Genomic DNA, 72,089 nt, shown 5'->3' on the forward strand with positions numbered 1-72,089 from the left:
CAACCTCTGCCTCCCAGGTTCAAGCAAATCACCTGCCTCAGCCTCCCAAGTAGCTGGGACTACAGGCACCTGCCACCACACCCAGCTAATTTTTTAACAGAAACCTCTCAGAGCCTTTAACACTCTAACCTGGATTGAAAATCTCTAATATTATGCGTTGGAATAATATTAAAAATCTCACATAAGAGAATATTGATCATGCAAAAACATAATACTGAAATAGAATAATGGGAAGTAGACTCTGATGGGTTTCAATGATAAGTCATTATGTTATGGTGAACTAGCTTCAGAGCTAGACTGTATGCCTGGTGGCTTTCCATTCTTCCTGACATCCCCAGCCAATTTCATTTAAAAATACACTCTAACAGACTGTGGCAATTCTCAGGGGAAAAGGACAGAGACTGGAAGGTGGAAACACAGCTTCTGCTGTGGTATCTAACAACTAGGTAAGTCAGGTCTGGTGGTTCGGCATTTGACATATTAAGAGACAAAGGTTCTGGACAAGACACCAAAGGAATCTCTCCTGCCCCTTTTGTTAGTAACTGTTGTAATTTCCTAATTTATAAATCTTTGTACACTGTCTGCATCAGGTGTAAAGTAGCCATCCATCACCTGGCTCTCATGACATACTGAGTTGCATTTGTCCAATAAAATAGTCTCTGCCTTCTCTCATGTTCTACGATACCTATGTTGCTAAGTTCTTATGCACATCAAATAATACACCTGTAATCCCAGCACTTTGGGAGGCCGAGGTGGGCAGATCACAAGGTCAAGAGATCGAGACCATCCTGGCCAACATGGTGAAACCCCATCTCTACCAGAAATACAAAAACTAGCTGCGCGTGGTGGCGCCCGCCTGTAGTCCCAGCTACTCGGGAGGCAAAGGCAGGAGAATCGCTTGAACCCGGGAGGCGGAGGTTGCAGTGAGCCGAGATCGTGCCACCGCACTCCAGCCTGGTGACAGAGCGAGACTCCATCTCAGAAAATAATAAAAAAAAATAATAAAAAGATCCTACCATTATGCCTTGCTTAATGCTTTTGATTTTCCAAGGCATTTTCACACCTGTGACCTTGGTAGTACATGGGCATCTTATTCTTGCTGGACTGGATGAAGTTCCATTCTCCTTCTTCAGTCTCTGATGGTAACTCATCTGTTCACATCCTTAGAGGACAGTTGGGGTGGGGAGGAACTAACACATTCTGCAGTCATACCAGTAGGAATGAAAAGGAGAGATGTAAGATACATTTCAAGAAATCATGTGCAGAATTTGGTATCTGACAGAATATGACGGGGAGGGAGGGGGAGTCCATAGCTCCAGGCAATGTGGCATCAAGATGCTAGGATCCCAGGCCAGTGCCTGAGAAACCTGACAGCATCACCCACAGAAAGAAATTAAGTGTGGAAAGACATGAAAGAAGAAAACTTCAGGAAACTAGATCTGTAGGACTCTAAGCAGGAAAGATATTGGGTCACAGACAATATGCCCTATAAATTACTAGAACGGTAGATGGTGTAAAGTTTAGCTACATTAGTAGTAAGAGTGTATTGTTTTGTTCATGTAGCTTTTTTTTTTTTTCTCTAAGCCAAGCACTGTGTTAACTGCTTTATACAACAACTCTGTTGGGGGGAGCGGGGGGTGGGGGTCAATGTTATTAACCCCAGATGAGGAAATACTTGAGAGAGGCTAAATAATATCCTTGATGTCATAGAAGTAGCAAGAGGCAGAAATGAAATTCCAGCTGGTGGTCTTATGTGAAACTAGATTGCACAGTAAGAATGTGTCACATTATAACTTCTCATTATTAGGCAAAACATGTGAGTAGGCAACCCTGCAAAACTAGCAAGTGGGTGACACTATAAAAAGCTAAACAGGATAAATTTTGGATTACCCACCTTCCTGATCTATCTTTAGTGAAATGTCAGTTCCACTCTGTAGTCAAGACTTATGATTAACAAAGTACTGAGCATAGGAAACATATTAATACATTGTTTAATGAAACAAAGTATTTTAGAGCATGCTGGCAAACTGCATTTAGTTTATAATCTTCCAGCCTTATTCTATATGCATGAGGGAATCATTAGTTCCAGTGTAGTCTTTCCTAGCAGCTTCTGTGTCTACGAACAGAGAGCTGAGAGTGGCCTGACATTCATTCCAACAATTAGGATTAGCTTAAAATGCTGGGACTTCACTGCATTGCTGCAGTAACTTTTGCAACTTTTCCCCACTGGAGGTCACTGTCACCTTGCAGTTGCAGAGAAGAACCTCAATTTGTGGTGGTAAAGAAAGTGGACATTTTCATCTATCTAGGCTGGCTGTAGTTGCTTAAAGAAATCAACCAACCAACCAAAGCAACAATCATTAAAACATACTTCAGATCATGTGGCAAAAAACTGTCCTTAGAAAATTCATCACTGATAGCGCTTGTTTTCAAATACTTAATGTTTCATCTTGACACTTTTTAATTTTTAGGTTACTATAACAGTAGATACATGTTATTATATATTTGTCCAAACCCACAGAATGTGCAGCAACAAGAGTGAACCCTAATGTGAACCATGGACTCTGAGTGATAATGATATGTTAATGTAAGTTTATCCATTGTAAAATATGTCCCACTGTATTGGGATTGTTAATAGTTGATAAATATTTTGAATTCAGTTAAAATTTCTACAAAGAGACCTAAGCACCTGTTTCATATGTTGGGCAAGCGAATGCATTCAAAGATCAGATGGTATATAGCTTCATAACTTTGAGCCAATTCCTGACCTCACTAAGCCTCAGTTTGCTCACCTACAAGGTAGAGATAAGAATTCTACCAACTTCGGCCAGGCACAGTGGCTCATACCTGGAATCCCAACACTTTGGGAGGCCAAGGCAGGCAGATCACTACTGGAGAGCCTGACCAGAACCAACACAGTGTCTTTTGTGCAGTGGTGGCTCAGTAATGATTTGCTGAGTAAATTAATACAGAATCTAGGCATAAATATTTAAAGGAAAGCTGAGACACTAAGGAATCTTGGGTGAGTCCATCTGACTTTTCCCGGACTTTCAGTTTCTCTTCAGAGAAGGGTTTGAATGAGCTGACCCCCGAAGTTCCTACGCATTAAGGTCCCTAATCTTTGAGTTACAACCTGTGGGTCAGAGCACAGCCTTCAGTGTCCCATTCACTATGGAAACGCCACGACAACCTGTGTGCATCTGAAACCCCAACTGGAGGCAGCCATGAGTCATGGCTTATGTTTATACTGGTATCCAATTGAGCACATAGCATACTATCACCCTCAATGGACTGGCAAATCAGATACTTTTCCCTATTAAAAATGGCAAATAAGGTTTTAAAAAATCATTACAATTAATACAAAATGCCGGGAGGCACTGTACAGGTTGTATCTCCATATTTAAGAAGGCCTAGGGCCTAAATATACTTAAGCACATAAGAGAAATGTACTGATAGCAGTACTAACATACTGCACTTTACATTTTACAAAGAACTTTCACACATGCATGGTACTTTATTTGGCCCTAAGAGCAACCCTGTGCAGTAGATGGGGCTGTAGAAACTGACCTGCATATACTGTTGTGTAAAGAACTTAAAGAACTCCACTGGGAGGGTAGAGCCAGGACTGGAAGCTGCATCTCCTGACCCCAGTGGTTCAGCTTGAACAGGATACTTAACTGTGAAGCACGAAGTTGGGAATAGCAGGACAATCCTTCATGGTGGCATAGAGTGCAAGCTAGGGGCCCACCATGGGGTTCAAAGCCCAGCTCTTTTGCATGTGGGTTTTGGGCAGGTCAGTGAGCCTTCCTGGGTCTCCACTGTAAAGTGGAGGAAATAGTACCTACCTCATGGCTGACAGTGAGACTTTAAAGGCATCAGAATAGGTGCACCTCTCCTTGTCCTCCACGCATGCTCTCCCCCACCTCTCCTCCAGCCAGTACTGTGGCAACCAGCTCCATAGAGGTGTAGTCTGAAAGTGCTTCACCTCAGGCCACTGCATTACGCCTTCTTCCCAGGGTTCTCTGGCATTGCTGCGGGACCTTCTTGGGAACTGGCATTTATGCATATGCAACTGAAAATGCCAGGGGGATAGTCACTCCACAAGACCCCCCGATGGTGGAGATGGCGCCTGGGGAATCAGTGCCAATTGCCTGCTTCAGTCCTATGGGCAGGTGGCTCTGAGGTCATCCTGTCTGAAGTAGCCAGTTTGGCAACTCAACCTTGTTGGGGCTTCTTTCCTTCCCTGTTTCATACTCCTCAAGCCCCCACACCTATTCCCTGGACTCAGTTCACAAAACAAGCCACCCTCATGCATGCTTGGGCTCTGCTTTCTGGTAGGAACTCAGGAATGACATCGTAGAGACATGGTGCTGGGCACATAAGAAATCCTACATAAACTTTACCTGTTCCTCATTTTCTATACTAAACACTGCCTACGATCAGTCTTCTCCGTGTCTGCTCTCTTGAAGGAAGTGGACTTTGTTGTTGTCACCATGTGGTGGGCAGAAAATGACAAATAAGTGAAAGGGCCAAATACCACAGGGCAAAGACCTGGAATAGCTTCCTGAGTCGGATGTCCAGAGACTGACTTTGGGCCACTTCATTGCGAGAGACTTTAGGTGGTTTTAGATCATACAGTAACAAACCATTTTTAAAACTTATGTGTGTGTTACTGTGCATTAGAAATCTATAAATAAAACATCAAAACCACGATTTCACTTTATTTTTGCTTTGGCTAAAAATGTTTTAAATGACTCAACATATGAAAAATATTAATAGGAATAAAGATAGCATGTAAATATAGCAAAACTCACGATAGTGGTGTGTGAAAAAAAGATCTGGGAAACTAATAGATAAATGTGCCTTTTATAATCATTATGTTTTAGGTAAGTGGATAGGATCGTAGTTTGGGCATCTATATTTAGGAATTTTGTTATCGAGTATGCTAACCATTCTCTTACTTAGGTACACAGACTTGATTTGCCACATTTGTATTTTTGACGACGTTGTTCTAACTTTCAGAGAGAGCAAATAAAGGTCTTTTTCTCATATTAAAACAACAGAAATGGCATAAAACTATCATAATTTTAATTACTCTAAGAAGCTGAAACAACATACACATAAGTTGACTCATCTGTGCATTTGGTCAAGGACACTCAGAATTTACATGGGCAGGTACCTATACACAGTACATTGGAAAACCTTTTTACTGCTCTCTGTCTTGAATGGAGATAGAGCACATTCATATCATAAATAGGATTCACTGATAACTCTACAAAAGACAGTTCTTAAAACTGCTGTGCTTGTAGATATTTCAAAGACAATAGTTTGCTCACATTTCTAAATATTCACTAGCAATAAGAAAAGCTATGAGGACATGTTGTACACTCTAATTTAAGAGAGATTTTCTTTATGGCTAAAAAGTTGCAAAAACATTCTGAAATATACATCCACAATACTCCTAATTAACTCACATAACTTGTTGGCCTTTTCACTGGGAAATGCTCTGAGAGCTACAATCTCATAGCTTGAGTGAGTAACACATTCTTTTCCACATGGAAGATGAAAGCCCTTAGTATTTCCCATAGGAGAAATGTAGTCCTCTTGGCATCTCCCACAGGAGATACGATAAACAGCGAAAAATGATTAACACTTGGGCAACAGTGACTGCCTAAAAACACAGACTTAACTATGATGTTAGGTCAGACCTAAAGAGAATTATAATGTTTTATGATTGCTTACTTAAAAAAAAAAACTCTTCCTTTCTTCCATCTCTTTCACTTTGTCCTCAACTAAGACAGATCAGATGATTGAAAAGCCATTCCAAGATTGGGCAATTCCTCTTCATATGAACTCGATGCTCCAGAAATATTTGCTGTGGAAAGGTCCCCGGGAAAGGCACAGGCCATGCGGAAAGGCCGACTCCTAGAGCTCTCCGACTTCTGAACACCAACAAGATGCCAAGTTGGTGGCTTCTTGTTGAATAAGAATAAATAAGGCATTTGACCCAGCCATCCCATTACTGGGTATATACCCAAAGGACTATAAATCATGCTGCTATAAAGACACATGCACACATATGTTTACTGTGGCACTATTCACAATAGCAAAGACTTGGAACCAACCCAAATGTCCAACAATGATAGACTAGATTAAGAAAATGTGGCACATATACACCATGGAATACTATGCAGCCATAAAAAATGATGAGTTCATGTCCTTTGTAGGGACATGGATGAAATTGGAAATCATCATTCTCAGTAAACTATCGCAAGGACAAAAAACCAAACACCGCATGTTCTCACTCATAGATGGGAATTGAACAATGAGATCACATGGACACAGGAAGGGGAACATCACACACTGGGGCCTGTTGTGGGGTGGGGGGAGGGGGAAGAGATAGCATTAGGAGATATACCTAATGCTAAATGACGAGTTAATGGGTGCAGCACACCAGCATGGCACATGTATACATATGTAACAAATCTGCACATTGTGCACATGTACCCTACAACTTAAAGTATAATAATAAAAATAAATAAATAAATAAGGCATTTATACACAGGTGTAGGGATAGATTGTCTAACTCCCCTAGAGAAATTTTTTTAACTGCATGCATTGTCAATGGGGCAATAGCACCCCAAAGGAATGAAAATTGGTTCTTCTGGGGGCATGTGAAGAAAATCTTACTCTTTTTATGTATAAAGCACAGAGACACAAACAATGCATCAACAGGTATGCAGTATACATGTGGTATTAAAATTTAATGGGAGGAGTCAACTAAGGGGAAAAAACCCTAAAAAGTCTAGGAGGGGGTGGATGATAATGAAAAAAAGGCTGAGAAACACCGCCATAAACCCACCTTCAGACATGAACAATGATTCAGACTGTTTTCCATAGTGCTTTCTAAACTGTTGTATATTGTTTCAAAAATAATTTATCATATGCTAATTGATAAGAGAGTTAAATATGTGCAAAGAGCTGTCTTCCCCAAAATGAATACCCTCTCTTGAAAAGTGCTAAAATTCTTAGAATAGGAATTATTTGTCTTCTTCCAGAATTCTGCTACGCTTCTGACTGAATTCCATTCCTGGAATAGCTATGGTGTTACATGAAATGCATTATCAGGCGACAGCTCAAAGGAGAAAGCAGAGAAGGCTATGCTCAGAAGGGCTGATCACTGCAGGTGCTGTGTTTGCGATCGATTTCTTAGTAAGAGTAGAAGCACTTTTGCTTATGTTTTATTTTCTTTTCATAAGTCATATAAGAAGTAGGAGAAGGAAGAGATACAGACATTATTTTTAGCTCTCACAAACAAAAACAGATCACTAACTTTAATATGCACAGGGAATCCCTGCCCGTGAGGTTCCCCAAAAGTTGGTGCAACTGTTTGAAAGGTTGAAATGTGCCACATGCCACTATTATTACCTCAACTGCCCCTAAGACCAGGGTCCTGGGTAAAGATTCAGCCAGGGCATGCATTCCATTGACTTTGGCAAGCGTCACTCCCAGGTTGGAAACATTCGAACAAAATGAATCTGTCTTAGATAAAGGTGATTTTACTACCTGCACGTCCTCAAGAGCAGGAGTCTGCCAGTGGCCTCCCCGGGTCATCACGAACCGGATCAAGCGCCAGAGAACGGAAGACGAGAGAAGGCACACGCTACCTACAACCCAGACGTCTTTTCTTCTGAGTGTGAAGTCCATTCTTTGGGAGCAGCTGTGGATGTCGCTTGGCTTATATGTTCCTTCCCTGCCCTGATCTAGCACCAGCACTTCTCAAGCAGTGTCACCCTTTGCTCTGCCCTGAGGAGTGGGTGTCACCGAATTACAGAGGGTTCTTGCAGAGTCCTGCACTGGACGTCTCCAGTTACGTGATCAGCAAATAATCTGCCTCTTTAAAAGGAAAAATACGATGGCCTTGTGTGACAGATCTGAAACAGGTGTAGGGGCATTGGGAGACTGCTGGCAATAATTTACGACGCTGTGAATGCGCATTTGTTCCCAGTTCAAGGACAATTAGCACCACTGTATCTGGCAACTGCTGGCTGCCGAGACTGGGCCACTGCCAGGGAGCTTTCTCCTGCCCTTACAGGGTGAGGAGCACAGGGATGGGGGTGGTGAAATGCAACTTGAAAAATCACAAAACCTCTGCCCTCAGCCTTGTTATTTTGAGATCTAAGTTATAGTCATTATGGATGGTGCTGATGGTACAATTTCACAGCAGATGGTCAGGAAATGCCACCTGGTGTTAAATCCACCAACTGCAATCAAAATAGGAAAATCCACACTTTACTCCAACCCACTCTGTCCCTCTGCACATCCTGTTAATAGATATTTTGCTTTGCTTGGTCTTGGGAGCATTTGTACCGGGCATTTAAACACTCCAGGGACAGTGGGGTCCCAAGTCTGCTGGGGCCATGCTTGTTTCTACCCCCACAGCTTTGGGATACCCCCTGGTTGGGATATGGAAGAACTTAAGCCAGGTTTTAAAAAGGAAGTATTCCCTATGAAGGAAGGCTTTTAAACACAAATCAACAAGGGTTAGGATAAATTCAGAAATGATTTACTTAGGGGTCTTCCAGGCGCGGATGTGGAACGGTGGGCTATGCTGACATATTTTTGTAGAGTGAGCATTCACAACCTGTGTCCTACTTTTGTACTTGGGACCATGCCTTTTGGATGGAGGATGAGTAACTAGGGGTGAACAGGCAGGTGGGGAAAACCAAGGGAGGAGGAGGTGAGCACAGACGACCCCATCCCTCAGGAGCAGGGATGGGGGTGGTACACGGAGGAAAGCAGTGAGAAGCACTCAGGGCCGAATGGTTGGCTGAGAATATCACCAGGCACATTTGTGTTTCATTAAGCAAAGGGGTGTGGGGGTGTATATGAGACAGAGATCCTACTGATCAAGTAAATCTGAGGGAAATACAACACGAGGGCTATTTACTATATAGATAACAGAGAACTGACAAAAGAAAAAAAACCCAGATTCAACTGTACAAAAATAATACTAATTGTAGTTATGAAACCTGTTCATCATTTATAACTTAATGGTATGGACACAGTAGCTATCAAGCTCATCACTCATATGAGTCAGACCAATTTGGTTTTGTAAATTTTACTTGATTTCAACACCACACCGTGTACGTATGTTTAGATCTAGTTTATTATGGCATATGGTTATCTGCTGAAAACTTTTAAAATTTTACACAGTAGGTAGAATTTAGGTGATTTTGAACAGCCTTTGGAACATAATAGAATAAGAAAAGTCACTAGAAAACAGAATAAAAAGGAAAGTAGGAAAAATAGGCCACACACAGCAGCTCATGCCTATAATTCCAGCACTCCGGGAGGCCAAGATGGGAGGATCACTTCAGCACAGGAGTTCAAGACCAGTCTGAGCAACACGGGGAGACCCCTGTCTCTACAAAAAAATACAGAAAGTAGCCATGGGCGGTGGTGCGTGCCTAGTCCCAGCTACTTGGGAGGCTGAGGCAGGAGAATCGCTTGAGCCAGGGAGGTCAAAGCTGCAGTGAGCTGAGATCACACCACTGCACTCCAGCCTGGGCGACAGAGTGAGAACCTGTCTCAAAAAAAAAAAAAAAAAGAAACAAACAAACAAGAAAAATTAAAAGAACAAGGCCAGGCGCGGTGGCTCACGCCTGTAATCTCAGCACTTTGGGAGGCCGAGGCGGGTGGATCATGAGGTCAGGAGTTCGAGACCAGCCTGACCAATGTGGTGAAACCCCGTCTCTACTAAAAATACAAAAAAAAAAAAAAAAAATGAGTCAGGCGTGGTTGCGTGCGCTTGTAATCCCGGCTACTCAGGAGGCTAAGGCAGGAGAATTGCTTCAACCTGGGAGACGGAGGTTGCAGTGAGCTGAGATCGCACCACTGCACTCCAGCCTGGGTGATAGAGCAAGACTCCGTCTCAAAAAAAAAAGAAAAAAAGAAAGAAAGAAAAATTAAAAGAACAAGAACTACTCAAGTAGAAGGAAGAAAAGAAGGCTATGAAGTGTTTCATAAACTCAGTAAAACATAGAGGAGAGAAGGAAGATGGCTAAAAATAAATTCAGTAGAAGAAAAATAAAAGAAATAGAAAAATCTGATTAACAGCAGGAAAACAAAAAGAATCTGAGTTTTACCAAGCTATTTTAACAAATATAAGTTGTTAAATCTATATAAAATTCTTCCCCTATTGGGACTGGAGAGTAGTTCCAGACTCTAAAGAAACTGCACTGCAAGCTTCCAGAACAAAGCTTTCATGTCACCAGAGTCTGAAATTCAGAGTACATTCTTTCCAGTGCACCACAAGGGATGTTTCTACTATGATTAGCCGTGCTAATCCCCTCAAAGAGAGAAGGGATGAGAGAGAAAGTGGAATAGGTGGAGAAAATCGACAAGCATGTTTTTATAGTCCCTGGAGAGAAAAGCGTGGCATTTTAAAGATTTACTGCTGCCCCAGCAGAAGATGAAGACGTGTTAATCTAGCTCTGTCTACATACCTGAAGACATCTGAGCTGCTGGAATGTCCTTCTCCACCCACCCACTGCCAAGCCTGCTGGCTGCCCTGGCACCCACCAACTGGGCAGGGAGGGGCTCCAGGCCACAGAAAGGAGAACTCTGTGCCTCCGACACGTGCACCTATCCATTCTCCACGTGGACGGAGAGAGACAGGGAAATTTATTGCAGACATCTCTAGGCCCTTCTCCATTTACAAGTAAGAAATTGAATGGGACACATGGAGCTCCTAGTGATTCCTTCCCACCTTCCACAGGGTGTCAACTGCAGGACCAAAGCCAGGAGGCCCAAGTTACAGAAGGGATATGAGACTTACTACAAAGGACATTCTCTGATGGTTTCTAGGGGTTAAATAACAGTCTCAATTTTTTCCTCAAAAACACCCTAAAAATATTTAACTTCCAAATCATCAACTTCTGGATGTAGTTGGCTATCACAAAAGTAATATCCCTACATATATTTATGTTCCAACTTAGCACTATCGCACTCCTTTTTTTTATCTTCAGAAACAGGGTCTTACTCTGTTGCCCACGCTGGAGTGCAGTGGTGTGATCATAGCTCACTGCATCCTTGAACTCCCGGGCTCAAGCAATCCTCCTGCCTCAGCCTCCCAAGTAGCTGGGACTACAGATGTGTGCCACCATGCTCGGCTATTTTGTTTGTATTTTTTTATTTTTGTAGAAATAGACATCTCACCATGTCACCTGGGCTGGTCTCAAACTCCTGGCCTCCAGTGATTCTCCTGCCCCAGCCTCCCAAAATGCTGGGATTACAGGTATGAGCCATGTGTCCGGCTTATCTCACTCTTCAGAGTGTTGCTCATTTATAAAAATTGTATCATAGAATTTGGAGAAAAACAGTACTTGAAAGATAATGAAATTCATATAAACTATTACGGTTAGTTGATGATTTCAAAGTTATCCAAGAAGAATATTTTGTCTTCTCTGTCCTACCGAAATTAATAAACAGAAAAAATTATCCTGTTTGTACCACTAAAAACCCTAATGAGAAAGTCATGTCTCACTTAATTTTGCCCATAGATATTTCTCCTTGGTCTATATTGAACTCATGGGGAAAGCAGAGGTCTCAAAAAAATCTGTTTCAATCTGACTCATTTATTCTCTCCAGCACATTTTGTCATTTCTTATTCACTTACAATAAAAAGCCTCCTAGACCTTTTATATACAATATCTCTATTTCATTGTCAGAAATGCCCTTCCTACCCGAATAGTGTTTTTTAGAACAGTAGCTGGGCAAAGAAGGATGTTTTCCAAACCTGCCTGATAAGAATCACTTGCTCTGATTATAAAAAATAATGGTTCCCAGCCCTCAACCAGAATTCACTTAAATAGATCTGTGCGTTCCAAAAACACTTTTGGTGCCTATTTGTTCCCGTTACTGGGAAAGCAACTGAGAAAACACAAACAAATAACACGAGGTTTCCCAACCTTAAGGAGCCTCGTCTAGAGAAAAGTGATCAACGTGTTCAAAACCACCCCATGTGCTGGAATGAAGGCACGGGCAAAATGCTTGATGCTCCCACCGGGCAAGGAGCCAACGGATGATGGGCAGGAACTGACTGGGCCAAGGCAAGGGAGATAACTGCTGCTGCTGCTAACACATATTAAATGCTGACTCTAGTGACAGATACTAGGCGGAGTGCTTTACAGACGTGATCACACTTAATTTTCACAATTGCTATTATCTCACTAATTCAGATGTGGCAAGCCCTTGGTTAAATTAATATTTTTTCCCAAGAACGAGCAGCTGGAATGCGGCTCAGAACTCTCGTTCTGCACAGAGGAGGATACAAGCCCCACCGTCGTGCGATCAGCAAGTCTTTCTTGTCCCTTCTCTGGACTTCACTATCAACAGCTCTGCTGTCTACCGCGTGAGGAACTCAAGATCTGAAGGAAAGGAGAAGCTTCTTTCTGCAGAACAGTGTGCCTCTCAGAGCCCTTTTCTGAATTTCAAGCCCAAATCCATCATGTTAAAGGATTCTTCTTCATTTCTGCAAGCTGGCTGTATAACTCCTAAGCCACTAACTATAAAGTGAAGTCGACTGCTGGCAGAAATGCAGTTTCAAAGGCCTCCTAATTATTTACCAAACACAATTGTATAGTCGACACACACAATTCTCACTGAAGCAAAATGGAATGGTGCCTATTCATAAACTTTCCTTAATTGTACTCACAAGCGGCTCCATGACATTAGAAAAGATAAGATAGAATGAATACTTCTTAGGAGACTAAATTAGAACATGATTACCTCATTATGTCCAGATCTTGAATCCTGGTCCCCAGAATTTTCTTCCAGAAAACACTTCACTTTCTCCACCTCTTCCCTGCACTGAAAAAAGGCCATTTTCTCCAGCTGGTTGCTGTTATAACACGTGTTGAATTCTTCCAGCCTCTTCACTTTTAACATCTTAGTAGTGAGTCCGATTAAGCTACTTTCTGGAATGTGGTTTTCGTCTCCCTGTGTCTCCGATTTATAAGTCAGGACACAATTATGACTCTTCAGTGCTTCTTTCTCTTGACTGCAAAGAAAGGAAACACAGAAAGTTCTCATCACGTATTCATGCATTTGACTTCTTGAGAAAATGACCAGTGAGAATTTGGAAGTCCCTTCTGTTTAAACTGGAGAGAGGATCCAAAATCAGGAAAAGAAATACTAACATTCATATTGAGTTTCCAACACTGGAACTTTAAAAGGAAAAAAATTTTTTTCACTTTAAAACTACAAAAGCAAACAGTAAGAAGCAACGTCAAGATTCACTGGTGATGAAATGTGCTCCTCATTGCACAGAACAAGCTGTAGATCAAGTGGCCGGCTTGGATGTCAATTATAAAGTATCTTTGGGTTTCATTGGAACCGCAGGTTTTGCAGCCCCGTGGGAAGGGCTTATCACAGAAGGGGTCTCTCTGCTTCCCCTGGCCTCCCTCTCCAGAGGGATCGCTCCCGAATGAGTCCTTTTCCAGAACTCTTCTCTACCTATGCCTTAAAATGTGTGGTGTTTATTTGTGAAAAGAAATTTATTTCCTTACAGTCTTCTCACGTGGACAGCACTCCCAGATACCTTTCCTTGCATCTGCATTAACAGCTATGTACTGAGAAGTTCAGAGTCTTTTCACTCTCCTTAAAATACTTTCCTCGCAAATGAAGTAATGCAGCATACACAATTCGCTTTGATGCTAGAGACATATACGCATGTCTATATGTACACATCACTTGATTGCATAGAGAGGCAGGGAGAGGGAGAGACATTTGAATTTGTGCTAGTTCCGCATGGCTGACAACTGAGGCCCCCTGGTGGAGATTTTCTGAAAAGCGCCTCTTCGAGCCTTTTCTCAGCTTAAAAACCGTATTGTGATTCTCATCAGAAAACTTAATATTTTGTTTTGTCAGTTCCTATAGTAAAATGATACTCTTGAGTTCCAAAGTGTTTAAAATTCACTGCTCTAACAAATTATACTTATCCACATAAAGAGCTTACATTCAAACAAATAAAAATGCAAATATTAATACTATCAACCAGAGCTCTACAGATATATTACAGATCATTCTTAGCAATCTTTCAAATTGCCCTGAAAAAATTATTAAAATAAGGAAACAAATGCATGGCTATTTCTAAGGCAAACTACAACTAAAATACTATGGTTAATTGCAGATGAAACTCAAGCTGGATCAGGAAGCCGCGCAAAATTAATGTATTAAAACAAAAGCTTAGGATTAAGATACAATAATTTTGCAAACAAATATTAAACATTAAGCTCTACCTGAAGTTTGGTACAATTTGTTATTGAAGGTAACTTAGAAAAAAGGGAAGGAGATTTGAGAGATTATAACAATAAACAAAGGTAATTACCATTGATAGGATCACATCGAAGAGCTCGAGCCACTCCAAGTGTAAAGCATACATTCCAGAAGATAAAGAGAAATTTTGCAGAATTCAAACTGACTATGAAAGTCTCTGGTAAAAGTTTTGACTCTCAGTCGTATAAATCTTCTGAAAAGACAAGTGTCCACTACGAGAGGAAGTATCTTCTCTCTCAAATGCCACTTTGAGCCCCTGTTTAAATTAATATGGCTCTTGATCTCATGTTGCTCAGCTGTTGCCTTCTTAGTCAGATGGGGAAGAATATTAATTTCAGACACCAGGCTTTTCAAGGCCAATGGCTCCATTTCAGAGGTCAGGTAAGGAGAGGATGAACCGGGAACACTGGATGAAATATTACCTTCACCTTTCCCTCGTATCATTGTGTCAATACTCTCGGATTTACAAAGCTAGATTTGTCCTCGGCAATCATCTGCCTGGACCTTCTGCCCCTTTCAGACTCAGGATTATTTAAGTGCTCATTAAATTTCCCCCAGTAGGGAAAATGCCAGGTGTGGCAACCCCACAGCCACCTCTGTTTGCCCATCTTACGCTTTGAGCATATCCAACTGCAATATAGAAGATCTTCTGAAAGCAGTTAGCAAGTTTGTTTTATTTTTCTCAGTTCTTAAAGATGTTTGCAAAGTCTCCAACCATTTCTAGCTCTAGGGAAAGGTCAAAGGCACAGGCATCCAGGAAACAGGAATAAATTTTTCATAAATTCTCCTTAAGCAACACTAGGACTTCATCCGTAGTTTTTTGCACAGACCAAGAAAGGGGAATTTCAACCCACCTGCCCGACTCTCACAGTAGTGCATCCCTAGATTCACTGAAGTGGCATAAAACTTTGATTGCCCAGAGGCTGGACTTTGCAGTCTTGACAACCCTGCAATTTTTCAGGGCCTGGCCAACTGTCACCTCTTATTTGGAGCCTGTGTTAGCCCCTCTATGCCCCATTATAACACCAGCCTCTGCTGCTCTTCTGCTTCTTTTAAAAAAAAACCTTATTTTTAATTCAGATCGATGCATTCCATGTGAAATAAAAATACATATTTTTCCATTTTATGTAGTATTAATGAATTACAGCAAAATCTTTTTTAAAACACAAAACGCTTGTTATTTTTCAGATTGGAGAGCTTTGTTCTTCAGCAAAAGTAATGAAGTGGAACTATAAATTTGTGAGAGATAAATTATCTGACGAAAGTATTATACAAAGACTAATCTGGTTTGAGGTTACCAATTTTGTTAGTATAATTAAATTGCGTAGAAGTACTGATAAGGCAACAAATGCCCTGCCAGAGGCAAAATGTGTGTGGGCTGCTGCTGATCCAACCACATCCTCCACCCAGCCCACCACCATGCAAAAGCAGACTTTCTATCTCCTTGGCTCCAGCAAACCAACCACAGGCTTGAGTGAGCCAGAGGCCAGGAGAATCTGCTCCTTAGCTTATTTTTCTGTAATAAACTTTTCCTTTTAGAGTAGTTTTACATCTACAGAAAAGGTGCAAAGGTAGTTCAGAGTTCCCCTTGCCCTGCACCCCGAATCCTCTGTTTTTAACATCTTACGTTGGTATGGTATACTTGTCACAATTAATGAACCATGGTGAACGTTATTATTAACTAAACTCAATACTTTATTGTTGCTGGGTTTTTTTCCCCCAAATGCCCCTTTTCTGTTCCAGAATCCCATACAGGATTCCACAGTACATTTAGAATCAGTAGGATTTATGATAGATTGGGTATGGGGTATGAAAGAAAGATGGTAGACACCTTTGCAAATTTTCTTCTGAGCACTTGAAAGACAGAGTGAACATTAACTGAGATGGAGACGGCTGTGGGAAGGGCAACTCTGGAGGGAAAGGTCAGGCATGAAGTCTTTGGCAAGTCTATTAAACGTTCAAGTTGAATAGGCTGTGGAGATAGAAACTGGAGTTCCGGGGAGGGGTGTAGGCTGGAGATAAGAATTTGGAAGGCATCCACATATAGATATTTCCATGCACAATATACATTCAATACATATTTGATTAATGACTAGACAGAATGATCTTTAATTGTGTCTACTTGCCCTAAAAAGCAAGTCAATTAAAATAATCCATGCTAAAAGTGACTGGTTGTCTGGTTCTGCTGCATCACACTGTTCCCAGCTTCCGATGGCATACACGACAAGCACACTGCTGGCACAACCCTTGACCACAAAAAAACAGGTTATACATGCATACTCATTCTGGTCTATCAGCCTAGCCTCAGGACCCTAAGTCCATACCCATAAAATGTTCTGCACGCTTAAAGATGCTCTTATACCTGGAAAAATTCATTAGTGAGGAATATGAGCAGGCCCAGGAACACTTTTCCAGTATTTCTACATTTTGGAGTTATACTTCTTTAAAAAATACCAACATCAGGAAAACAGCACCCTACAGAGCCATGGAAAAGAATCCCTTGATTTTTTTCAAGGGACATTTCCATTAGCTGAGTAAGAGACTGTGCTGTCAAAGGAGCCACATGAAGAAACATCGTCGACAGCTCTTGTCTACGGGTTGGCATTGAAACCCGGCTGGATTACACTAAGAGTTTTTGTTTCTACACAGCATTCTGAATGTTTCCAGAACAAGACCTCTTTAATGTTTACACACAAAAGCGGAGCAACAGTACAAATACCCAAACGCAAATAAAAAGCTACTGCATCCCTGTTATCCACATTACAATAGAACTTCCTTACTTTCAAAAATCACCACTGAATACAACCCATAAAAACAAAGATTGATAAATTGCACTTCTTCAAAATTCAAAACGTTTGCCTTTGAAAAAACACTATTAGGAAAATGAAAAGACACTATTATGAAAATGAAAAGACCAGCTACAGATGTATAGAAAATACTGTGAAGTCACATATTTGACAAAGGACTGCATCCAGCATATACAACTTAATAATAGTATGACAAAACATTCCAGTTTTTTAAATGGACAAAAGATTAAAACAGACCTCACCAAAGAAGATATAAAAATGGTTAATAAGCACATGAAAAAAATGCTCAAAATCAGTCATCAGGGAGATGCAAATTAAAACCACAAGGAAACATCATTTCACACCCACTAGGAGAGCTGTAATAATAACGAAAAAAAATAAAAGATAGGTTGGGTGTGGTGGCTCACACCTGTAATCCTAGCACTTTGGGAGGCCAAGACAGGAGGATCACTTGAGTCCAGGAGTTTGAGACCAGCCTGGGCAACATAGCAAGACCCCATCTCTACCAAAAAAAAAAAAAGACAGAGAAAAGCAAGTGTTGACAAGGATGTGGAAAAACTGGAACCCTCACCAAATATGTTGATGGGAATATAAAATGATACAGGTGTTTTATAAAAGAGGTTGGCAATTTCTTAAAAAGTTATTTCCCATATGACCTAGAAATTCTTCTCGTAGGTATCTACCCAAGAGAAATGAAAACATATGAACACAGACACCATGGCACATGAATGTTCACAGCAGCATTATTCACAATAGCCAAAAACTGAAAACAACCAAAATGTCCATCGGATGATTTGGGGCTGGGAAAAGATAATGTGGCATACACATACAAATGGAACACTACGTAATTAAAAGGAATGAAATACTTGTATCTACTACAATATGGATGAGCGAAAACACTGTGCTAATTGAAAAAAAAAGCCAGAAACATAGAGCACAGATTGTATGATTCCATTTGTATAAAATGCCCAGAAAAGACAAATCTATAGACGTAGAAAGCAGACTGGTGGTTGCCTGGGGCTGGGTGCAGGAATGGGGGTTAATTGTAAACAGAATCTTACCAGATGATGTGTGGTAGTGATGACTGTACAACTCATTCAGTTTCTTAAAACAATGCAGAATTGTGCACTTCAGATGGGTGAATTTTATAATATGTAAATTATACTTCAATAGAGTCATTAAGAAAAAAGAAAACCCAATAATATGATTAACAAAAAGTAGCTTGTTAAAAGGAGAGGAAAAAACTGAACACTCTGTGGCCATCTGTCCCCAATGACCAAGGCTGGGATCCAGGGAAACATAAATTATATTCCACACTTGCCAGGTCACCTAGGGCCAAAGAAAAGGAATGGTGAGCAGGAGACAGTTAAGAGTCTCACACTTTTCTTCTCCTGGCATGAATATCATGCAATATAAGATTTTGTAATTAATAGAAAAATTAATAGTAATTTTAAAAGTAATTTCTATCTTTTATTTTCTGCTTGGAGATAGGATACTTTGAGCAAGAAAGATAATGATGTTATAGAATATCCAGATTTCTTTACAGGAAATTTTGATATTAGACCATTAAAACTTCTAAGTGACAGCAATTAGCTAAGTATTACGAAATACAAAAATGAAAATAAAACAGGTTTTAAAAATTAGATAAAAATATGGATTGGATCATTTAAAAATTAATATTTTTCAGAAATATTACATAATGTTTCAGTTTATTACCTCTACAGTGGCTACACAAATTGTTCCTTTAATTATATCCCTTAAACTTTCTAAGGGATATTTGCAAGCACAGTACAATGAATACCTATACATCCTTCACCCATATTCACCAAATGTTAGCATTTTCCATGTCTGCCCTCTCTCTCTCTTTTGCGAGTAAGATGCATATCTCATGAAACTTTACCCCTATATGAATTGGTATATGTTTCTTGAGAAAAAAGACACTTTCTCACATAACAGAATCTACTCAAAAATTACATAGCACATTTAATCACCATGTCTTCTTAGTCTCCTTTTATCTATTTAGGAAATGGTCATTCCGTTTATTTTATTTTATTTTACTTTTTGAGACAAGGTCTCACTCTGTTGCTTGTGCTGGAGTGCAGTGGCGTGAACACAGCTCACTGCAGCCTTGACCTTGGCTCAAGCGATCCTCCTGCCTCAGCCCTCCAAGTAGCTGGGACTATTGGCAGGCACCACCACACCAGGCTAAGTTTTGTATTTTTTGTGGAGATGAGGCTTCCTAGTCGCTCTCTCTTTTTTGTAATCCTTCATGACATTGATATTTTTGAAGTCTTTGGACAAATTGTTTCATAAAATGTCTCTCAATTCTAATTTCCTGATTGTGTCTTCATGCTTGGAACCAGGTTATACCCGAGCATGAAAACTACAGAAGTGACACTGTATCTTTTTCAGAACATCACAAAAGGTGGCACATGATGTTGGTTCGTGCCATTATTCGTGATATTAAATTTGGTGATCTGATTAAGGTTGTGTCCACCAGACTTCTCAAATGTAAAACTAACCCTTTTATTTTTGTGATTGATAAATAACTTGTGGGAATTTATAGGTATCATGTTCCCCAACAATGCATCACCCAACGTTTCTCAGTATCTATTCTTGAGAATCAATGATTACCACAGAGACTGTGAAATGATTTTCTAATTCTGCCATTTCTTCTATACTTATTAATTGGTATTCTTTTATAAAGAAGAGCTTTCCATCCCCATCCTGAACCTCACTCTCTTTAGCATCAGGATGAGCTCATGGCCTTTTAAAAATGGACATACACTCCCTACATTCTTTATTTTGAAGCTCAAATTGTCCCATATTGGCCAATGGAAGTGCCTTCGAGCTGGCTCCTATGTACTTTTGATATGTCATTATTATTTTTTGAGTACTTCCTTACTTTCAGTACTGTTTTCACCCTGTTTCTGAATTCTGCCATTTCTTCAAGGAGCCCTCCTTCCTCTTAGGCAGAATGGTATTTAGAAATCAAGCCCTGGGCACCAGGCGTGTTTTTTGCTACGGGGGTGTCACTGTAGACACTTCAGAGGACAGAGAGAGGAAATATAATTCTTTCTAAAAAATCATGAGTTCACACTCATACTGATATATTTCTATTTCCAAACCAACACCATAGGATTCTTTCCACCCTTTCCCTATACCACACATGTAACCCCCTCCCACTGATACTTTAAGCCTAAAAATTTTAAACATGAGAAAACACAAAATAAAATGCTTGCTACAAGGTAAAATTCATACTACTGTTGTGACTATCCATTCTAAACAACTGAGGAAAGTCTAAGGATATTCATTTCCAATATTTAAAAATCCCATGCTACAGCATGAATAATCATTTTCTACTTTTAGGAACTGGAGGAACAATGTTTATATTTATGTTCTCGGGAATGCTCTCCTACCTTCTAAATTGGAAGTAGATTTCAGAGCTAGAATAAGCTTATGATAGTAACAAGGCATGAAATTACAGAAGTGCAAAGTCCAAGTCATGCTCTTCTGACCAAATGTTGGCCTCCTTGTCCCAAGAGGGTAAGGTTGAGAGGAGAAATTTTCCACATGGAAAAACACTGCCATAGGGCGTGCATTAATGGCTGATGGGCAGTTTGGTGAACTCTCAGAGGTGTGCTTTTTTTTTTTTTTTAATTAAAGATAAAAGTTGTATTTTTAGGTAGAAAATAAGTTGAGCTATTATGTAATGACTCATAATAGGTTGCTAGCTTTTATTCTATATGTCCAAAAGTATTGAAGAATCTGGGGTACAAAAGGACCATGGCAGCTCGTAAAATGGTAAAAAGCATTATAAGCACCAGTTCGTGTATGGAAAACATCTTCAGTGTGAATGAAGCCTGGGAGGCAGAGGGCAGATAGGCAGCCTTGTATACTTCTGGTTAAAATGCATATTGCTCTGATTTTTATGGAAGGCAACTTGGTCATGCCCTTTGACCCTGCAATCACATTTCTAAGAAGTTTACCTCAAAGAAACAGAGTTGTACACAAAATATTATCTCTGAAGATATCATCATAACATTATTTGTTATATATAAAACACTGAAATAGAACCTAGGTACAAGAGTTATAGATAGGATACTTCCATAAAAAAACAAAAACAAAAACTAGGGTTATTGGTCATGTGTCAATTTCATAGTTAGGGAAAAAGGGACAGATCCGGGCACAGTAGATGCAATAGGATCCGAATTTTAACTAAAGAAAGATGCACTGTCAATACATAGCAGATGAATGATAATACAGAGATCCATAGCTAAATAGATAAGATTGCTATACCAAATATGGTTTGTGCTTTCCTGGAGTTATCCATTTTTCTAAAATAAACATATATTTCCTTCTTAATGTAAAAAAGTTGCCAAAATAAATTTCCCATCCTAGTGGGAAAGTCATGGGCATTGGAGACACATAGCCTAGGCTTGAGTTCAAGCTCTACTAGCTGTGTTGACTCAAGAGCTGCTCAGTCTTCCCGAACCTCAGTGTTTCCTATTTGTTAAGTGAGGATAACAACATTTACCTTATGGGGTTGTTGAGGGGTAAACAATGAGATAAAAATGGTTGATGCATTAGAGAAACTTAATAAATAATAGCCTTTATGGTTATCATTGGTAATATTATTGTTATTCATGTTATCAGATCTCCTAAGAAATAAAAGATTATTTGGCTGAAAAATTTAGAGCCAAGATTCTAAAGATGAAAAATATTCTGGAGTAGCTCAGTTTTCTTAATCAACAGTGTAACATCACTTACTGTTATTGTATACCAGGTCCTTAACAACTACGAAATGAAGTCACAGTAATTTATAATATTTTTCTTTTATCAGGACATATATATTACATATGTATATATGAAATACATATTTTTGATAATATAAATAAGAAAAATGTTATATAAGTATACATGACATATATGTAAGATATATAACAATAAAAGATATATGTATCTTTTATTGAAAGATATACATATGGAAAGTATATAAAACCATACACTATTTAATAAATAATTATAAAAGCAATACTCATAAAGCCACCACCAGGTCAAGAATCCCCAAATTCAAAAATCCCATCCTTTTGTCCTTCCCAAGCTAACCACTAACCTAAATCTTTTCAATAATTTCCTTGATTTTCCTTGCAATTTTACCATTTACATGTGCACTCTAAATATGTAGCTTCGTTTTGGTAGTTTTAGTTTGTTTGAATGTATTCATACTGTTTGTATTATTTTCTTAGTTTTTTTTCCAGTTAAAACTGTCTATAACCCATCATATTGTTGTATATAGTGTGTATAGATGTCTCGGTTAGTTTTCATTATTATATAATATTTTGTTGTATGAATATTACAAAATGTATGTGTTTATTCACTGATGGACATTTGGCTGTTTTCCATTTAGGGCTGCTATGAACACCAATGTGCACACATGAAGTACACACACTTAAATGTATATACCAGTTTACACTCCCACCAGCACTATAAGAATTCTCCTGTTGCTCTATAGCTTTAAAAACACTGAGGTTTTTGCTAATCTATTGGGTGTGCAATAGCATACCATTTATAAACTCAAATTGCATTTCTCTGATTACTAAAGAGTTGAAGGGTTTCTTTTTTGTTGTTATTTTTAGAGGCAGGTCTTACTCTGTCACCCAGGCTGGAGTGCTGTGGCACAATTATAGCTCACTGTGGCCTTGAATTCCTGGCCTCAAGTGATCCTCTCGAGTAGTGAGGACCACTAGTGCACAACACCACGCCAAGCTAATTGTTTAAAAAATTTTTGTAGAGATGGAGGTCTCACTTTTTTGCCCAGGTTGGTCTTGAACTCCTGGGTTCAAGTGATCCTCCTGCCTTGGCCTCGCAAACTGCTGGGATTACAGACATGAACCACTGTGCCCAGCTAAGATGTTCTCAAATACATATATGGTCACTCGGTCTCTGTTTTTTATGAAGTACATATTTATGTTCTTTATTACATTTTCTTCTATTTTCTTATCATTATATAGGACTTATTCTACATCCTACACACTGTGCTTGACAGTAATGTGTGTTTAAGATGTCTTCTCCCTCTCTGTGCCTTCTATTTTCACTCTTGTAGTATCTTCTGCTAAATAAATAGATGTTCATTTTCATGTAGTAAGATGTATTAATCTTTTCCTTTTATGGTTAGTGCATTATTTTTTAAAAAATAAATCTTTCCCCTCATCAATGATGTTTTTACCATTCAACATGATAATGGTGCTGGTTTGAGGGCAAAAACAAAAATCATCATGTTAAGAAGATAACTTTCTCTATTTTACTAGAGATTTTTTTAAAATCAATGATTGAAGTAGACTTTTTGTCAAATGTCCTTTCACATTCCACTTTATAAGATACAGAGAACTGATCTTTCCAATAATTTGAAAATACAGTTGGCCCTCCATTTCCACATGTTCTGCACCTACTCATCCAACCAACAGTGGATCAAAAATTTGGGAAAAAATAAACAGCAGTACAATTAATAAAAAATAGGACAAATAAAAAAGCAATACAGTATAATAGCTATTTATATAGCATTTACATTGTATTAGGTATCACAAGTAATCGAGAGATGAGTTAAAATATATGAGCATATGTGCATAGGTTACAAAAAATAATACAAATAAAAAAGCAATACAGTATAATAACTACTTATATAGCATTTACATTGTATTAGGTATCATAAGTAATCTAGAGGTGACTTAAAATATATGGGAGTATGTGCATAGTTTTATAAGTTTTATTATAAAGGAGACACATGGGTGAGGGGCAGGAGGGTCCCAGACATGGAGCTTCCAAGCCCTCTCCTTGTAGAATCCAGGCACATCACCCTCCCAGCACATCAGCATGTTCACAACCAGGAAGCTCCACTGAGCTTCTATGTCCAGAGTTTTTATTGAGGTTTCATTGTGTAGGCATGATTGATTAAATTGTTGGCCAAGCAATCAAATTCAATTTCTAGCCCCTGAGATTGAGCTGGTCCCAAGTTCCAACCTTAGGGAGCCACTAGGAGTTGCTTCATTAGCATTATAGAGGCACTCCTAGCATTCAGGAAATCCCACGGGATTCTGAAGATCTCTGCCAGGAGTACTCCTTTTTATACTATGAATATCAATGGAAAATCACCTAAAACTAATAAGAGTTCACAAAAAGGCCAAGTATGAAATAAATTAACAAAAAATCAATGCATTTCTTTCATGCCAATAAAGGGCAGTAAGAAAATAGAGTAAATAAAAGGTTCTACTTACAATAGTAAGGAAATATATAAAATGTGTTAGAATAAACAATACGAAATGTGGCATAGATTCCAGAAGATGTAGTGGAAAGTCAAGAAGAGAAAGGAACATGAGGTTGGGTTAGGGGGCAGTAGTAGGAAGAATAGATAACCATACGACTAACTTTTAAGATGCTGACTAAAGATGGCAGGGATGTGAGTCATGTGGGATTAACTGGACTCAACTGTCCAGCATACCTTAGGTATGAACATGAAGGTGTGCAAGATCATGCCCAAAGGTTCACTAGTAGTAAATGGCTTATAAAATACCTGTTCATAGGCACTGCAGCCAGGCTGACTCTACTTGTCGTTACTGACAGGTCCTATTTGAGTCACCACCGAATCTATCCTCCCCATTCTGACTCTGGGGAAGGAAGACAGAGAAGATAGTTACACACTTAAAAGTAAACCACCGAGGCCAGCTGCAGACAATTAAACAGTGAGGTATTAAAGGAGAAAATGGAAGCCTAGGTTTCTGCTTTACATTGATTTCATTTCCTGGGACCTTATACTATACAAGTTTAAATTTATTTGTATTTATGCTGATCTGAAAAGAAAGTTTAAATTTGGTTGGCAAAGCAATCTAAGAGGTGGGGTGATTTTTGAAGTACGTTTTTTTCATTTATTTTTCTACCATCACCACCTAGTGGAGAAAACCTTGAACTTCAGACAGAGGGGACTAGGGTTCAGGGAAAAATATTACTACAGGACCTACTGGGTGCCAGGCACTTTACTAAATACTTTCACATTGACAAGTTCACTTAATTCTCACGACAGACTGTGAGGTAGGCATTCTTATTCCTCCTTTAGATTTGGAAACTGAGTGTGAGAAGTTATGTAGCTTGCCCAAGGTCACACTATGGACAGCTCAAAACCCGGGTCCTTGAAGTCAAGGTCTAGAGTCATTTTCACCTCATAGGTCATCCAAATAGCTCAACTTCATCCATGTATGTAGCTGTGGGAGTCACGCGCACACACAATCTTTGCTTTGTATTTTTCCTTTTTATTATTTATATAATATAGGATAGAATAGCACAAGTAGAAAAAGGAAATGGCATTATATTATATACATTAGGTTTTGTTTTTGTTTTTTGAGACGGAGTCTCGCTCTGTCACCAGGCTGGAGTGCAGTGTTGTGATTTCGGCTCACTGCAACCTCCACCTCCTAGATTCAAGCAATTCTCCTGCCTCAGCCTTGCAAGTAGCTGGGACTACAGGTGCGCACCGCCACACCCAGCTAATGTTTGTATTTTTAGTAGACAGGGTTTCACCATTCGGCCACGATGGTCCCCAACTCCTGACCTTTTGTGATCCGCCCGCCTGAGCCTCCCAAACTGCTGGGATTACCGGAGTTTATATTAATTCTCTCTTAATTTTTACTCCCATAGTACACAAGTTTCCCATGACAATACTTTTGAAAACACTATTAGTTAATAAAGTTGGACATAAAATTATGTCTATATGCAACTATACTAATCTTGAAACACGTCCTAAGAGACTTAAGGTGCCAAAATACTAACAATGATTACAAGTAGATTCGTAGATTTTCCACAGCATTATTTTTTGAAAAAAAATTTTAGGCCTTACATTAAGAGATTCAAGAAATTTCAGTTTGTTTCCATTTTAAAGTTTCTTGGATGGGTTAAGTGATCATGTGTCCACGTTATCTCTATAAATGTTTAAAATCAGTGTACTGTATTTCCACATTTAACAACACTTTTCTTGAAAACCTTGCTTTGAGGTCAGCCCGAAAACTTGTTTTTCAAGTATTCACTTCTGTGATGCTCCTGCAATAATCCTTATGTGCTTGCAATTGATGCATTTTTACTCTCATTAACTTGACGAATAAATACACAGACCGTCACGGAAACTTAACAGTTCTTAAACAACACAGTGCAGAATTTCTTCCTTCTGGTGGCTTCCTGATCTCGCTGGCTCAGAAATCAAACGGCAGACCTTCCCGGAGGCTGCTAAAGCTCTTAAGTCAGTACTTCTAAAGTTAGCCATATCCTGCCAGTGGGTTCAGTGGGTTTGTAGTCTGACTGCCTTCAGAAGTAAAGCTACAAGCCGCCATACTGAGTATTACTACTCATTAACGCAATTCAGACCCAAACACCAAACAGCAGCAAAAATCTAATACAAAACACAAAAACACAAAGCACAACTCAACTTATGAGGAAGGACCGAGTGAGTCGCCACTGTCAGCTCCAGCAGCCTGATTTTATTCTCTTATCTGGCCCCACCTACAACCTGCTGATTGGTCCATTTTACAGAGAGCCCATTGGTCTGTTTTACGGAGAGCTGATTGGTCTGTTTTGACAGGGTTCTGACTGGTGTGTTTACAAACCTTGAGCTAGATACAGAGTGCTGATTGGTGTATTTACAATCCCTTAGCTAGATATAAAGGTTCTCCAAGTCCCCACCAGACTCAGAAATCCAGTTGGTTTCTCCCATTAGATTCTGAACTGTGGCTGCGGCTGCGGCTGCGGCTGGAGTTGCCTGCTAGTCCCGCGCAATGCGCCTGCATTACTCAGCCCTGGGGTGGTGAATGGGCCTGGGTGCTGTGGAGCAGCAAGCGGCGCTCGTCAGGGAGGCTTGGGCCGCGCAGGAGCCCTTGGTTGGGGGGAGGCTCAGGCATGGCAGGCCTGAGCCTTGTGCTGCGTGGAGGCAACTAAGGCCCGGCGAGAAGTGCTGGCCCAAATGTTAAGCTTCTCACTGTCCTGGGCCGGTGGTGCAGGCCGCTCTGAGTGCGAGGCTCACCTGAGCCCACGCCCACCCGGAACTCGCGCTGGCCCGCAAGCACTGCGCGCAGCCCGGTTCCTGCCTAGCGCCTCTCCCGCCATACTTCCTCACAAGCTGAGGGAACCAGCTCCGGCCTTGGCCAGCCCAGGAAAGGGCTCCCACAGTGCAGCGGTAGGCTGAAGGGCTTCGCAAGCACGGCCGGAGTGGACGCCAAGGCAGAGGAGGCGCTGAGAGCCAGCGAGGACTGTGAGAGCTGCCACAACGCTGTCATCTCTCACTGCTGAGGGACAAATGAAAAAAAGAGCTCACGGCTGGGCGCAGTGGCTCATGCCTGTAATCCCAGCACTGTGGGAGGCCGAAGTGGGCGGATCACCTGAGGTCGGGAGTTCGAGGAAGAAACCCCGTCTGTACTAAGAATCCAAAAAAGCTACCCGGGTGTGGTGGCGGACTCCTGTACTCGGGAGGCTGAGGCAGGAGAATCACTGGAACCCGGGAGGCGGAGGTTGCCGTGAGCTGAGATTGCGCCATTGCACTCCAGCCTGGACAAGAGTGAAACTGCGTCTCAAAAAAATAATAAAAGCTCACGATCCTCTTTTGGTAGTTTCAAATTATATGATGATTAAAGTTTAACTCGTTTCTCTAGCGTTTCTATTAATCTTGTTTTTGAGCCTTTTTTAGTTAGAAACAACTCCTAACCAGCCAGCCAGGTGTGGTGGCTCAGCCTGTAACCCCAGGACGACTCCAAAGGCTAAGGCGGAAGGGTCCCGGGCGCCCAGGTGTTCAAGGTTGTGAGCTCTGGTCGTGGCCCTGCACTCCAGCCTGGGCGACAGAACGAGTGAGACCCTCAATCTGCTCTTGCCCAGATGAAATAAAAATTCCACTTTTGGCCAAATTTCGGAAAAGTCTTCGTTCTCCAATTCATTTACCTCCTCTAGTTACCAAAAATGCATGTTTTGAGATACATGTTTTCAAACGGGAGACTTACAGAAAAGCAAAAAATAACATGGTCATTCAAAGATGCAGAATACCACACTTGTTTTAATCTGATATTCTTTCCATTTCTATCCGTCTACGACGTAATTGCACACGGGCGCCTCCCATCATTTGGTTGCTAAGGAGACAGAAGGCTGGTGTTTCCGATTTGCCACTATTACACAGCGGCCCGCGAGAAGCATCTCTTGGCTCGAAGCGCGCCGTAGGTGAACCGCCCTTGACTTAAACGCCAACACATCTAAAAGGGGGCGAGGGACGCTTTATTTTCATTTCCCTGACCACTACTGAGGTGAGCATTTCTTTCACTCGCGTACTTGCTTGTATTTTTTCTGCTGTTCACGTCCAATAGAACACTGGTTTTCTATTGGAGGCTTTTGGGTTTTTTCCCCCATTTCCCTTTCGTTACAAACGACCCGCTGCGGCCTCCTCCTGCTTGTCCCCACAGGCCCATTCAACAGCCCAGCGCGGAAGGCCGGGAAAGCAGCGCTCGCCGCTCCAGCGCAGTCGGTGGCTCCTCCCCGCCCTCGCGCGACTCGCAGGCCTGGGCGGAGGGCTGCGTCCGCCACCGCGCAACCTCGCGCACACGCACCACGCTCGCCTCGCGACCCCCCCCCCCCCCCCCCCACAAAGGCTGTTCTCAGAGTCGGAAATGGACGCACGGCGGCTGGGGCGAATGGCCGCGGACTACATTTCCCGAAGTGCCGCGCGAGATATTCTCGGCGGTGATTGGGGAAAACGGCCACGAACTACACTTCCCGACACGCCGCGCGAGGAGCTGCCAGCGGCCGGCCGAGGGCGGGCGGACGCGGGAGCTGCGGACGTGAGGCATGAGCGGCGCCCTCCCCCGGCCCGCGAGCGTCCTGCTGGTTCCCCGAGCGAGGGTCGCGCGGCGCGGGGCCTAGCGGAGGGCATCAGAGGCCTCCGCGTGCGCACGGGTTGCTGCGGCCGCGCCGGGCGCCGGGGAGGGCGGCGGCCGCCATGGAGGTAAGCGGGCCGGAAGACGACCCCTTCCTTTCGCAGCTGCACCAGGTGCAGTGCCCCGTGTGCCAGCAGATGATGCCCGCCGCGCACATCAACTCGCACCTGGACCGCTGTCTGCTGCTCCACCCGGCGGGGCATGCGGAACCCGCGGCCGGGTCGCACCGCGCCGGGGAGCGGGCCAAGGGGCCCTCGCCGCCCGGCGCCAAGAGGCGGCGGCTGTCGGAGAGCTCGGCCCTGAAGCAGCCAGCCACCCCGACGGCAGCCGAGAGCAGCGAGGGCGAGGGCGAGGAGGGCGACGACGGCGGCGAGACCGAGAGCCGCGAGAGCTACGACGCGCCGCCCACACCCAGCGGCGCCCGCCTTATCCCCGACTTCCCGGTGGTCCGCTCCAGCAGCCCCGGGAGGAAGGGGTCGGGGAAGAGGCCGGCCGCCGCCGCCGCGGCGGGGAGCGCGTCTCCGCGCAGCTGGGACGAGGCGGAGGCGCAGGAGGAGGAGGAGGCCGTGGGCGACGGCGATGGCGACGGGGACGCGGACGCGGACGGCGAGGACGACCCGGGGCACTGGGACGCGGACGCTGCCGAAGCCGCCACCGCCTTCGGGGCCAGCGGCGGGGGTCGCCCGCACCCCCGGGCGCTGGCTGCCGAAGAGATCCGACAGATGCTACAGGGCAAGCCGCTGGCCGACACGATGCGTCCTGACACGCTGCAGGATTACTTCGGGCAGAGCAAGGCCGTGGGCCAGGATACCCTGCTGCGCTCGCTCCTGGAGACCAACGAAATCCCCTCGCTTATCCTGTGGGGGCCGCCGGGCTGCGGCAAGGTGAGTGCGGCCTTGGCCGTTGGGGTTCCGTAGTTATCTCGGCGGTGGATGCAGCTGACGGTCGGAGAGCCGGGTGTGCTGCCCTCGAAAGAAGCCGCCTGCCTCTCCTGGATAAGAGGGTCCAGGGGTGCAGACTTGGGCTGGGCTGGGGCAGTGCCTGGTCCACAGGTGGAGTGTGTGATGGGTGTGAAAAGGGCACACACCCCGAGATTGGTAAGGCAGGCTTGCCGGGTTTTCAAAAGGACGATGTCTGTGAATCCATAGTTTTACAAGATGTGGACTCTTAGATTTGATCTGCTTTTATTTTCCATCGGTCTCCCCAGACTTTGATTTAGTAACCGAATTCGCAAGGAATCAGCATGTTTAAATTGTAAAGAAACAGTTGTATATTCCGTTTGTACATAATACGGATTCAGCTTTGAAAAAAAAATCAAATTAATTCTGTTGTGCTTCCTTTCCTTTCCACTAGTTGTTGGTTTAACAGACTGGTATTTATTCTTGAGAATAAGTTTATTTAACATTCTTATATTCTTGAGAATATATTGATTTTACTAAATATACTCATGTATTTACAAAACTAACATAAAAACTTTTTCATCTGCAAGTCATTTTCATACGGTATTTCGATAACTTTTCTCATAATGCCTTGTACTCTAGACAAGAAACATCCGTGCATTTTGGTGTCCAGTTCTGTGTCCCTTCGTGAGGCGTTAGCGTTCCAGACGAGGGCAGTTAGGATATTGTGAGTCTAGAAAGCATGTCATTGGAAAAACACTTGAGAAAAAATGGAGGAGGTGAGCCAGAAAACAGAGAAAGCTAAGAAGTGCTTAAATACAGGATGCTTTTATCCATAATAAGGGAGAAGAACCAGCATCAGGGAGGGAAAGGGAGAATTCAGGGATCAAACTGTAAAGAGTTCTTGTAGCTTTGAGATTCAGACTCGTTTGCACACAAGGCTTTTATGATTTTTCTCCTATTTTTCTTTCTAGCTTTATCTCCCACAACTTAACCACACCCCGTTTAACTCCAGTTCCTGGAATGAATTGCCCTTTTTGTGCCTTCTTGTTTGCACTCATGCCTTCCCTTTGGCCGGGAATAAACCACATCTATCCCAAATAACATTTTATGATGATGGTGGTCGAATTGTTGACGTCTGTCCCCATGGATTTAGTTGTTAACCCCATTTAGGGGATTGAGCAGTATCATTCTTAGTAATTGTGAAGTCTTTACATAAGATCATGAGAATGGATAATCAGCTGTTGGTGGCCCCAGACAGCAAGAAGGTCCTTAGGGAGACGAGTGGGTGAGCTCATCCCACCTACCAAATGCCAGGCAAGAGGTTTGGGTGGTCCAGGCTGCTCAGTGAGATGGGCATTGGTCATTTGCAAGCCTAGGCATTTGTGACTTGCGAGCCTGATTCCAAAAGGCAGGCAGGCGGGGATTTCTGAAAGAAGCAGCCACAGAATGGGTGCTCTACAACTTTTAGAAAACAAAGTACCACCTTTCCATTTAGGTGCAGATTTGTCCCACTCATTAAACAGTCTTCAGTTTTTCTTCTCATCCTTTAGTACTAATAACAACATTCATATTAATAACAGCATATACATACTTGTTGAGGACCCAAGAAGTGCTTTACTTGGGTCTCCTTGGTTTTCTAGTAATTGCTAATGTGACCACAGTGCTGCCCTTCATCTCCTACCAGGGTGAACATGCAGAAGTGGCCTGCAGTCATCTCAAATGCTAGGTCGATGTCATTGGTCTCAAGGCAGATGCTCCCTCACTCTCCTTTTCTCAGCTGTCCTGAGCTTCCAGTTCGGGCTGTGGTTCTGCGATGAGTTCTGCACCTAGATCCTTCCGTGCTGTCTTGGCTAGAGGAGGGAGAATTTTCTGTTTGGTGAGAGGTCACAGCTGTCACTCTGCTAAATCAAGACAGCCGTTCTTTACTGGGATTCCAAAGATCTTAAAGAGTCCCCCAAAAAGGAATCAAAGGTGGTTAGGGACAGAGGAGAAAAGGTCAGGATTAGCCTAACGTTTAGCTACTTTCCTGTTTTATTTATAATATTTTTGTTGTTGTTGTTTTTAAATGTCCTGTGGTATTTTTGATTGTTTCTGTGCTGCTCAGCATTCTTCCGAGTTCAAGTTGCTTTTGGTAAATAGTGATGCTGCGTGTGGTGGTTCCCATGGGTGCTGGTCTCTCTGTGTCTTACCAGCTTTTCAAACTCCACGTATGTCATCTTTTCTAGACCACTCTGGCTCACATCATAGCCGGCAACAGCAAGAAACATAGCATAAGGTTTGTGACATTATCTGCAACAAATGCCAAGACAAATGATGTGCGAGATGTCATAAAACAAGCTCAAAATGAAAAGAGCTTTTTCAAAAGGAAAACCATCCTTTTTATTGATGAGATTCATCGGTTCAATAAATCTCAGCAGGTATATTAACTTCCTTCTACCTTTTGGTCGTTGTGAACATCAAACAATATAAAGTGTGTGAGATCACTATACAAATGCTAGAGACTTATTATGAGCTTTGTTTACAAAGAAGCGTAGGCTTGTCAACCCATCTCCTTCAAGTCTATTTCCCCATACATTTCTTAGTGTTTTTTGGTAACAAGAAAATGCTTTCTCTATCTGATAAATGAAATGGTTGGTATATCCCTGAGCTATACGTATCAGAAAAGCAGGTTTGAATCAAATTTCCAGTTTTAGGAATTTTTAGTCTAAATACTAGGAGTCATTGTGAACAGTAAAATAATGATTTTAAGGTCATTATTTTAATGGATTTTTAAAAATTTATTTAACAGTATTTTTATTTTGAAAATTAAACAATCAGTATTTTCTGTAACTCCAGGCTCTCTTCAAGGTGAATGTTGGAAGAGCTAATGATTACTGTTTATTTAAATGGCTTTCTGAAATAAAAGGACACAAGCTATTTTTATAAACAAAGCCACTTAGGGATTTAAAAAAAAATAAACATTAAAATTTTATTGGGCTGAGATCTGAGAGCTATACTCTAAATAAAAAAAAATTAAATTTTTAGGCATGACTTTAAAAAATTTTTTTTTGTAACTTTTTAATCATACATAGAATATTTCACAAAACTCTACTGAGCCTTTTTTGAACCTTTTTGAATAAAGAGACCCTTTTAAAGTTCTGACGAGATGTTAGCATTCTAGGTTTCATATTGGACCACTGACTCATCTTAGTATTTTTCCCCCGTAAAACAGCATAATAGGAATAATAATAATATGATTGAGTACTTGCAGTGGAAGAAGATTCTGGAAGTGTTAATGTTTTTGTGTGTTCTTGTCTATAAATACATAGCTGTTACATATAAGCTATGTGCCAGTTCAGCCTTTGGTAGAAGATGGTTTTCTGAGTAAAGAAATCATTTATGTTGAAACTAAGCTAGAATTCTACTTAAAGCTATTAGTCTACCAGCAAGAGATCAGGCTTAGACGGTCGTTCCAGAAGATGTGTTTCAGACTTAAAAGCAAGAGTTGTACTCCCCCAAATATTGCATCTATATTCAGTGAATATAAGGCTGCTGCTATTCCTGAACTCGAAAGATAAAAATGAGGAAAAGGAAGGAAGGGATAGCCAACTTACATAGGATTCTGCAGGTGGCTGTTGACTGGAATCACTTTTTTCTGTTTTCCTCCCATGATTAGGACACTTTCCTTCCTCACGTGGAATGTGGGACGATCACTCTGATTGGGGCAACCACTGAAAACCCTTCCTTCCAGGTCAACGCTGCTCTTCTGAGCCGCTGTCGAGTGATTGTTCTTGAGAAGCTTCCAGTAGAGGCAATGGTGACTATTTTAATGCGAGCGATCAACTCCCTGGGAATCCACGTCCTAGACTCTAGCCGTCCCACTGACCCTCTGAGCCACAGCAGCAACAGCAGCTCAGAGTAAGTTGACAGTGTGCAGCGTCCTGGGGGCACACACCTCCCAGAGAGTCTCCTGGCAGGGGGCCAGAAAGGGCTGGGCGTCAGTGAGGAGAGGGTGGGGACAGAGAAGAAATGTTGATCCGCCCGTAATGAAAATAAAAGAGGAGGGAAATGTTCAATTATACCTAACAGAGGTATCCCTGCACACTTGAAGATGCATTTTCCAGCCTCTAATGTGTGTTTCTATAATTCTTCAAGCTTTAACTTTGCTTTGTTGTTTTGGTTCTTGGGTGTTTGCTTTTGTGCTTAGGCTTCTATGGGAAGCCTTACTGATGATTTGAAAGGCTTTATGTCCTTCATTGAATAGAACAAACAGATAGATAAATACTTTCTAGACTTACCATACAACTCTTTTGAGCATTGTACTCATGTTTCAATTTCTTTTTAACCTGCAGTTTGGCATTTTGTTAAAAAAAAAATCAAGTAAAAATTAACTTGTAACCTTAAAATTATGTAATCCTTTTTGCGTACTTGAAACTCAGTTTCATGAAAGTAAAGGAATGTTAACTGAATATGACATTATAGGCTGTTCCTATCCTTTTAGTGACCTATTTCTGCATCGAGTACCACATGAGCTCATTAATGCACCAGGTATATATCATAGATAATCAATTTGATTTCTTGGGTCAGGGGTTTTCCTTTTTTTTATATTAGAACATATTCTTCAGATGGTATTTGTTCATATGTTGGCTGAAATACTGCCATGGAACATAATCTGGTCTGATGAGACGCTATTGCCCACCTCCTCGTGCTGTGGACTCTGCAGCTGCTTGTGCCTGCCCTGAGGCCAAGTTCTGGAGCCACTTTTCTGTGAGGATTAAAGTACAAGGCATAGTTTAGGCTCAGGGTTTAGGTTTCAACAGGCTCTCCCTATGTGTCTGGCCCCATTTGCTCCTGTCTGAGATGGAGGGAGAATTCTGCTGTGTCTAATGAAAGCCTTGAAACATTTGGCCCGTGGACCACTGGGTAGGACAGAGTGGCCTTGTTTTGGAATACCGTTGTGATGGGGATAGCCATTAGATCTGTGGCCACAAGCAGTGTGTGGAACCTGCTGGTATCAGCCACATGGACTCATACTCAGAAGCCCTTTATGTGGTGGGCATTTGTCAGAGCCTAAGGGGGCTGCCAGCTCCTCATATGTAGTACAGGTTGAGTATCCCAAATCTGAAATCCAAAATGCTCCCGAATCTAAAGCTTTTTGAGCACCTTCATGATGCTCAAAGGAAATGCTTATTGGAGCACTTCAGTTTCTGGATTTTGGGTGCTCATCTGGTAAGTATATAATGCAAATATTCTAAAATCAAAAGAATAGGAAATTCAGACCACTTCTGGTCCCAGGCACTTCAGATGTGGGATACTCACGTGTAGGTTTCCTGTAACAGAATTCTCATTACAGACGCATAGAACCACATGGTAAAGACAAATTGAAAGAAAAGGGGGGAAATCCTAACATGTTTCATGTTTCTGTGTGTTCTTTGCTCTGTGTACTGGTTATCGTAATGTATCTGCAACTTAATATTCTGCATGTGTACTTGTCTGGGGTGATTTTTATTGATTTCATATCATCAGTTCATGAAATAGAACATGAAATCAATAATTAATATTGATGACATGAAGTCAATAATAATCAGTTGTTACTCAGATACCCTCAGGTTTTTTCACCTCTCTCCAGTCACTGCCATGCAGGAATTTAAATGAAATGAGAAAGGCGGTAGCCAAGGAGCTCATCCTTGTGAGAAGAATTTCTATATTTTATTATTAAAAATCCTCAGGCGATTTGCAGGCACATTAAAGTTTGAGACGATCAAGTGAAATAATTAAGATTTAGTTATTGAAACTGATATAAAAATGAGCTAGAGATTGTTAATCTGCTAAAATTGCTTTTCAGAGAAAACTTCCCATATCCAGTAAATGATTTACTATTTCCACTACCACTTGCTTAGACTTGATCCCAATTATATTTGCTATCTTGTGTCCCCCGCTTTCCTGGGAAGACTGTGAGGACAGGAGCTTATCCTTGTTCATATCCCCAGCACAGTGCCTGGCACACATTATGTGCTTTGTGAATGGTTTGGAAATGAATAAATCCTAGCTTTCGATATGAGAAAAGTAGTTTAATATGCTTTGCATTATCCAGCATAAGGGATAATTACCCAGGTATCAAGAGCCTTTTTCTTTAATACTATTGCCCTTTTCATCAGCAGCAAGCAGAGTAAAATGAAAGAATATTAAGCTGAAATCCATTAATTGGTCAACTTGTTAGCAACTCTAACAAGAAGTTAAGTTAGGAGATATCATAGGCCACAGAAAGAACTCTTACAAGTGATTTCCGAATACAAGTACCTGCCACCCCAACTGTCAGGGATAATTAAGAGTGGATTGGGATGTCTTTTAGTTGTTTTAGGTAAAATTTTGCTTTCCAATCCCTGTTGACAGCTATATCTACATCCTTGTGCATATAAATCAGATTTGGTGACACTAATCTAGTTGAAAGAAAAGACTTCCAACCCCATATACTTACTTTCTCTCTCCGGGAAGCTATTGGTGTGCATTTGTATTCTTGTGTCATGTTTTGGTGCCCTAGATAGCGACTAGAACATTTACAGAGAAGTCCCAGGCTGTTGAACTGCACGTGAGAGGAGGTGAGCAGGGCACTGGATTTGGAAACTAATCAAGCTGCCGCTTAGCCGTTCTTGATTGCACTTGAGGAATTGTGAGTTGTCACAGAGTATACTCATGTAAGTGATAAATTCCCATTAAAGTGAAATAAGTGTTCTTTTTTTAAAAAAAAATTCCCTCCTGTAGTTATTATTCAGTCAAAATTGAAGCTCCTGCATATGCTAGGCATTGGCTGAGGATTGAAAAGCTTGTTCCTGTGCCTTTAGAGGGAGCGCAGTATGATGAAGGCTAGGGGAGCAGGTCCACTTCCAGTGCCACGCTTATACGCCAAGTGCAGTGGGCGTAGAGAAGCAGCATTCAGAATATGTGAAATCCAGTATTTCACCTCCTAGATGAGGGGATGCGGAGTTGAGTTTTGAAGGATAAGCAGAATTTAACTGAGTGAAATAGAAAGCTCATTGTCTATGCCATAGTTGCTTTGGTTTGTATGGCTAAGCAATAGTGTTCAGGTATTTTGCTCTCCCAAAAATATTTGGATCACATGATACAAACAGTGAAGATTCTGTCTGCTCTGGGTTAATTTTGGAGGCCAGGAAAAAAATGTCCATGATTCATGATATGAAGAATGAGCTTGTGCTGCTGAAAATGAAAAAGTAAGCTAGCATTTCATCATCCTGCACTACTTGCTGCTTTGAAGGAATATAGATTCCTAGGTCATAGAATATATACATAGTCAAAAACACTCCTAAAGAATCAATTTATTTGTGAACCAGATAGAGTATACAAGTCTTTGGAGATCAAGAGAGTGAAATGAGAAGCCATAACTGCCCTCTGCCTAGCTAGGCTGAGTTCCGAGAGGTGGTTGGAAGACAGAAAGTGGCGTGTGTCCCTGGGTAAGGGCTGTGGCGTAACTGGGTGTGGGGCTTTTCTCTAATCATCTGGAGAGGAGAGCCCCTGACAAGCTGGCCCCCAAACAAGGTGGCTATGGATTCTTCTTTTTATAAAAGTTTAAATTGTCTTAAATAATCTTTTGTGCCATTGAATAGAAAGAAAGGTAGTGGAACTCCAGAATACAAGGGATTGGCCAGAATAAATGGTTGGTATAGAGTAGATGTCAGTATTTTTATTTAAAAATTTTTAAGTACATTAATACAGTACATTAACATAGCTGTTTTAATACAAGGGTGCATTAAAATAATGCCATAAAAGCACCAGCAGCCAGAACCACAGATCTCATGGTCCTTGGATGCACTTCCTGTGGCTGCTGTAACAATTGCCACAAACTGGGTGGCTCAGAACACAGAGCTTTATCCTCACAGTTCTGAAAGCCAGAAGACCAGAATCAAGGTATCAACAAGGCCATGCTCTCACCCAGCATCTGATGGCCCTTGGCATTCCTTGGCTTATGACTATGTCACTCCAGTCTCTACATCCGTCTTCACATGGTGGCCTTCTTCTCTGTGTCCTTACGTCTTCTCTTTTTCTGTGTTTTGTAAGGACATTTGTCATTGGATTTAAGGTACACTCTAAATCCAGGATGATTTCATCTTGAGACCCTTAGTTACATCTACAAAGACCGTATTTCCAAATAAAGTCACAGTCACAGGTTCCAGGGATTAGGACTTACATCTTTTGGGGTCACTATTCAACCCACTACAGACCCCTACCAAGTATAATGTAATTTGGAAAGACATGTGCCTCCATGGGATTAAACAGAAAGACGTCATCATCTGAAATGTACCTTCTCTCTTTGTGGAGAAAGTTAGTTTTGTTTTGCTTTGCTTTCACTCTGATGTTATGGAAGCGGCAGCATCTGGGGCTCTCCCTTGAATATGTGCAGTTCTGGAGAGTATGCTGTTGCACAGTCTGATGAGGGTGATTCTCCTCACTGTTGATACCAAAGCAGTATTTGTCAAGTCTCATGACATGGCAGGCACTGCTCTAAGCATTCCACATGTCTTAATCTCCTTCAGTCCTCAATACAGCTCTGCAAAGTAGGTCTCATTACCTCCTATTTACTAGATGAGGAAACTGAGGCACAAAAAGGTTAAGTAACATGCCCAAGACCAACCAGCTTCAATGTGATGGAGCCAGTGTTTAAGGCATGTCTCTGTCTTCTCAGTGACTTCAAGTGCTACAAGGGGTGGAGGTGCCATGTTTACAGGGGATGGACCCACTGCTCGGTTTTTCTGTTCTGACTTTTCTCTCTTGGCACTTCTTTGTGTAAGAGCAGCAGGAGAGCCTTTTAACCAGATCTGCACATCACACTTCCCTGGGATACATTTTAGAAACATGCCTTGCCCAGGGTCTGCCCCTGGAGATTTGAGCTCAGTCTATGGTAGGTAAGGTACATGTGGCTGTATTTGTGTCTAACTTGATGCATATCCCTGGTTGAGAACTTCTACACAGCAGTTATCACCCTGACCGTGAAATGTTCCTTTTCCTTAGTGAAAGAGATTTGTGGAGTTTGGTTTGTAATTTAGAGAGGGAGAGTTTAACCAAGCCATGCATATTCTTTCATTCTGCCTTGAAATAACAGGTGCATTTTTACTTACTACACTCCTTCTCCAACTTACACATCCAGCTGTCTAAGTAGTATCCTCCAAATTCCAGTATTACCCAATGTGTAGAAAGCTTCAGGATTTAGGCACCTAGAAGAGGAAAGAAGAGAGCTTCGTATATTCTTCTGTTAAAATTAAAGCCCTTCTCGTCAGTTGGAGAAGCCAAGCTCTCTTAAGTCTGTTTTTATCTCTAGGTTTTGTTAACTAGAAATAGAATCTTTTCCAATGCATTTATTTTAACCAATTTTCCCTTATTATGAATAGTGTTTTATTATAACAACATAATTTACTTCCTATTGTTTATTTCCATGTAGGATGTTATGACATTTTGGGCAGTCTATCCCCAGAATAGATTTTACCTCTTTTTATTGTATTCTACCTTTGGAAGGTTATTTTTAAGTGCAAAACACTTTATAAATATATGCTTAATTTTAATATACGCTTAAATTTAAAAATAACTGGGAACACTCTTTCAAAATAGTTTGTGCTGCAGTTTGCTGAGGGATTTTGCCAATAACAATACAACTATTCCTTCATCATTCTTGGCATGAGTTCTCTCATGGGCTTCCCATTCTAAGATCTCAGGGTATTTTAGTATATCTTACTTTGTTCTTCAGAACTTAGTAAATGGGAGTTCAAGATATATTGGGTGTTTAAGTGGAACCTTTCCCTGCTCAGTCATCTTCACAGTGAATCTCCATTTTGTAATTTTCTTGTGTGATCATTGTGAGTGCTGTCAGCAGGTCCTGTATTACTTGGACAGAGTTGCCGACAGATTGATCTGGGCCTCGAAATACTTTCTTCTTTTGGACGGGGTGAAATTTAAAATCTGGATTATACCCAAGGGGAGGAAGAAGGGAGTGGCGCGAGCTTGGGTAGCTTTCGTTGTGGCAGCACCTCCATTCCCCATGACTCCAAACCAGAAGAGTGGAACCACTTGTACTTTGGTCAGGAGTTTAAAAGCCAAAGGAAGACCTTATTTTCCAACCACATAAAATACATAATCATTGCTAAAGACTTATTCACAGCATACTGTTGATAAATCTATGGAGTAGACGGCTAGCTGGCTTCTGTCCTAATTAATAAGGCCTGCCTCCCTGTCTGTATATCAGGACTAATGGAAATGAGGCAGTTTATACTAGTAAATACCATGGTATATAAGGCTGCCCATCTCGTCACTGTCCAAAGAGCATGCCATGCCCCTAAATACATACAAAAGACAAATTCATGGAGAAGGGATACATACCAAAATACTAACGTCAAGGTAGTCTAGCAGAAGGTGAATTTTCTCCCTTTGTCTATTTTTAAAATTTAATGTAAATTTTTTTAAAGTAAATGTTGACAGGTCTGAGTAGCTTGTTTTTCAAACAATTATTTAATGGTTAAGGATGTAAAACTATATAAAATATGGTCCCAGTTTTTGTTTTAAGTTAGCTGTAAGGTTGATGGTTGCATGGGTGAGTGGGTCATAAATTCAACACTTGACACAGTAGCTTTCATTCTGCTGTGAAATATCAAGTACATTTTTATCTCTCAGTGCTGGAAATACGGATTGTTTTTGTTTTCTCTATACTTTCCATATAATTTATAAGAAGTAAAGGTTTCACTCTGAGATTATGATAAAACTGAAGTTAGTCCATTTATTTTGCAAATATTGGATGCCTATCATCTACCAGGTCTGGGAATACAAAGAATAAAATATTCCTCTCCTTGAGGTGCTCCGCATGTAGTAGGGATGGAGAGATGATGAATGTAATATAATCAACACACAATCCAACCCGTGGTGCAGGATATAGGCTGGTTCAGTCCGTTAGGATCCAATGGGGCTCCTGCTTTGACTCCTTTTTCTTCCCTCAATTGTCCTGAAGGCTTTTTGTTGCTAGGCAGCTTTCCAAGGAGAGAGAATCCATTGTTTTTACTAGTTCTGAGGCAGAAATGAGATGCCCAAGCAGTTTCTGTTCTCCCTACCTGTCTTCCCACACAGGTTGAGTGCAGTAAGGGGCTGAGAGTGCACCCTTCCCTCTCAGGCATGTCACGTACTGCCACACCCCTGTGATGCTGGTCCTTCCCCATACATTTTCTTTAGTATATGTTCTGTCCATCATCATCTTCTAAATCATCTTCCAGAAGACTTGCTAACTAATTTCTGGTTGAGAAGTGATCCCCAGGCTTTATAGAGTGCCAGTGACATGGCCTCGGTGTTTGTTTTTTTGTTGTTCTGGTGAGGTCTGCTGAGAGAATGCTACCATCAGGAGAGAGGAAGATGGGTCTCCAGGCTGCACCGGTGGCTCTGGGGCCCAGGCAGTTGGCATGAGTGAGGAGAGAGTCATTTGTTGTCAAGCTGGGGCTGGCCAGTTGTCTTAGGTGTGGTGAGAGACCCACAAGGAATAACTGGAAATCAACTTTGGTAAATATAGGGGTGAGATGAGGCATCTTTAAGGCATTGGGAACAAATCCTTGCGTGAATGAAATGCAGATTGGTGTTATTTGGGTTACTCAGTGAGCAGAGTAGGGTCAGTGAGTGGGTGTATGCTGAGGAGTTCTGCATTTATCCAGCAGGCAAGCTGGGTCGCCTTCGGAAACTGCCACCCCCTCCCCGGCCCAGCCCCGTTGGTGCCTGTACATTGTTTTCCAGGTAGCTGATTCGGACAGTCCTAATGGGCTTATTATTTACTGTAGATGTTCTCAGCTGAATGTTGATGACATGGGTGAACTGTAACTGAAAAATTTTTTTTGCTTCACAAATGTGCAGCTAGCAGCTCAGCCAGGAATAATATAAGACCCCACTAAGTCATGAACTGTGTTAGATGTCTTGTTTAACTCAACTAGGGATAGAAAATTTTACTGAGTCAGCCTTCTGATCATAGTTAGGTCTTATTTATGAGGGTCGGAATTTAGAAATGTGACTGTAAGTTTTAGTCCTGATGTTCCGAGAGAGGTTAGGTGGCTTACCCAGGGTCTCATGGCTATGTACCAGCAGTCTTCTCATCGCTTCCCAGCCCAATGACCTCTCTGCTACCCTGTGCGGATTTTGCATGATTAGTGCCCACTATGAGATGACCTACTGCAGCCTCCAAGATTCCCCAGGCCAAGATTCCTAAGACCTGCTTCTAGGACCTGCTGTGCTCAGAGTAACTAGGGACCCAATTTGTTGTTTTTAAAATGAAGGAATTGAACTGCATGATCTGGAGCCCTTCAGAGCTAATATTCAGATGTAATGCTGACTCTCCCCTGTGTGGAAAGTGGTCTAAGCACATCTGTCTCATCGGGATGTAGGCTGCATTTGGAACATGTTTTCCATACACGGTAATGAGGTGCTAGCATTTCTAATAAAGTTTTCACTGTTCTGCAGGGTAGAACCAGAGAGACCACCTGTCAACAGTGACTTTCCAGGCCAGTCAGTGTCTGTTTCACACAAACTTAGATGTATGAACCTAGGCAGTGAGATACCCTTGACACTCATAAGGTACAGGGCGATAACCTGGTGACTTAGGAGACCCGGTCAGTTCGTAGTCTTGATGATGCTTAAGCACATTGACAAAGGTGAGAATAAGAGGCAAAGGCCTTGAACTCTTCAGTGTCCTTGCTGAGAAGTATGAGTTTCTAAGACATGTGCAGAACAAGAAGTATGCAGCCTGAGTGTGACTGTAACTAACCCTGCTTGTGTTTCAGGCCCGCCATGTTCATAGAGGATAAAGCAGTAGACACCCTGGCTTACCTCAGTGATGGCGACGCCCGAGCTGGGTTGAACGGACTGCAGCTGGCGGTGCTGGCTAGGTTAAGCTCTAGGAAGATGTTCTGTAAGAAGAGTGGGCAATCCTATTCTCCCAGTAGAGTTCTGATCACAGAGAATGACGTGAAGGAGGGCCTACAGCGATCCCACATTTTATATGACCGGGCAGGTAAGTAATTCACCTGTGGAAAGAGTGAAACCATACGGAAAGAAGTGTGTGCACACATTCTCATTTCCGGAAGCCTGACTTTCAGCTGGGTCCAAAGCATTCCAGTGATTCTCAGGTGGATCTCCATGTTGGTGTTAAGCCTTCTACACAGGGCTGACCTTTCCGAAGAGAGGCATGAAGCAGAAGCTGCCCTGTTGAGAATCTAGAGGAGTTTTGGGGTTGGAAATGGCAGGCTGCACATTCACCTTAGAAGGTAGTTGGCTGTTCCCCACCTTGCAGAATACAATCACCTTTGAAAGCCTGTGCATTCACTTGACAATGAATATGTTTTGTGATCATTTACAATGGCAGTAAATAAAAAGAGGACTTTTGCCATAATGACTTATTAGTTTTAATTGAGAATTAAAATGCTTTATTTCTAGAGTCTATACTAAAAAATAGTCATGGATCTTGAAGTTTTTATTTTACGTAGTAGCTTTTTCAAAAATTTAATTTTGCTGTGTGCACTTATCTGTTTGTGTAGAACTGCATTTACAGATAGCAGATTTGATACCAGCTCCTATTAAATCTGTGACTTAGCAATATTAAATGTCATTAGCACAGCACATTTGCATCTTTTTATAAAAGAAGTGGGAGATGAAGATAACATACTGTAGATTAGCAAACTTCTGCTGCTTGAGCATTTGTGGGACTTCGGATGGAATCATGTTGCAGTAACTGTGGAATATAATTTCCACACTTTTCAAAGCTCTGCCAGAAAAGGAGGCTGATAGTTGAGTGTTCCTGGTCTCACGTAGGCTGTGCCACGTGACAGTGGAGAGTCCTTACTGGTTAGAGAAGGGGTGGAGGGGCTTAAGAATGACTTTGGTTCCAAGCGCTGCCTCTTCGTGGGTGAGCACACTGGCTGCATGACCTTGGAGGGCTGACCAAAGCTTTTTGGCTTTAGCGTGCCTCAGCTGATGATAGCTCAGGGGTGTTCATTAGTGCTAAGGACACACTGGCAAGTTGAATAAACAATCCTGTCTACATTGTGACGTGAATGTGCCTCAGCGGGGCCTGCTTAGATGGCTGGCTCTCCCTAGTGCTCTGGAGCATGACGTGAATGCTTGCAAAGTCTGAAAAGCAACCCATTCTAGGTGTGTAGAGCCCTGCTTGACTTTTGGCCAAATAGAAAAAATGTAGATATGAACAAGAAAAAAGATTTTAAGACATTAAAAAAACCTCACCATGCCAGGATCTCCATTGTTTCTGAGGTGCAGCAGCAGCAGTCTCTCTCTCTCGTAGGTGTCCCAAAGGATTTGCCTTGTTTTGATTGGAACGACGACTAGGACTGTTCTTTGACATTTTATCAGACTGTCACTTGAGATCCATATAACATGGCATTCACTAACACTCAGCCATTGAGTATTTTATAGGTGTATTCATTTTTTAAATTCTCAAAATCGCTTTATGGAGATAGCTATTAATATTACCCCCATTTTAAGATAACAAAGCAAGTGGTGAAACTGACCCATGAATCCAGGTCTGACTGGTTCCCAGGACTGTCCTTCCCCCCGTCCGCGTTTGCCTCCACACCAGCCTTGCCATGCTGTTACTGATCTCACCCATTACATCATGCTCCTGAGAGGGGTCACCCCTCCATGCACATACAGAGCGGATCTTGGAGGGGTTCAGTCCTAGGAATCCCACTTCCTGAGCTCCACATTGCAGAGCTCTGCACAGTGGGGATCACCTTGTCTATAGCTTGGAGCTGGGGGGTGGTGGAGGCTGCCTAGTGCCACCGCCTTAAGAACCCCACATCCTATACATCTTCTCAGTATGAGCGTGTTTACACACCCCACCCCAGTGCAACATGTCTGCCCCACAGTGGATCCGCAGACACATAAATATCATTCAGATCTTGGAGAAAGCTGCTTTTACAGGCTTTGCTCTATAAATAGGGATAGTGGAAGCATTGCCCTGGAAACCTGTTAGCTTATACTCTTGGGCCTTTTTATAACTCCAGTGAGACAAAGACCCACCCCCAGAGTTGTGATTATTTTTTTATATGCCACCTAGTACATAGTTACCCACCAGTAGGATCCAGTGATGTTTCTGCATCAGAGTAAAGGAATTTCTAAATGAGAGCAAACTCTTTGCCATGCATTGACATCGGGGTTCTATAGAAGTCGTCAAATTTCAGGTTATAAAGCAGTGTATAATAAAAGCAAACATGGAAGGTAGCATAGAATAATATTAGTATCTATCACTGATGCAAAAGAATCTTTTTACAGTGCCTGCTCTGTGCCAGGCGTGTGTTATTTAATACAGCCCTGTGAGGTAAGTGGTCTCGTTTTTCCCATTTTACAGATGAGAAACCTGAGGCACAGTGAGGATCAGGAACTTGCCCATGCATGGCCCATGAGCTTGGGGGTCCAGCCCAGGCTGCCTGGTCCCAGAGCGTGTGCTCTTGTCCATTATACTGGTGGTATTGCCCCTGGCATTGACAAAGTGGGAAAAGATGACTAACCTGTGTAGGGGGAGTTTAAATTTGACATAAAGTGGTGTGGGTAGTTTCTTCCAGCCCCCATTCCTGTGAGTTTAGCCAGGCCTGTTATCTGCTACCCTCTTCCCCGCCTTCCTCCACCCTGCAAAGGAGCAGAGCGTAGCCTGAGTGCCTCGGCCAGCAGGGTGAGGGAGTGGGCCAGAACCATGCAGATGTCATCCAGGACACCCTCTCGGCCAGTGTCCATAGCACTCTGACTTCACCAGGGGAGCCCTGCACAGGAGACACTCAGTTCGTCCTTAGAAATCCAATAGCTGGGCTGACCCATCCATCTGCCCTGGCTCTCAGAAATCAGAATCACTCAGGCTGAGCCGTGGGTCCTGCAGGTCTTTCCCCTGTGGGAGGCCAGCATCTTCGCTTGCTCTCTTCTCCACCTGAAGACCAACTGTCATCTTACCAGCGAGCTCAGCTGCCAGGATTTGTGGCTGGCGCCAGTCGTATTGTGGACATGGGCTTATGCTGAGCACAGACCAGGTGCTCCTCTGGGAGGAGTGAGACTCACGGGAACACCATCCTCCGCTGTCTCGTGAGGAGGGTGCCCCCTCCTTGAACTTACCTAAGGGACGATGGCCAGAGAATAGTGAAATGTATGCAGGTGCCACTGCTTGGTTCCTGAGAACTGTTTAGCTGTCATTTTTTTGCCCTTAAATATGCCTTTTTTTAAAGCACATATCACTGATTTCATGTGAATGTAGGGTAAAAATGGGGTAAGACCAGGCGGTGAGAGAGTGGGCTTCCTCCGTCCACTTCAGGATGGAAGATGGTTAGTCCATGTGTCGGTCCTTCTGGGACCCTGCCACACAGGTGTCCCCACACCACGGCTGGCAGAAGGAGGTTTAAATGACCACGGGCTTTGGATATCAGAAAGGCAGCTGGAAATGACACTGAGGAACAGATGGGCTATAACAGCTGCCCTTGCCACTTGGCTCTGCATCCTCCTGGCTCCGACCAGGCCCACCGTTGCTTTTCCTCCAGTAGATGGTGGCCACGGGATGGAGCCAGAACCTAAGACTTGCCCCCCTCCACTCTTGTCTCTGGCAAATCCACCAGCTGGGAGGACCACCTTCCTCCCTCCCGCCTCTGTGCGTGTGCGTGCACTCCATGTCGACAGCCACAGGTTTCTGCTGCAGCAGCCTCTTCCCCTGAATAGGACTGGGATTAAGCCTGAGCAGCTGGTGCACCCCACTCAGAGCACGGTTAAGGCAGCTGCCCAAACCTCTCCTCGGCTTTCTCAGGGCCTTTATTCGTTCAGGCTTCCTGGAAGTCAGCTGGCGGAGGTGAAGATGGCTTGGGCGCCTCTCCCGTGAGCTCTGTGTGAGTGGTGCTCTTTGTGATGTCAGGTGAGGAGCATTACAACTGCATCTCCGCCCTGCACAAGTCCATGCGGGGCTCAGACCAGAATGCCTCCCTCTACTGGCTGGCTCGCATGCTCGAGGGAGGAGAGGACCCACTCTACGTGGCACGGAGGCTTGTCAGGTTTGCCAGTGAGGACATAGGTGAGTGTGATGGGAGGGTCCCGGAGCCCTATGTCCATGAGGGTGGGGAAATGGCTAACAGTTACATCGTGGCTTTTTTTTTTGGCAGGGCGGGGTGGGCGGGGATAGCAGGAAGAATGTCTCAGGGCTATGTGAGACTGGCAGAAGATAAGACTTTATGCCTGAGCTCAGTCGTTTATTTCCTGGTGTATGTGCTTTTGAATGTTTATGTTCATAAAGTCACCATTTTCTGTTTCCTCTTCGGGAATGTTTTTACTAACATGAGTGGCTATTCAGAGTATTGCAATAGATGAGCTGCTTTTAAATTTGCTTTAAGTCAGGTGTCCAAGGTTTTCTTTGGACAGCTCCCAAGGTAGAAATGGAAGAGTCTAGACACTATATGAAGAAAAAGATCAGGAAAGCTCTCCTCTTCTTTGGTCTTAGGGGATGTTTTGTTTTTAGTGTTTCCATCCTGGTGAATGTCTCCATAGCCTTCACTTCTTCTGTTTGTTATACAGAGACTCATATTTTTCTAGATGCAGAGTTTTTATCCACAAGGAAACAGTTCTTAATACCACACAGTAACCACTCACTAAATATTTCTTGCATAAGTTCGTGTGATCAGAGACTAGAGCTAAGTCAGGCTCTAGTAGCAAAACTAGAGCTAAGTTTTGCTACATGGGATTGTTTTGATCACCAAGTGTACAAGCAGTGGTGGTCTGTGGTCGCCTGCACATAGGCCAGGAGGACGGTGTGTGTCATGACTGAAACTCTCCTTTGTCTCTCTGTGTGTGGCAGGTCTGGCAGACCCGTCTGCGTTAACACAAGCAGTTGCTGCCTACCAAGGCTGTCATTTTATAGGCATGCCCGAATGTGAGGTAAAGTAATCAGCTCAGTTCTTGCAAATCACTTCTTTTCTCTCTTGTGCTCTGTCCCTTTGTAGATTTGAATAAATGTCCCTCCTTCACCATTGGTGTATTGGGCCCACTGAGTATGCTGCTTGGCTTTGGAATTCCAATTGTAGACTCTTAGACTCCTAGAGAGGGAAACCTTCTGTGTCAACGAGGTCATGTTTCAAACTGTCCTCGGGATTCCAGGGTTCAGAGCACATGCTCCATATTTTCCAGGGAGCAGAAAGGTTAAAGGAGCTGAACAGCAAGCCTCTGCAAGTTCGCCCCCAGAGCAGCTTCATATTCATCTCTTTTATATATTGGGGGCTTAAGAAAAATTTAATTTAGTAAAAAGTCCTTCAGTTAAAAAAAAAAAAATGAAAACCACTCACCTGGTTTGCGTCTCACCTCATGAGAATTTCTTCTGTCTGTCGTAGGTGGTTATCCAGACTGTAGGCGCAAAGGGGGGATAATAAAAGCATGTGGGGATCTCCTCAGAATTACCTAGAGCTGTGTATCAGAAGGGGCTCTGCAGAACAGAAGCTTGGCATCTTGCTAGTAAAATGTGTCCTCTGTGTCATTGGTAGGTGCTTCTGGCCCAGTGTGTGGTCTACTTTGCCAGAGCCCCAAAGTCCATTGAGGTGTACAGCGCCTACAACAACGTCAAAGCCTGCCTGAGGAACCACCAGGGGCCACTGCCCCCCGTGCCCCTGCACCTGAGGAACGCACCCACTAGGCTGATGAAGGATTTGGGCTATGGCAAAGGCTACAAGTACAACCCCATGTACAGCGAGCCTGTGGATCAGGAGTACCTGCCTGAAGAGTTGAGAGGAGTAGATTTCTTCAAGCAGAGGAGGTGCTGACTCCTCAGGGCATGACAGCAGAAGGATGTTGCTTTTTTAAGGGAGGGCCAGAAAGAAAGTTACTGGATTGCAAAGTTGGTTGCCTGGTGGAAGTTAGAACAGACAAATATTTTGTGCCAGAAATTTAAGAGTTTCATAGGTGGAGGCGCAGTTCTTTCAACTAAATGTGTAACTTTGAAATTGTGTTCATTTGCACTCGGTGCAGCGGTTATGCTTATGAAAATACCTGGCAGCTTTGTGCAATGAATTAATGTTATAAGGAATTATCTATTTTGTCATAGTATTTAAGTCATAATGTCATTTCAGAATTCAGTTCTGTAGGATTTTTTTTTCTTTAAAAAATGTATATTCTGGGTAGTTTTAATTGGTAAAAAAAATGTAATTGTGATTTAATACTGCATAGTGTTTTGGGTATTTTTTTTATATGCAAAGGTCTTACGAGCCAATAAAACTATTTCAAAGTACTCTTCGATTCTGTCATGGTTTTCCTGCCTGGATGCTAGGTACCAGCGTTGTCGCCATTGCATTTGGTGGGTGGATACTGGGAAGGAGAAATCACCCCAGATGGGAAGAGCGGGGAGCTTAGTTAAGAAGTCAGTGTTATCTTGTTGAAAGTTAACTCTGATCTCTTTAAAGGAATACATAAAGGAATTCTTTAAATGGCTTGTGGAAGACTCCAGTAGTCCCATGCCCATTCTTTCCCACTTGTCCTGGTTTCTTCTTGCAGCTCCATATTTCTAAACAGTCGTTTTTCTTTTACTTTGTGTGTGTCCTGAACACAAAATATGCCACTCCTCCTGCTCCGTTGAGAGTTATTTGTCCCTACTGCTACTTCCTCTCCCTCTCCTTAGTCGTGTGTCATGCATATTCCCACAAGGATGGCCCCTTCAGGTAGTCGGTTCTCCTCCTGCCGTTGCATGATCCCTCCTGGGGTCCTCCTGCCATGTCTGGAAGGCTGCCGGCTGTTGGCCTGGGATGTCCTCTGCCTTTATTCTGAGTGAGATGCCCATTTTCTGGATGCTCCATCCCGCGTTACTGGTTTATTCCGCTATTTCAGTGCAACCCATCCTCTAGTAGTTTTATCAGGCCGGAGGGACTGTACGTTGCAGAGGCTTGGCCCGACTGGCCTCCCTCCTTCTGTCTGGAGTGGTTGCACTGTAGTGTGCAGTTGCCACCCCCAGAATCTCCCTTCATCATCACCCTGGAGCTTTCCTTTGCTTCTCCCTGCACCCCATCTGATGACAGGACTGACTGTGCTTTCTGGCACAGGTGGCATGTACCCTCTAGTAGCTTTATGGAGCAGGGGTGTGTGGAGGAAAAGTATTTTTAGACCTCAGGAGACTCAGAATGCTTTTATTCTACCTTCAGACGTGTCTGAGGGTTTGGCTAGTGATAAATTGTAGGTAAGAAATTACTTGTGCATTGTTTCACACTTTCTCACGTTGTCAATTTGAAGGCATCCTGATGTGTGTGGTCTTTCGTTTGTAACCTCTATCAACTTCTAGACTCTTCTGTCTTTGCTCCCCGTGTTTTAAAAGTCTGCACTGGGTACTTGTTGGGCCTTTCAATCTGGAAACTCCTTTCAGTTCTAGGGAAGTTTCTTTTTTTTATTCAATAAATTTATTTATTTATGAGACCAACTCTTGCTCTTTTTCCCAGGCTGGAGGGCAATGATGCGATCTCGGCTCACTGCAACCTCCACCTCCCAGGTTCAAGTGATTCTCCTGCCTCAGCCTCCCAGGTAGTTGGGATTACAGGCGCACACCACCACACAAGGCTAATTTTTGTATTTTTAGTAGAGACGGGGGTTTCACCATGTTGGTCAGGCTGGTCTCGAACTCCTGACCTCGGGTGATCCACCCACCTCAGCCTCCCAAAGTGCTGGGATTACAGGTGTGAGCCACCGCGCCCGGCCTCAATAAATATTGAGTGCCTGTTTTATGCTGAGCATTCTTGTTGATGTTAAAACACATCAGTGAGCAGAAGAGACCAAAAATTCTGTGTTCTTGAAGCCTATGGTATGAAAAATAATATGTTAATATGCCAAATAGTGATAAGTGCTATGCTAAGGAGAAAATGAATGAAAGATTGAATATGGAAAGGGTTGGGAGGTATGGGTGCAGTTTTAGTAGAGTAGCCAAGGTGGATCTCACCAAGAAAGTGTTTGAGTCAAGACTTCAAGGAATTGAATGTGCCTTTCAGACACCCGGGAAAGGATCATCCCAGTCAGAGGGAAAAGCAAGTGCAAAGGCCCTGAGGGAGGATGGAAGGCTGGGTGGGTTCAGCATCCAGTAAGGAGACCAGTCTAGCCGGAGGGGAGGAAAGAGTGGTAGAAGTCGAGGCCGAGGATCATGGAGCTTCAGATAAGGTGGGACCTTTTAGGTCATGGAAAGGACTTTGGCTTTTACTCAGGGTTTCCCTCAAAGGAGTGTCATGATGAGACTTTTGAGACTTTGATGTTACAGGGATCCCTTGCCGCAGTGTTGGGACTAGACGGTAGGTAGGGTCAGGCTCATCTTTTCGGTCAAGTAGGTCAAGGCGTGGCTCCCTGCGTTCTCAGTGCCAGGTGGGGAAAGAGGAAAGTCGTCATACGTCACTCAGTATGTGCCTCCCACTTTGATCTTCTGACTGAAATGGTACCCAAGCCCCTGGCTCTATCTGGGCCCCTCTGGTTCAGAGATCTTCCCATGGCCTGGAGTAGGAGAGGGTGTCTGGAGACCCATCTTCCTTTTCCTTACCTGCTGCCACCTCCCAAGCCTCTGAGACGTCTGCCACGTTGATGCCTTGGCATTCCCCACTCGACTTGCCAGGTCAGTTACCATTTGCCCGCCATGTTTCCACCTCCAGCATCATGTTGCCATTATCTCACTCATTCTCCTCACTTTTAAGGATTGATGGCTTTTAAGGATTCCTTTACTGTATTTTTGGTGGAGGCTTAGGAGGAAATAAAATTACATGTGGGTCCAATCCATTATCTTTACTAGTATTTCATTAAGAAATGTATAGCCCAGTTTTTTCTTGATTTTTTTTTTTTTTTTTTTTTTGGAGACGGAGTCTTGTGCTCTTTTGCCCAGGCTGGAGTGCAATGACACGATCTCGGCTCACTGCAACCTCCACCTCCTGGGTTCAAGCACTTCTCCCGCCTCAGCCTCCTGAGTAGCTGGGACTACAGGCACACATCACCACACCTGGCTAATTTTTTTGTATTTTAGTAAAGACAAGGTTTTACTGTCTTGCCCAGGCTGGTCTCGAACTCCTGAGCTCAGGCAATCTGCCCGCCTCAGCCTCCCAAAATGCTAGGATTACAGGCATGAGCCACTGTGCCTGGCCAATTTTGATTCTTTAAAAATAACATTTTTACAGGCCAGGCGTGGTGGCTCACACCTGTAATCCCAGCACTTTGGGAGGCCAAGGCAGGTGGATCACAAGGTCAGGAGATCGAGATCATCCTGGCTAACACAGTGAAACCCCATCTCCACTAAAAATACAAAAAAGTAGCCGGGCGTGGTGTCGGGCACCTGTAGTCCCAGCTACTCGGGAGGCTGAGGCAGGAGAATGGCGTGAACCTGGGGGGCGGAGCTTGCAGCGAGCTGAGATCGCACGACTGCACTCCAGCCTGGGCGACAGAGCGAGACTGTCTCAAAAAAAAAAAAAAAACATTTTGTTGGGGGATGGAGTTACTTCCAAATAAGAAGTGTGCTTGTGATGTAACCGGAGGTGACATTAACTCCTCAACAAGCTTTTCCGTCATGACTCACTCCTGCCAGTTTCCCAAGGGACGGATCCCAGTGGTGGTCAAGGCACAGGTGTGAATTTATGCCAGGATGATATGTGAGCATCGTAACTCAAGCCAACAAATAAGTGATGAGGGCTTTTTGAGATCCATCATCCTATTAGACATGCGGCCCTGAACACACAGTGTGTAACGCGGACACGGGGCCTGTGCTGGAGCACGTGGTGCTGGGGAGAGCCTGCAGCACACTTCCTGCTGTATCCAGCAGCGGGGCGCTGAGCAGCCAACTTTCTGTAATTGTAAAATCAAGCTTGAAAGTTTGCAAATGCTTGTTTTTTGGTTTCAAAGAATCTTATTATGTGAAAGCAGATTTTTAAAGTTTTTAAAGCAGATATTCACTGCCTGAATGAATACCTCTCACATACCACAGTGAGCATGACTGAAAGTTTACACCATTAGCTAAACCCTGGGAAAAACATGCAGTGAGTCAGAGTTTCTGGTGAGGAAGGCACATCTCTTGCCTGTTTACAGTAGTATTCAACAATTGGGGGCAGCCCTTCCATATGATGCCATTTAAATACCACAAGTTACGGGCCAGGTGCGGTGGCACACACCTGTAATCCCAGCACTTTGGGAGGCTGAGGTGGGCAGGTCACTTGAGATCAGGAGTTTGAGACCAGCCTGGGCAACATGGTGAAACGCTGTCTCTATTAAGTATATAAAAATTGGCTGGGTGTGGTGGCGCACACCTGTAATCTCAGCTACTCAGGAGCCTGAGGCAGGAGAATCGCTTGAACCTGGGAGGTGGAGGTTGCAGTGAGCCGAGATCGTGCCACTGCACTCCAGGCTAGGTGACAGAGTGAGACTCCATCTTAAAAAATAATAATAAGTAAAAAAATAAATATCACAAGTTATGTACTGATTCTGAAAAAGCAACATAACCACCAAACACAATTTATTCCTTATGTTCCAAGTGTATTTGGTAGTTTTGTTCACCCTCGTACAGCCAAACCTGAGTTTAAGAACAGTAAGAATAGTGACTTGCAGAGATTTGTTCCAATTGTTACAACAAGAATGGATGTTAACTCATCTTTTCCAGATACAAGTCATCAAACCTGGACAATGTTATCAATTCCAAATGAGAGAACCGGCCTTTTGATACTGATGTTATATTAGAAAGGATGAATTTCCTATACTTTCATATAAATGCCATGGATATCTTACTTTTTGATGAATTAACCTTTGTGTAGCGACTACAGTTTGAAAGCACTACTACACATTCGTAGATGCAGTTCCAGGCAGTTTGAGCCCACAAAGGCATTTATAACTTAAGCAGAAACCAAGCAGAAGTAAATATTTTTAATAGAGTTAACAAATCTTCATAAAAACCAATCATTTAAAACTAAATGTTTTGAAGCTCTTAAGCCAGTCAGGCTCCGGGGAGGATGCAGATGATCCCCTCAGGCCACTGAGAAACTTTTAATCAGGAATCACAAGTATTAGGTATAGGGGAGGTTCAGGGGACCAACACAAGGTGAGAAGCAATTCCCTGGCAAGGCCTGAGAGGCAAGGGGTGGGAGCAGGCAGGGAGCCCTGGGAGAGCAGGAGGTGGCCAGCAGCCTTCAGACAGGAACTGCAGCCCTGAGTGGAGGCAAAGAACTCAGCAGCTGCTGCACCTCTTGAGTAGGGAACCTGGGGGTAGGAGGAGGAAATGCATGGTCTGAATCCTCTCTCTCTTGCCCTCATCTCCTGCCAGTCCCTCCCACTAGCAGGACCAACCAGAAGTTTCCCTGGTTAAAAAGCCAGGCGAGAAGGGTGGAGAATACCCAGTGTGCACAGATCTCTGAAATGAGAACTACTACTGCTCTATTTCAGGAGAAACAAAATTCTTTCTGTGTGATTGTATACCTTGAGAGCCAAGAAGAAGAGTCCGAACAGCTAACAGTCCAGTAAAGTGGCCACATGGAAACAACCCATGAAAATCCGTAGCTTCCGGGCCACTACTGTAATCAGAAAAGACACCAAGAAGAATATTCCATTCTCAGTAGCAACCTGGAAAGAAACTGAATTGTAACTGAGGAGTAGGACTTACATGAAGAAAACGACCACACTATACCCTACTATTGAAACACAAGAAAATGCGAACGAAAGTAGAGAGAAGCCGTTTTCCTCAAAGACGTCATCTCAAATTTATTTTTACATTCCCATCATGCTTGGCATGTAGAATGTGATCAGTACATATTTGTTGAATGACAAAATGAGGGGATAAATAAACTTTCCCTAAGATGTGTATGTAGACGTTTGAAAATAGAAGTCTGTCGCTAATGTTTCTGTCCACCAGGAGTCAGGCTTCAGCCAGGAGAGAGTGAGCCAGTGTCTGAGCTGTCTCTCACCAGGCCTTCCACCAGCTCCAGGTCACCAGGTTCAGGCCAAGACTGAGTTTCAGTATTTGTCGTTAACCTGGTAGATAAATAAACAGTTTTAAAGTAGAGCTTATGTATTTGTCTGATTGCAAAAGTAATACATGATCATTGCACATAGGTACAGGAGAAGATGCAAAAAAAAAAAAGCAGATAAAAGATAGTAAAAATCAACTTTAATATTTAATATTTTTTCTCAGTGATAACCACTATAAACATTTTAGTGTATGTCCTTTGGGAATTTTTTCCAATGAGTGTGTGTGTGTGTGTGTGTGTGTGTGTGTGTGTGACTACACCATCTGTTTATAGCTTGCTGTTTCTCACCCCCTCACATGATTTCTTACATGCAGAATTAGTCTCTTAGCATGTGACTTTTCATGGTTGAGTTGGAGCCACCACCAGGGAGCTGCACCCTTCCTGTGCTGCACCCCACCAGCCGTGCCATCCACAGAGGGTAGGACACACCAGACACCTAGTAGCTGGATTTATTTATTATATTTTATTTTATTTTTGAGATGGAGTCTCACTCTGTCGCCCAGGCTAGAGTGCAGTGGTGCAATCTTGGCTCACTGCAACCTCTGCCTCCCGGATTCAAGCAGTTTTCCTGCCTCAGCCTCCCGAGTAGCTGGAATTACAGGCACCTGCCACCATGCCCAGCTCACTTTTGTATTTTTAGTAGAGACAGGGTTTCACCATGTTGGTCAGGCTGGTCTCGAACTCCTGACCTCAGGTGATCCACCCACCTCAGCCTCCCAAAGTGCTGGGATTACAGGCATGAGCCACCGTGCCCGGCCTAGAACTGGATTTAATAAGAGAAACAGAGAGCCTTACACCACTCTCCCCTCCTTCAGCACCCTGCCTCCAGGGTTCTTTCAGCTCGCTAGCCAACCACACTTGGTGAGGCGTGTGGGTCCAGGAGTCTGTCTGCTTGGGTTCAAATCCTATCTGAGCCACTTCATCCCATGACCTTGGTCAAGGTTATTTTCTTTTCCCTCATCTTTAAAATGGGTATCAAAATATTACTTAATCACAATGGAGATTACATGATTCAAATCTGGCATTGCTTAAAGTCATGTCCGGCACACAGTCCATAAATGTTGGGTATTGCCATGACTCATTCTCCCCACCCCAGTTCAAGCATCGCTTTCCTCTCAAAGCCTGCGCTGAGCCCTCAGGCTCAGCTTCCCAGCCCAGCGCTGTGCAGCCCCAGGTGCTATTGCTCACCTGGGCTCTGAGCCATTGTGGTGTTCCAGGGCCTTGGGTGGTTATGGACCGGGCACTGCTCTCTCCCTCTGGGCTCTCCCTGGACGCCAGCCTGCATCTCTTTCATTTTCTTCGCTCAGGGGACAGGCTGAACGTGGGGACTGAGGAGGGCTGCAGTCTTCCAAGCACACTTGCTGCTTCATTTTGGCTGGCAGCAGTAATTGCAACATGTATTCCCTGCCTGCCATATGCTGGGCACCATGCAAAATGTTTTCCATATGTGATCTCAATTTCCAAAAAGACTATATAAGCCGGTGCTGTTAGTATGTTTATTTTACATGGAGAAAAGGTGCACACAACTTAAGATGGCAAAGTGACTTCCTGAGAGTCAGCTAGGATGGAAACCCCCAGAGCCGGACCTGCCCGGTCACCTTGCCAGTGGCTCCAGGTTCAGAATCACCTGGAGGACTCGCTAAAAATCCCAGAATTTCTAATTCAGTCCATCTTCAATGGGGCCTAAGAATTTGTGTTTCCAACTATAAGTTCTCAGGTGGTGCTAATGGGGCTGGTCCACATGGACCACACTTTGAGAACCACTTCACCGTGCTATGTGACCTGCCATCAATAGCCTAGAAATAAGTTTTTGGTGGCAAACAGGCTCTTTTCAGACTCATCTCCTGCCTCCCTACCTGTAGCTGTCATTTATCTTTTCTTCCTTGCTCTAAACACATTCAGTGACTTATGAAGCCTTAAGGAGGTCCTGAGTCTCCATGCCACCTGCGCTTGCCTCCTTTGTCCCCCTCCCCTGTCATTCCTTCTGACACCAGCTGCTGCTTCTCTCCAGGTGTTTGTCATCCACACTTGAAATTGCTGCATGGGTGGGGAACTGGCTGCTGTGTGGCTGTGTGGACAGGGCAAGGCCCAGGGGGCCTGGCTGAGGGCCGACAGTGAGCAGGCAGAAATCCAGAGGAGAGGATGTCTTTTTCTGTCTCACAAAGGCACATGTGGGCTAGCTGGGCTCTGAGGAAAGAGAGAGGCTTTTGAGCAAGTCCGTTTATGCTTCTTGCCTATTTTGCTTTAGCTTGTGGCTTCCGGTGAAAACACGCCTTCTTACTCATTTGGCTCCTTACTGAGGAATAAAATATACGAATTCCACTCCGTAGCCTGCAAATTCTCTACCTGTCTCATCGCCTCCTCACTGTTGCAGGTAGTTGAGACAAGTACAGTGGAACAGAAAGTCTGTTGGGCCAAGAATAGACTTTCTGGTATGAGATTCCCCAAGTGTGGGGAATGGTGAATGTCAGAAGCTTGAGTAGCAAGTGCACACATGGGGCGGGTCTCTTGTCACTTGTACTGGTTGTGCTCTAGTCACAGCAGGCTCTGAGGAAGCCAGGGTCCATGTGGCCATCTGCTTGAGCAACCTGCAAAGTCCTGGGTGTGGTATTTCTTTACTCTGCATGAAGTTACTCAACTGCCATCTGTATGACTAGCCAACTTTGAAGCAGAAACTATCTGAATTAGAATTCCATATTTCTTCCATTCTCTAATTTTTTTGAAATTCTGCCCCCATGATCTATAAAAAAAATGTGAAGTCTTCACCTAACCATCCACTTCATTAAGTCTCTCCTTCCTCTGCTCACATCACACTGCATAGCTTCTGTCTTTTTGGCTGTGGGTTATAAGCCTTCTGAGGGCAAGCATAGTCATAGTCATGTTCATTCCACAATGTTTGGCTCCTAGTAGCTTTTCAGCAAGTAATTGCTTAACTGACTTTCCCCACTACAGAAGATGATGCTTTTCAAGAATAGACAATTCCATGTCACAGATAGTGTAGGTGTGAACGTCCCCAGGCTCAGGGCAGTGGATTAGTCATGAGCTGAGATCATTTTTCATGCTCTGGTTTGCACAGTGGAATGACTGGAGTAGCTTACGATGTGGTATGAATTTCCTACTAGTGCACTAAAAACAGGATTCACATCCCTTCTGCCTTATGATTGTTTATGCAATAACCTCATTGCAAATGTCGTGTTGCTGTACCTTCCCATGATGTTTTAATGAAGTAGAATTTTAAAATATAGTTAACGTGCTTAAGGTCATAAATCATAAAACAGATTTGGACAACTTCTGGATCATAGTAACTCAGCCTCTCTAAGCCTCAGTTTCCTTATCTCTTAAAGGAGGATAGATTACAATAATCTCTACAAACTCATGCAGTTTAAAAATACATTGTTGTTGCTGAGGCGGGTGGGTCGCGAGGTCAGGAGTTCGAGACCAACCTGACCAACATGGTGAAACCCTGTCTCTACTAAAAATACGAAAATTAGCCAGCCATGGTGGCGTGCACCTGTAATCCCAGCTACTCAGGAGGCTGAGGCAGGAGAATTGCTTGAACCTGGGAGGCGGAGCTTGCAGTGAGCCAAGATTGTGCCATTGCACCCCAGCCTGGGCAACAGAGTGAGACTCCATCTCAATAAAGTAAATAAATAAATAAACAAAAAAACCAACAACAACAAAACATAGTTGTTATCTGTATCATAAGAACTACTTAAAGGAAAATCTCCATTTTGCTAATGAGTCATTAAATACATATTTTACATCCTTCCAACAAGCTTCCATGTTGAGAAAACTGGCTTTTGAGACAAGGCCATTGTTCAATCTCTGATAAGTCACTTCACTCATTCAGGCCTCGATTTTCTCAGCTTGGAAGTGGGTATAACAATGACTTCTAGGTTCACTTTTATTTTTTGGCAGGGCCACTTTTACACTGGAAGTTTCTTATGAAAATCAAGTAAGATATGCAGATAAAAATATACTATCAACTGTCAAGTGCTATTTAAATTAAGGCACGATTATTTTGACTGTTTACATGGGAAAGCATTAAGAAATATTAGCAGTTTTCAGAAGCCAGATGCTATGGAAGTCAGAATTGTTTCATTAGCTCACATGATATTCAAATGGGTATGGAATGAATTCCAATGGGAAAGTGATCAGTGTGCCCTGTGCCTTCCTCTCCCCTTGTCTCCTTTTCTCCCTCTTTGGAGAAACCTTGGCTCCTTCCTCCTTGGGAGAGAGCAGACCTGGATGGCCACAGATTTTGATGGACGTGCTGCCTTTTGTAAGCAGGAGTTGTCTTGGCCTCTTTGGTAGATTTAGAAGGGTCTGTTACTGCCTGTCTTCCCACTCCATCTGCCCATTCCAGTAACCAGAAACAGGCTTGATTGAGAAGCTAAATTTAGAGAATTTAGGATCATCAAAGAATACTGCTGAACCCGGTGATGGTGCGGAAATCGTGAAATAGCAGAGGAGAGGAGCCCTCAGGACAGTTCATACCAGAAACCTCTTTTCTAGTTTCCTCTGGCCTGTGGGTTGTCACCGTGACACAGAACTGGAAAGAGAACAGACGGGGTGTCACAACAGCGAGGCTTATGAAATCTTCGCAAAACTTTCTGCAAGTCAGGCTTGAACTAGGAGTACGAGCTGCCCTCCAGGTGGGTGACACATCTACGACCCCGCAGGACCGCCAGCCCCACGCTTTCAGCCAGTGCTGCCCAGGGTGTGGTGCCCGGACCAGCAGCCAGCAACCGAGCCCATGAGAAATGCAGAACGCGACGCCCAGGCTCGGCCAACTCAGCTGGAATTGCTAAGGAATCTGTGTGGGCAAAAGCTCAAGAGATTTTTTTGTGCCTCCTTCATTTTAAGAAACAATATTGGCTGGGCACAGTGGCTCACGCCTGTAATCCCAGCACTTTGGGAGGCCGAGGCAGGTGGATCACGAGGTCAGGAGATCGAGACCATCCTGGCTAACACGGTGAAACCCCGTCTCTCCTAAAAATACAAAAAAATTAGCTGGGCATGGTGGCAGGTGCCTGTAGTCCCAGCTACTCGGGAGGCTGAGGCAGGAGAATGATGTGAACCCAGGAGGCAGAGCTTGCAGTGAGCCAAGACTGCACCACTGCACTCCAGCCTGGGCGACAGAGCAAGACTCCGTCTAAAAAAAAAAAAAAGAAACAATATTGTAAGTTATGCTCAAAGACTTTTGTGTCAGAATGTCAGGGAAATGGATCACATGGTTTAGTAACTGTCAGATAATTTCAAAACAGCACATCACCTTCCCCAGGCTCTTCTCTTTCTCCTCAAGTGCCTCACTGGTACTCTCCTTCTCTTTTATCTGGAAGCAGAGGCCTTACAAGGGCTGGCTGATCATCCCACAGTTCCAGCGTTTGCAGGGCAGCACTGGGCATTTTGAAGGGCAGGAAGGAGGAGGGGGTGGGCTGCTCTTGCACCTACCCTGTGCCCACCTCCAGTCACCAGCCCAAAAGCTGCTCTCTAGAGAACAAGTCCAGTCCTCTCTCATCTCCCTGCTATTCCTCAATTTCAAGTCTCTTTCATAAGGAAATGTCCAAAGCTCTCGAAGGCTGGGTGTCTCTCCACTGAGAAGACTCTTACTCAATTCAGATGTCTATGAGCAAATCCCATCACACCTTTTGCTCTGGGCCCACCCATTCCTTCTGGATTTAGGGCCCTGGCATAGGGAAGAGCTGCGTGGGACAGCCACACATGGTAGAGCCCGCAAGGGCAGCTCCAGGGTTGTGCTCTGTCTTCAGGACCAAGGACACAAGGGAAGCCCCTTGGGGCAGCAAGTGGTCTTGGTGAATTGAGAAACTGAGGCCTCAGCACAGAAGGAAGGAAATGAGAGGAAGCTGGCCAGGTGTGACTCTGGGCTCAGTGGCCTGGAGGCTCAGCACCAGATCCATTCCTGCAGCTTCCCAGGCCTTCGCTAGCTCCTTCCAGCCAGGAGTTTGAATGCTGGGTGGACCAAGACACCTGAAGTTTCCTACAGTGGCAAGGGTGGGAGAGAAGGGGGTGGCCCTCAGTGATGTAGTCCCTGGAAACTTAGGCAAGAACTGAGAATGAATGTGTCCTCGGCAATACTGTGCAGCTGTTCTTCCCTCCCTGCTCCCCTCCCAGAACATGTGACAGGTGAAGTTCACAAGCAGCACATTCTTCACAGTTCCCAGTTCCCTGAAATCCCTTGAGACGGTCAACAGCAAGCAAGGTGGGGAGGGACGAAGTCCCAGAAATGACTTCACAAGAATGTACACAAACAACGAAGCCCCAATTTGAATACCACGGGTTCAGCCCTGGGCTGATCTCACCTAAGGCAGATCTCCTCCTCCTCCTCCTCCTCTTCCTCCTCCTCCTCCTTCTCCTCCTCCTCCCCTGCTCCTACTCCTCCCCTTCCTCCATGCTGCCCTGGGCAGGCTGTGAGAGGAGATGGGGAGAGAGCTGCTGTCACTTTAAAATCAGCCTCTGCTGTGACTTCAAGCTAATCCATCAAACTAACTTCAAATGAATTCCTCCTCTCCATTCAAATATGTTTAAGCTCACAGTTTCTTTTTTTTTTTTTTTTGCATCAAGAAGATACTTTTAAATAAATAGTTGCTAAAATACTTGTGAGGTAGTGATAACTTTGAAATAAATACTATTTTAAACAAAATTCACAGAAAGCCCCCTATTGATTGGAATCATTGCGTGCAGTGAGTTGCAATATATTAAATAGATAGCTCCTGCTGCATGCCCGGTGATGTGGCCCCTCTCCTGGGCCGTGGATGGAGACACATTTGCAGAGATCTGCTTGCTTGGCTACCGCGGGCGTGGAGGATTCACGTACGCATGACAGCAACCCCTTTCTCTGGGGACATTTACTCTTCTCCAAGTGTGTGATGTGAGGGGAGCTGTGGACTCCTCAAGGCCCAGGCTGCCCCGCCCAGCACAGGGAGGAACACTCCCTCCAGGTGGCCTCCTCTCGTGCCCCTTCCTCAGGCCCTAGTCACTCCGTCCAAGAACAGGCTCTTGGTCTAAGTTCTTCCCTGGGAACACAGGAGCAAGCCCTGACTCTTTGGTCATGACGCTCAGAGATGTGAACATGTGTTTCCCGCTACGTGAAGAAGCCAGTGTGAGGAAACAAGGCTGGGAAGAACCCAGCCGAGAGGAGGAGACAGCCAGGGCCCATGCCAGGCCTAGTGACAGGTGTTTCTGACACCCACCACACTGCTGCCATTTCTGTGGTAGCTTGAAACTTCCAAAAATCCCTTCTTTTGTTTCCTCTTAATCCAGTTTAAATTGGGTTTCAATAACTGGCAACCAAGAGGAGTTATGACCAATGAACAGCAGGGCTAGTGTGGGGGCGGAGCCAGGCCAGGTGGGTTCCAGCCGTGCAGAGGCCCGTGAGGCCACGGGTTCAGTAGCTGTCGGGGTGGGTGGAGCGCAGCCCCAGAAACCTCATACCCATTGGGGTACCTTGGTTTATTGGGAACTTGGGAATTTGGATTTTCTTTTCTTTTTTTTTTTCTTTTTTTTGAGATGGAGTCTCACTCTGTCGCCCAGGCTGGAGTGCAGTGGCATGATCTCAGCTCACTGCAACCTCTGCCTCCTGGGTTCAAGCAATTCTCCTGCCTCAGCCTCCCAAGTAGCTGGGATTACAGGCACACACCACCACGGCCAGCTAATTCTTGTATTTTTAGTAGAGAGGGTGTTTCACCGTGTTGGCCAGGCTGGTCTCAAACTCCTGACCTCAGGTGATCCGCCCTCCTCGGCCTCCCAAAATAATGCGATTACAGGTGTGAGCCATTGTGGCCAGCCTGGATTTTCTATTGAAAAAGGAAACTCAAAATGTATTTTGAAATGGAAGTAAGCAGAGTGTCTTTGTCTTCAAGAACTATAAACGTCTGGTGGGAACGTCCTTTTACTCTAGTTTTTGTTTGTTTGTTTGCTTTAATTTCAATCAGAAGCAGCCAGGCTTGGCAGCTGCTCCTCCCTTACCTCTGTCCCTCTCCATCAGGCCCCATCCCCTGATACCACATCCCTCACTAAGGGGCAGAGGCTGTGGAGAGAGCATGGCTTTGCACTGAAGCCTGGTTTCCAGTCCTGGCTCATTGCAGCCACACCCTGAACCTCCATCCTTCATTCGTAAAACTGAGCAAATGACACCTACATGTAGGACCAGAGACTTCAAAAATGAATACAAAATGCATGGCACATAGAAGGTGTTTTGCTACAGATCTTGAAAGTCTCCTATATAATAACACTTTCTAGTCAAAGTAAAGATTTTTCTTTCTGATCCTGAGTATTTTTAGAAGTGGCCAGGATCATACTCCTGTGCTGGGGCCTGGACAGATGTGGTTTTTCTGTCCACCTGCAAAGTCAGGAGTGTCAAACACTCGTTCTGGGGCGTTCGCTTCTGGAGGTCCTTTTTCCTGTGTTGTTAAAACATACATAAGTAAATGGAGCTGGGTGACGGTCTGCGTTCGAGCCCTAAGATTAGACCACTTGCAGATAATCAACACCATGTCACATAGCATCACAGGACTGGAAAGGAACTTCTGAGTCACTTAATCCAATTTCCACAGTAACCACATGTCATCCACTGACAACGTGACCGAAACATCATGGTGGGAACAGGAAAGATCAAAAGCAAAGATCGTTTGGCAGATAATGTGTCTGATCGTAACTTTTTCCATTAGTATAGCTAGTAAACAACAACCCCTAATCTAATCAGCTCGATAATACCTCTGCCTGCAAATAAAAAATGGCACATTATTTTTAGCACAGTGACCATAGGTTACAGATATGGAGAATTTAACTGGAAACCTGACTGCCTTCGCTAAGTACGTGAGTAACAGACCAAGGTAGCTCCTCCGCTGACCCTATGCCTTCCCGTGATATTCCATTTAGTTCCCTCGGAGTTTCTGTGGATGGTCCAGGCTCACTGGAGAAAGGTCTAGAAGGGGTTTGTGAAGCAGTGTCACTGGGCACTGTTTATGAACGTGTCTGAGCCTGGTGAGACAGAACACAGTCAAATTCAACAAGCACCATGAAGTGGATTTCTTACTCACAGATGAACGGCAAGGGACTGCAGAAGCCATGGCTCCATTGCAAGCCGGTCCCCAAGGCTCAGGAAAGCTGCCCGGGGCGGGTGGAGTCTCATCTGTGTGTACCCCACTTGCACCACAGTTGAGGGACCCCCAGAAAGCAGCCTGCCTTGGGTTTTATACCCTGGGGTCACAGGACACACTGGGCTGCAGTGTTGAAGGACATCCTGTTTCTAGGGGAGACTGGGACAGAGCCCAGGCAGGCCCAGTCAGTCCCTCCCTATCTCGGGATGCAGCATTCCAGCATATTCTACGGTTATTCTTGACAGCTATGAGTGAGAAGTGGGGCAGAACTGGGTTAGTCCAGGGTCACCTGGAGAGCCGTCCTGCAGTCCACCTGCCAACCCAGGTAGCCCCTTCCACAAAGCCAGTCCATTGTCTCTGCCCTCCGACCTCTCCAGATCTGGAGACGGAGGTGTGTCTTGTCAGGTCGATGTAACACCTTGACGGACACAGGCTCAGTGCAATGTCATTGAGCCATAGCCAGGTTACACTTCACCAGGGGACCACAACTGCAGCGGGATGGCCAGGCCTGCTGGGAGCAGCAGTCTGGCCCAGGATCCCAGCGATCCAGGTAACGAAGTTGGAGAAGAGTCCTTAGGCGGCACCACTGTGACCCAGTGGGTCTGCCTCCAGATCTCCTCTCCTTGTGTCTCTGCAATCCCTGACATGCACACTCTTCTTGGTCAGGGAAGACAGTCTTGAGCAATCCTGTCATCTGAAGCAGGCTTCCAGAAGGAGCCAAGGGCTGGTGGCTGGCTGCCCAGGCAGAGGCGGTGGAGGCAGTGATACCTCACCATGAGGTATCACTGAGCCATGCTCAGGGACAGGTTTCTTATGTTTTTCATGAGCACTGACTCCTACGATGGTACCAGAGATCCCTTAGGGGACATAAACCCGGTCTGTTACTCCTCCTGGCAGGTCCCTAGCAAGTCTGGTGTAAAGCCCCAGATTGTTGGCCCAATGGTATGGCCCATTCCCAGGGGTGATAGCCAGGTTGCTCCCAGCACACCCAGTGTACAGGATCCCACCATCTGCCAGCTTTGCTGGCATGACATTGCCCATCCCAGGGCTGCCCACAGAGAAAGGTGTAGCCCTTCCCCCACGTTACTGCTCAGTGCCTACTTGGGGGTGTGGAGGCGCTGGCACTCACCAGCCAAGCCTCATGGACACAGAGTTGTGGAGCTCAGTCTCCCCTGCACAGAGGGCTGCTGCTAATCCAATTCTTATTTTCTTTATTGCACGGGGACACCTCTTGTCCATGGAAACACAGGAGTGTGGTGTGTCAAAGGACCAGCCCATGGAGAGGCTTATTAGTTGTGTTCATGCCATTTTGCTGCAGAATCGGTTAAGTTAAAACATGGCACCTCCAGCTCCCTCCCATGCCTGGGTGCCAGAGCCTCCCTCGGTCAGCCAGGGCTCAGGCCTTGTTGGGTGCGTGGTGGTGTCAGGCACACAGATGTCATTCACTGCTGATGGGATGAGAGGGTTGCTCTGGTCAGGGACAGAACGAGGTCCAGAAGGGCAGATCTAGCAGTTTGCCAGGTTGCCTGGGAGGGCTGCAGCTCAGAGAGCCTGACAAAGGCATTGGGCTCCTGGGCGTCTGCTCCCATGTCTTTGTGGAAAAGCAGACACATTACTGCCCCTCCCCCACTCGCAGTTCCAGGTGTTCCCCACCTGTGGACAAGGCTGGGCTGAGTTGCTGCAGTGACCAAGTCTGTCCGCCCCAGCCCAGGCCACTACCTCTGTGGTGGCGCCCATGGCCCCTGTTGCATGACTCAGACCTTCAGGCCTCAGTCATCTAGTCCAGGAAAGGGTGTCACGTCCTGTACAAACAACATGTCCGATAATGTTGCCCACTCCAGTGGAAGATCAGATGTTCCCCCTGCCACTAGAGAGACCCTAGCACCTTGGTATTCCTTGGTCCCATCCCCACTCCTGTGGGACCCCATAGAGGGGAGACCCCCAGGGGAAGTATTGAGTCCAGGTTCAAACTGGGGGCCCTGTCTGGGGTACTATGGCAGCCTGAACCACAAACCACCTTCAGGACATGCACTGTAAAGGGAGAAGGGAAAAAGAATGGTTGGGAATGCTGAGATTGGGATTTCACAGGTGCAGCCTAATCAGGTGGCTGCCTGCCGCCCCCCATCACCGTCACCCTTACAAGCCCAGCGTCTCTCAATGTGCCCTGCAGTGTCACGCTTCCCTCTAGCGCCGCTGGGTTAGGGTCTCCCCGACCGAGCTGGTCTCGGCACTTCCCTTGTGCGGGAGTACAGAGTTTAGGGTCCATAATGCCCTAGTCAGATGGTGTCACCCCGCTAGCAGGCCATCTTGATGTCCTGTCTTCGGTTTCGTTGTGGGTAATGGTTCCATCATTCAGCAGCCCCGCTGGCCTGCAGGTGACAGCGTGCGTGGAAAGTCTATCCTATTTCGTGAGTACGCACCCACTGTTATATTGCTAAGGCAGTGAAGGATGTTCCTTGGGCAGAGTGAGGTTCCGGGATATCCAAAAACATGACAGAAGCTCCTCTCAAGGGCGGCCATGGTAGTCTCAACATCCACTTGAGTGACATCTCTGTGTCCCTTCCAGGCAGCAAGCTATTGTCATAGTCCTTTAACAGGAAACCCTTTAATTGTCCAGCCACTCAGTAGCCATTCTCCTGAACAGTCATGTAGGCTGTTAGCCACAGTCCATGAATCAGTGAATATCTAACAAGATATGGTGGTGGCCTGCATGGCCATCACCCCTGCCTGTGGTCCAGCCTGTTGGACAGAACATCCATGTGCAGTCTCCATCGAAAGACAGCCATTCACTGGCTGGACAGTGGCCGCAGCCCAGTGGACCCTGTCTGCTCGTTGTTTTGCAGAGCTGTCAGTAAACCATGCCATATCATAGGCAGTCCAGTCTCTGAATCTGAATCTTGGGTCCCAGGTAGCCCCAGGAGGAGCTGAAGCACCCCTGTCAGCTCACATGGTACCTTCTGTCAAGCTAGCCATTATTCATGAAGCCCACCGGCCCCTCGGGTCCTGGCTGGGTCCAATCTTAAAGGTACTATTTTCACTTAACAGTTGAGCTCTGATGAGCCTGTTTGATTTTATTGGTGGAATTTGTAAGCATTCAAGTTGGGCAGTTCAGGTTGCAACATCACATGTGGGTCTCCAGTTTCCTGCACTGCCCAGTAGCAATCAAGCAGTTGCCATTCAATAGATGTACATCTGGGGGCTGCTTTAGGAATTACGTGTCCAAAACCTGAGGCCGGTGCACCCCAGTGGCAGTTTCCTGTTGCAAGAGGCTCCAGTTGGCACGTGTGGAGATGGCAGACACCTATAATTGCATTGGGCTAGCAGGCTCTAAAAGTTTTAAAGGCTTTGCCTGAGACAGAAGTTGTTAAGTGACTTCCAAGGCCTGCTATTACAAAGGGCCCTGTTCAAAGTTGGCAGCTTTGCCCGTCACCTTGACTAAGGGGGGCAAAAGAACACAAGGTGGGTATATGCTGTCTCCAGCACTCAAAGAGACCTACCTGCTATGGGACCTCCTCTTGATTAGTGGATGCTGCCAGGCCAACAATTTTTGCTTGATGGCATCTGGGATATTTCTTTGGCTTCCTGCCCAAGTGGCCTTGGCGTTCAGCCTGCAACAGTCTGTTGTTGGTCTCCATCCCCTGAAGGTCTTTTTGACCAGCCAAAGTCAACCGTCACATTGCGACAGAATGGTTTGTAACATTTTTATCAGAATTAACGCAAAGTCCTGTTCTCCACTTTGCATTCAGTACTGCTTTTGTTGAACACCCCACTGGGGCTTGGGGAGCTTAGGTGGTAGGCAGGAGTGGATCTGCGCCGCTGTTGCTGTGAGGAAGTGCCATCTAGGTGGTGTGACGTTCTGTGCCACAGCAGCCCAAGTGTCGATGCCTATAATGCAGAGGTCCTCAACCATTTTGGCACCAGGGACTGGTTTTGTGGAAGACAGTTTTTCCAAGACAGAGGAGTGGACGGCTTCAAGACGATTCAAGCCCATTATATTTACCATTACCTTCTCGTAAGGTGCACGCAACCTAAGTCCTTCGCATGCACAGTCCACAGTGGGGCTTGTGCTCCTGTGAGAATCTAATGCCGCCGCTGTTCTGACAGGAGGTGGAGCTCAGGTGGTGACACTCCCTTGTCCATGCTCACCTCCTGCTGTGCGACCTGGTTCCTAACAGGCCACAGATCAGTACCAGTCTGTGGCCCAGGGGGTTGGGACCCCTGCTACAGTGCAGAGGTGGGAACCGTGGTCACTGTGCCCAAAATGGCCCAAAGGGCCCCACCCACAGCAAATAGGCACTGTCAGTCGCCATGTCTGTCCTCAAACCTGCCGATGGCATCAGTTTAATTTTTCTCTTCTTTGACAGGAGCATGGTGGGGGCCTGGAGACCTTGTCCCCACCCTTAATTGCACCATTTCTTCTGTCCTCTCTCATCAGCTATCCCAGAGAGCCACGACATGGCCTCCCCTGCACTTTGCCTACATCTATCCCTTAGATCCAAATTCTCCTTTTCTGTGAAGACCTACATTGTGCATGTGGGTTCCCTCTCGGGTATCCCGGGGTCCACCTGCGTACCCACTCCTGAACTCTCCAGCCCCGGGAATGAGTGATCACATGAGTGCCCAGCAACCAGGGGGTTGTGTGCCGTGCTCTCATTTCCATATTATTTTCTCCCCATGTCAGTCCCTACAGCCAGCTCTCTCTCATCTGTGTGTGTGTGTGTGTGTGTGTGTGTGTGTGTGTGTGTGTGTGTGTGTGTAGGGAGGGTGACCTCTGTTCCACTTATCACCCTTCCTTCTCTATAAAACTTCCAGCTTCATGTCCAGCCCCCCGCACCCCCAGGCTGATGTCTCTGCCCGGGCTGGGTACTGAGGGGTACCACCCTCCCACTTTGCCAAGAAGCCATGGTCCTGTCAGACCAGACCCTGCTCACTGGGCCAGTTTTATGAAGTAGGTTCACAGGGAACTGGTTAACAACTTGTCTGAGTCTGGTGAGACAGAACACGCCACCCCCACCCCACCCCAAATCTAGTTACATGAAGTGGGATTCTTGCTTGTAGATAGGTGGCAAGAGAAAACAGAAGCCCAGAGTCCACTGTGAGCCAGTCCCCCTGAAACCACCTTTGCAACAATTATAACAGTGAAAAAATCATGGCAGTGAAAGAAATCTGGTTTAGCCAACTCCTTTCTTGCCTTTAGCCTTCAAACTGCCCTTAACTATTCCTGGGCTTGGGCCAAGCTAACTTTGGGAGATATTTAGCTTATAGTTTAAATGATAATGGTCCTTCTCCAAACAAAATTGCTTTTGTAAAACTAATGAAAGGCCACCAAGCTGGGAGGATGAGAGGAGCCCAAATTCTGCTAAGGTGTAGACATAAATTATTACCAGACATTATTGCGGAGTTCACAAGGTGTGTAACTTCCCCAATGACTCCTGAAGATAACATCACTATTGTAGAACCTAAGATTGGCCTTTTAAGATGTCTTTTCAGGTTTTTTGCATGTCTGACACTGATGGCCCCACCTGGACGCACAAACCCCTCCTGTGGCCCCAACCAGAAGTGACTCAGCGCCAGGAGAACCATTTCCCACAGCCCAGTGATGGCAGCCTTGACCAATCAGCAGGAAACACCCAGCCTAGCCACCACTCCTCTCTTACCCCAAACTATCTTTGAAAAACCCTAACCTCCCGACTTTCAGGGAGGTTGATTTGGGGAATAATAAAACCTTGACCTCCCATTCAGCCAGCTCTACGTGTGCGAAACTCTTTCTCTGTTTCAGCTTCCTTGCCTTAATAAATCAACTCTGTCTGGACAGCAGGCAAGAGGAACCCACTGGGCACTTAAACTCCAAGGCTCAGGAAGGCTGCCCAGAGTAGAAGTCTGGAAAGAGTAGAACAGAGGGTCTTTGGCCTATGTGGAGATTAAATGAACCTGTACATATAAATACCAATGCAGAAACTCACTTCCTTCTTCCTCACTTGCTTCCCAGAACATTGGCAGCCAGAACTTTAATATCTAGGCAGGAAATTGGGAGTCTCCCCTGGGATTCTAATCAGTGAAAGAGGAAAAGCCTAGAGACCCTGAGAATGGCCCATCCTAGAGTAAGCTGCAAGCTGACGATGACCGCCTAGGTGCACAGAGCTTGTAATCAGTTGTCTAGTCCCCCACTCTTAGCCCCAGGAAAACCAATTGTCAGACGCCCAAGAAAAATGATATTTCAGAATACCGAGCGTAAAGAGAATGTGTTTCAAATTTCCAAAGAAAAAGACAGGTCACATACAAAGGATCGGGGACTTGCAAATGTCAACACTGGAAAAATAGAAGGCAATGGAGTATTGCCTTCAAAACCCAAAAGGACAATGATTTCCCAAGTAGAATTCTAACCACAACTATCGAGCAGATCTGATGGCAGCACAAAACAGGTGCAGACATGTAAGTTCTCAACAACAACAAAAGTAATTGCCCATATCATTTTCCAGGAAGCAGCCAGAGGGTAGCTTCCCCCAAAGAAGAGAATGAGTCAAGATAAAGGAAGACATGGAATATAGAATATTAAGAAGTCCAAACTAGAAGGAAATGGAAATCTCTAGGATGATGTAAATCTTCAGCTGAACAACAACAAAAAATTCTGCAATGACAAATAAGTGTAGGGCACAGCGGGCACCCCAGCCAGAACAGGCTGTGTGACTCTGAGGCAGCACGCCGCTATCGATGTCACTGCCCCCTCAGCCTTGTGCCACCTCCTCCCTGGGATGAAACAATGGGAGGATGTGCTCCACCAACCAAGGAGATAAAGTCAAAAAATAGGAAGATGTGAGATCCAGGAAACAGAGAATCCAAGCAGGAAAAAGGCAGAAGGAATTCCATGAGTTAAAGTAAAAAGATTTGTTCATCATATCCAAATACAGCTGGGGGGAAATCAAAAGATAACAAGTGGCCAGATGTGATGGAAAGGAAACATTCCCACGGTTGACGGGAATGTAAACTGGCACAGCCACTATGGAAGACAGTATGGAGGCTCTGCAAAAAGAAAACTAAAAATGGAACTGCCTTATGAGAGGCCGGGCACAGTGGCCCACGCCTGTAATCCCAGCACTTTGGGAGGCTGAGGCAGAAGGGATTGCTTGAGGCCAGGAGTTCAAGACCAGCCTGGGCAACATAGTGAGACCCTATCTCTACAAAAAGTAAAAATATTAGCTGGACATGGTGGCACATACCTGTAGTCCCAGCTACTCAGGATGCTGAGGCAAGAGGATTGCTTGAGCCTGAGAGGTCGAGGCTGCAGTGAACTATGATTGCACCACGGCACTCCAACCTGAGTGACAGGTCGTCTCTTAAAATAAAAAAGAAAAGAAAAGAAATAAATTCCATGTAATCCAGCAATCCTTCTTCTGTGTATATATGCAAAGGATGTAAAAGATCCCTGCAGCCTCATGTTTATTGCTGCATTACTCACAATAGCCAAGATAATGAAACAATCTAAGGATCCAGTGATGGACGAATGGATTAAAAATGTGGTATATATAAAATAAGATGTGATTTATCCCTAAAAAAAAGAAAATCCTGCATTTGCAACAACATGGATGATCCTGGAGGACATAATATTAAGTGAAGTAAACCAGATACGGAAAGACAAATGCTGCATGATCTCATTTACATGTGGAACTTAAAAAAGTCAAACTCCTGGAAACAGCAGGTGGAATGGGGATGGACAAGGGCTGGGAAGCAGGGAAAGGAATGGTGAGACGTTGGTCAAGGGGTACAAACTTGCAGTAGTAAGATGAATATGTTCTGGGAATCTAATGCACAGCATGGGTGACTACACTTAATAATATATTGTACACGTGAAATTCCACACACACATAACTATATGAAGTGATGAATATATTAGCTTGATTGAGGAATACAAGGCATACATATGTTATTTACTTTAAGTATATACATATTTTATTTTATTTGACAATCATACTTCAATAAAGCTGGGTTG

At 44.2% G+C, this 72,089-nt stretch overlaps 2 protein-coding genes across 3 annotated transcripts in view; one reads left to right on the top strand and one right to left on the bottom strand.

The window, feature by feature from the left end:
* MYLK4 (myosin light chain kinase family member 4) overlaps nt 1-26,643 on the bottom strand; it is a 102,172-nt gene extending 75,529 nt beyond the window's left edge. For both annotated transcript variants that reach the window (XM_055390907.2, XM_055390906.1), the window contains exons 1-2: nt 24,718-26,643; nt 12,793-13,063 (exon numbers count right to left, since the gene is read on the bottom strand). In XM_055390907.2, the coding sequence (XP_055246882.1) occupies nt 12,793-13,063; nt 24,718-24,725 (279 nt within the window). In that variant the 5' untranslated portion in view covers nt 24,726-26,643. The remainder of the gene's footprint in view (nt 1-12,792; nt 13,064-24,717) is intronic.
* A 2,286-nt stretch (nt 26,644-28,929) lies between these two features.
* On the top strand, nt 28,930-49,260 carry WRNIP1 (WRN helicase interacting protein 1). The gene is made up of 7 exons (XM_019029498.4): nt 28,930-29,982; nt 32,226-32,417; nt 33,656-33,897; nt 42,789-43,018; nt 46,904-47,059; nt 47,837-47,916; nt 48,516-49,260. Exons 1-7 carry the CDS (start codon nt 29,161-29,163, stop codon nt 48,789-48,791), a joined length of 1,998 nt encoding a protein of 665 aa, XP_018885043.3. The 5' UTR covers nt 28,930-29,160; the 3' UTR covers nt 48,792-49,260.
* Nucleotides 49,261-72,089: the final 22,829 nt, after the last annotated feature.

Source organism: Gorilla gorilla, chromosome 5, assembly GCF_029281585.2.
Source record: "Gorilla gorilla gorilla isolate KB3781 chromosome 5, NHGRI_mGorGor1-v2.1_pri, whole genome shotgun sequence".
In the NCBI taxonomy this organism is placed as follows: domain Eukaryota; kingdom Metazoa; phylum Chordata; class Mammalia; order Primates; family Hominidae; genus Gorilla; species Gorilla gorilla.

Bases quoted from the DNA above. Each gene is read 5' to 3' on its own strand.
- WRNIP1 (XM_019029498.4), top strand. From the start codon at position 29,161: ATGGAGGTAAGCGGGCCGGAAGACGACCCCTTCCTTTCGCAGCTGCAC. The intron at 33,898-42,788 runs GTAAGTTGACAG...CTTGTGTTTCAG, and splicing joins AGCAGCAACAGCAGCTCAGA to GCCCGCCATGTTCATAGAGG. The intron at 47,060-47,836 runs GTGAGTGTGATG...TGTGTGTGGCAG, and splicing joins GTTTGCCAGTGAGGACATAG to GTCTGGCAGACCCGTCTGCG.